This window comes from Zingiber officinale, chromosome 11B (assembly GCF_018446385.1).
Source record: "Zingiber officinale cultivar Zhangliang chromosome 11B, Zo_v1.1, whole genome shotgun sequence".
Taxonomy (NCBI): domain Eukaryota; kingdom Viridiplantae; phylum Streptophyta; class Magnoliopsida; order Zingiberales; family Zingiberaceae; genus Zingiber; species Zingiber officinale.
In genome coordinates, this window is record NC_056007.1 from 87,267,988 (window position 1) to 87,330,424 (window position 62,437).

At 39.0% G+C, this 62,437-nt stretch overlaps 2 protein-coding genes across 4 annotated transcripts; both read right to left on the reverse strand.

The window, feature by feature from the left end:
* Positions 1-24,217: 24,217 nt before the first annotated feature.
* On the reverse strand, positions 24,218-26,945 carry LOC122033465 (protein LIFEGUARD 1-like). Its single transcript, XM_042592488.1, has 4 exons — positions 26,375-26,945; positions 26,169-26,282; positions 24,661-24,818; positions 24,218-24,567 (listed from the first exon to the last, which is right to left on the reverse strand). The coding sequence occupies exons 1-4, from the start codon at positions 26,706-26,708 to the stop codon at positions 24,367-24,369; spliced, it is 807 nt and encodes a 268-aa protein (XP_042448422.1). The 5' UTR covers positions 26,709-26,945; the 3' UTR covers positions 24,218-24,366.
* A 676-nt stretch (positions 26,946-27,621) lies between these two features.
* Positions 27,622-29,519, reverse strand: LOC122034491 (EPIDERMAL PATTERNING FACTOR-like protein 4). Of its 3 annotated transcripts, none has more exons than XM_042593768.1 (3): positions 29,113-29,519; positions 28,092-29,022; positions 27,622-28,010 (listed from the first exon to the last, which is right to left on the reverse strand). In XM_042593768.1, the coding sequence occupies exons 2-3, from the start codon at positions 28,135-28,137 to the stop codon at positions 27,754-27,756; spliced, it is 303 nt and encodes a 100-aa protein (XP_042449702.1). In that variant the 5' UTR covers positions 28,138-29,022; positions 29,113-29,519; the 3' UTR covers positions 27,622-27,753. The 3 variants fall into 3 exon arrangements, with proteins under 3 accessions (XP_042449702.1, XP_042449704.1, XP_042449703.1); XM_042593770.1 differs by having other exon boundaries at positions 28,379-29,022; positions 29,117-29,508; XM_042593769.1 differs by having other exon boundaries at positions 28,379-29,022; positions 29,113-29,508.
* Between the last annotated feature and the right edge of the window lie 32,918 nt (positions 29,520-62,437).

Consider the following 62,437-nt stretch of genomic DNA (forward strand, 5'->3'; position numbering starts at 1 on the left):
GCAATTATCAAACAATTCTATTTATTTATAATAATGGTTTTTCTATTGGCTCCCCCTGGATCATAGCCTCGATATGGTCTATCAAGGTAATGTATCTGATCCTTGGGGACCCAATATAGTCCAAGTCCAACTTGATTAACCAAGTTCGACTTGGGGACCCATGCTTGGACTTTGCTTCTGTTTGATCTATTCATAATTGACAAATATAATTTTTGTTTACGCTTAAATCCAAGTCCAGATATATTGTAAACGACTCTTTGTTTTCCAAGAATCAGATTAAGATTCTTGGAACCCAACGTGAATCGTTCCAACGTGTCCTTAAGTTCTTTAACTTGAGTTTTCAAATTGAAATTTTCTTCCTCAAGTTGTTGGACTTGAATTGAACTTCCAATTTAAACTGGCTCAGTCAAAGGACTCGAGTTAGTCGCTTCCTTAAGGGATGTTACCTCCTTTTGGAGTGACTTGACCCGGACGTTGGATTTAGCTAATTTCTTTAACAAATAAGGAACTAAATTTTCTAGATTATCTATGTTAATTCCAGAAATTAAAGAGCTTACAGTAGGTTTGGGTCCTTCGGAAATAGGTACAGATCCGTGGCTTCGCTCGGACTCGATTTCAAATTCGCTCTCTATTTCGGACTTGAACTCGGACTCGGTTTCGACAATGTTCGCTTGTACTAGTAGAGCGAGGAAGTTTTCTTGTTCTTGTTCTTCATATTCGGATTCGTCTGATGACTCGAACCATGTTGCCTTCAACACCTTCCTCTTTCTAGCCTCCTTTGTCTTGCTTGTACCTGCAGCCAACGCAATACCTTTCTCGGCTGGAGTAGTATTAGTCTGCTCATGTTGTTGGGATCCAATCAAAGTCCCACATTGAAAAGATTAGGTAAGATCATGGGGTTAAAAGTGTTGGTTGATATTGGGAATATCGTACCGGTTCCCTTGTACAAAAATTTTGTACAAGTCCTGAACCATTCCTAACAACCTATTGTGTTCTTTAGAAATTAAATTAGGAATCGCAAGCGGAACTTAACATTATTGATTCCAAATTTAACTTATCTGTTCTTAGAGGTTTAGACTTGAATCGCAAACGATACTTAACATTATTGATCCAAATCCACCCATGTTACAAATTCAATTAAATATTAATTTCAGATATTGACTTCCAGGTTAAACATGACGAGGCACTAGGCCTTCTTGGGTATGGGAGCATCCACCACTTCCTAAACAAAGCCTTTCAATGAAATTTAATATTTAATTTCCTTATAGTAACCCTAGGTTTAACCAAAAGGGACAATCGAATCACAAGATCGAAAAAAATAAAAGAACACAAACTCGAATCACAAATTCGAAATATAGAATCATATGCCTCTTGTGTTTGGTATTTCAAAATCTATACAAAGAAAACTAGTATGATGCGGAATAGAATTACTAGTTATACCTTTCTTTGTAAGCAACAACCTCTTGATCTTCTATCGTATTCCTCTTCTTATCTTGGACGTCGTGTGGGCGACGATCTACCGAGATGAGAACCACCCAAGCTTCCTTCTTCTCCAAGCAAGTTTCGGCCACCACAAGAACTCCAAGAGAAGATGAGGTTCGACCACCACCACCAAGCTCCAAGGGATGCTAGAAACAAAGTCTCCTATCTCTCCTTCTTCCTTTAACAAAATCCGGCCACCAACCAAAACCCTTGAGATGAAGATGCCGCCGGCAAAGGAAGAAGAATAGGAGATGGAGAGGAAGAGAGGGACCGACCACCAACCAAGGAAGAGAGGAACCAAATAAGATATCTTGTTATGAGGTGAGACACTTCTACCCTCTCTTTTATATTCCTTGGTCTTGACAAATAAGGAAAGTTTTATTAAAATTTCCTTATTCTCTTTGCCAATGAAAGGAAAGTTTAATAAACTTTCCCTTTCAAACTATATATGGTCGGCCACCTTAATCCCTCCATACAATGAAAGTTTTAAACACAAAATTAAAACATTCTAATTTGTTTCCGAAAATTTTTAAATAAAAATTTCTCTTTTGAAAATTCCCTTCATGGTTGGTCATAAAAGGAAACTTTTATAAATTAAAATCTCTCTATTAAAACATGTGGATGATTTGCAAAAAGAAAAGTTTTCTCTAAAATTAAAATCTTCCTTTCAATCTACAAATAAGGAAAGATATCAAATCTTTTCTTAATCTTTTGTAGAAACTATAAACAGAGAGATTTAATTTTAAAACTCTCTTTTAAATTATGAGGATGGTTAAAAAAGGAAAGTTTTATCAAAAATTAAAATCTTCCTTTTAACTACAAATAAGGAAAGATATCAAACCTTTCACTTAATCTTTTGTAGAAAACTATAAAAAGAAAGATTTAAATTTTAAACTCTCTTTTAAAACCATGACTTCCACATAAGAAAGATTTTAAAAAATAAAAACCTTTTAATTTATTGTGGTCGGCCACACCAAGCTTGGGTTCAAACTAGGGTCGACCACCTAATGAAACCAACTCACCTTGGTTTGGCCGGCCCTAGCTTGGTCGGCCACCTTAAGGTGGATAAGAAGGTGGGTATGAGTGGGTATAATACTTTATAAATAAGAGGCTACGATAGGGACCGAGAGGAGGAATTGGTTTTGGTATCCCGATGAAATTAAGCTTCCCGTGTTCACCCCGAACACCCAACTTAATTTCATCAATAATAATTCATACCACTAAAGAATTATTATTGAACTACCGCACCAATCCCAACTTACATTTTGGGCTCTTTATCATGAGTGTGTTAGTCTCCCTGTGTTTAAGATATATAATGTCCACTAATTAAATGAGTTACTGACAACTCACTTAATTAATATCTAGCTCCAAGAGTAGTACCACTCAACCTTATCGTCATATCGGACTAAGTCCACCTGCAGGGTTTACATGACAATCCTTATGAGCTCCTCTTGGGGGCATCATCAACCTAGAATACTAGGACACAGTTTCTTTCTATAATCAACAACACACACTATAAATAATATCATTTCCCAACTTATCGGACCTCTTGATTTATCAAATTAAATCGCACCCTTTGATAAGTTAAAGAAATAAATAATAGAAATATGTGCTTATTATTATATCAGGATTAAGAGCACACACTTCCATAATAACAAAGGTCTTGTTCTTTTATTCAGTCAGTATAAAAAGAACTTACCTTAAATGGTCCTGCTCAATACACTCAGAGTGTACTAGTGTAATTTTATAGCCCAGATAAACTAATACCAAATTACACTACAACTATTCCAATGGCTTGTTCCTATCCATCTTAGTCGTGATCTATTGTTTATAATTTATAAGGAATTGATAACATGATCTTCTGTTTGTGACACCACACATCATGTTATCTACAATATAAATTAATTGAACAACTACACTTAGCATATAAATGTAGACATTTGACCAATGTGATTTTTTATTTCAAAAATAAATGTTTACAAAAAGCTAGGCTTTTAGTATACACTCTAACAATCTCCCACTTATATTAAAAGGCTATGCTGCCATAACTGCTTCCATACATCTGATTCTCATTCCTTCATCATGCCCATCAAAAGCTCTTGCCTTAAGGGCCTTAGAGAAGGGATCTCCCAGGTTATCATCTGATGCAATCTAAGCGGCAACAACTTCTCCTTGTTATACGATGTCTCATATTGGGTGGTACTTGCGCTCTATGTGTTTACTTGCCTTATGGGCTCGTGGTTCCTTCGAGTTTTCTACTGCACCACTTATTACACTAATAATTTTTAGGAAAACCAAGAATCACATCTAAGTCCATCATGAAGTTTCTGAGTCATACAGCTTCTATGGCTGCCTCAAAGGTTGCCACATACTCGGCTTCCATGGTGGAGTCCGAAAAGCATCTATGCTTATCACATTGGTTAAGTATAATAACCAAAACAAATACCTTTATATACATAGGAATATGATACAATGAGTCCATACAACAATCATCATATGATTGGCTCTAGGGCTCTAACTAACAACTGGAGGGTGCAAGTTGCTCTGACATTTTCTTCCACCTTCTTGATTAATGTTGGATCCCAGTCTTCACAGGGTATTGGTTTGCCATCTCCGTCAGTCGATAATTCAACCCAGTCTTGATGATCATCCACATCTCGAACTGAATCTTCAAGAAATTCTCCATTCTGCCCTTCCAGTAACCGAAGTCTTCTCCGGTGAAGAGCGGGGGGGGGGGGGGGGGGGATAGTGTTGCAGCCTTCTTGTTGGGCCATTTAGAGGATATGCACAAAAAAACAACAAGATGTCCCAGGACTTGATCCTGGATTAGTAGTGCGGTATGGAAATAAGAATAAATTGCGTTCTCGAGTGGTGTTGCACCAACTTTGATAAAAGAATACGATTATGAAAAAAACTAGATCAGAATGTAGAAATTATGCTAATTCCAATCGACTCCGAAAAATAAAAAGTACCACGAAAAGAATGTTTGATTGGTGGTTGCACCAAATCAAAGCTACCCCATTCTGATACCAATTGTTGGATCGAGAAGTGCTAGAGAGAGGGGGTGAATAGTGCTCGTGGCTTTCACTTGTTTCGTATTCGAAAAACGTTCGAGTTACAACAGCAGAAATGATAAACGAAATAAGCACAAACACAGAGAGACACCAAGGGTTTACTTGGTTCGGAGCCTAGGGCAACTCCTACTCCAAGGCCCACGATCGTTGATCGCTTTCGGTGGGAAACAACTATAATATCGCAAAGTATACAATTGAGTATTACAATGAGTGCAATAAAAGAAACTATACCGACAACTAAAAAATAGAAATCTAGAAGCTCCTGGTCGTCGGGGACTTGTCGTAGCTCAGCCGGATCGTCTCGTTAGCAGTATGCAGCTCAAAGATGCCTTAGAAGGTTGTTTTTTTTGTTGCTACCTCGAGACTGCCTTTTATTGGCTGTTGAGGGTGCCTCCAATGCACCATGGAGGCGCCTCCAGCATGAAATCTGATCCCGAGTTGACCGCTGCAATTAAGCCTTCGTCGCTGCCTCTTATCCGCCTGAGGGCGCCTCCAATGTCCCATGGAGGTGCCTCCAAGAAGCATTCCAAGGCGCCTCCACTGTCTTCTGAGGCGCCTCCGAGCTCACTGCATAGACAGCTCCAGCCTTGTACCCAAGGCGCTTCCAAACTCCACGGAGGCGCCTCGGATATTGTTCATCCGAGGCTTAGTTTGTTCCTTTTGTACCTGCAAGACATGTTAGTCCCAAAACAACCGCATACCCTGCAAGAAAAAATTAGAATAGATATAAATATGATAAATCAAGTGATTGACAATCATTGGACTGTCCGGGTCTGACTTCGGATTTCCTTCCGGAAACCCTAGGTCGACCTGACGCCTACTGTTCCCTCTGCGAGGAACGCGTCCTCACCTACTCCTCTCAGGAGAGATTACCTGATGCCAGTTCAGTCCTCCAGACCGACTGGACTTTCAGCCTAGGGTTACCACCCCCTAGGACCTAGGGTTACTGCCCCCTAGGATTTTTCTCCACCTAGGGTTACCACCCCCTAGGACCTAAGGTTACTCCCCCTTAGGATTTTCCTTCACCTATGGTTACCACCCCTTAGGACCTAAGGTTGCCGTCTCTTAGGGTTTTCCTCCACCTAGGGTTACCACCCCCTAGGACCTAGGGTTATCACCCCCTAGGATTTTCCTTCACCTAGGGTTACCACCCCCTAGGGTTTTCACCTGCCTAACCACAGTTAGGACTTTCTTGAGACCTCATTTAAGCACGTTAGATAACAAGGAATCTTAACTTTGAATCCCTTTGCCATTATCAAAACTTGAATTTGATCGTCGGATGTTTCCCACACCAACAATTATGATCGGTGATGGCTCGAGTCTTTAAATTTCCCACACCAGTTCTAGTACTCTTCCTACCCCTACTCGCACTATTAGTTTAAAAAATATTCTTTGTGTGCCTAACATGAAAAAAAACATCATTTCAATCTATTAATTTTGCAATAGTAATCATGCTTCTATTGAATTCTTACCTACTAATTTTCATGTGAAGCACCTAGGCACCGGGGCAACCCTTTTGATGGGTAATACTACAGATAGCATCTATGAGTGACCAACCTTCTCTCTAAAATTGTCTTCTCCGCTTGTTGCCTTTTCCAGAAAAAAAAACCACGTCATCTGAATAACACTCTAGATTATGACACCCATCATCATCTATTCTTCAGCATATTATGTCAACTATTTCTTTACTTGATTCTATGTCACAAAACTCTCATTGCAATGCGTCCTTAAGCAATAAAAGTCACAAGCTTCCTTTTTTCCACATCTGCAATTGTTTCATCTCACCCTTTACAAGTTATATTTATGATGTTTGGACCTCCCCTATTTATTTTATTGCCAATTTCAAGTATTATGTTATTTTTGTTAATCATTGATATCACTGTAAAAATGATATCAAAAAGAATTTTAAATACTAAACCCCCTCTAACTACACTAATGCAGTATAGAAATGACTCAGATCGTCTCCTAATGAAAGCAACGATAGGATGATAATCTAATATCGTATATTATTCCTATTTTGGGGATTTTGATATGTAAATGGGGGTTTGGGTTTTTGATTCTAAGACTAACAAATGAAAAGTAAAACAAGTAGTAACTAATCTAATGCTGGAATGAAATCTAAATAAATATCTACAATTAATCCATAACGCATTGTCACTCTACGTTATGGTTTAACTATCAACACTGATCCCGTCTGAGATCTGCGGAGATGAGTGCTGGTTTTGATGAGTGGCGATGACCTCCGATGAAGATGAACTCTGATAATATGAAGAAACTCCTCCATGCTCCTACGCACAGTGAGACGAGCCAACAAAGCATTAGTGACCTAAGATCAGGGTGGGGATCCCTGGCTAGGCCCTCTGATGCCCAAGTCAGTTCCTCTCAGAGATGAAAGAAGAAGAAGCAAAAGAAAAAGAAGAATAACCAAAGTGAAAACAGAGTTCTGATGCTAGAACTTGTGTACCTTGCCAATGGAGAAGATTCCCTTTTTTATACCACCTCACGTGACCTCCTAGTCGTGAGGTGGTCCCCGGTTCGTTAGAGTTTGTTAGGAGATGAAGTCATTCTCTATACTTCGTGTAATAATCCTTTAAGGAATCTTTTTTATACCCCAGATGTACCCATTTTATCATTTATGACTTGTATTTATAATGGAGACACGTCATCATAATTGAAGAAGCTTCTAAAAGATATTTCCCGCTAAATATTCTATCAAGCATGTCTCGGTCAGTTGTTCAAGTCGGTCATATATACTGTTTAAGAATATCTCCTGCTGAATATGTCTCGGCCAGTCGTTTAAGCCGGTCGTACATACTATTAAGAATACTTCCTGTTGAATATGTCTTGACTGGTCATTTATGCCGATCATATTTATTGTTTAGAATACCTTTTGCTGAATATGTTTCGACCGGCCGCTAAGGCCAACTTCTATTAAACCTATCTTTCATGCTCGGGCGAGTTTCACAATCTGGTTTAGCTTTATATGAGTACATGGGTGCTCGCTCGGCCTGTTACTGGCCAATAAGATACTGAAAATATTATAAAAGGTTAAATGCCTTTATGCTCAAGCGGATTTTGCTCGGTTGAGCATATATGAGCGCGGGACACTCACTCGGCCTGCGGTCAACCGGTAATATACTGAGAATATTATATAAGGTTACATGCCTTTATGCTCTGACAGGCTTTACCCGATAGAGCTTATATGAGCGCATGGGCGCTCACTTGGCCTGCGGTAGGCCGATATATACTAAGAATATTATATAAGGCTACATGCCTTTATGCTCGGGCGGGCTTTGCCGGTCGAGCACATATGAGTGTGGGGGCACTTACTCAGCCTGCGGTTGACCGGTGATACACTAAGAATATTATATAAGGCTAAATGCTCGGGCGGGTTTTGCCCGGTCGAGTATATATGAGCGCGTGGGCGCTCACTCGGTCTGCGGTCGGCCGATGATATACTAAGAATATTATATAGGACTAAATGTCTTTATGTTTGAGCGGGCTTTACCCGACCGAGCTTATATGAGTGTGTGGCCGCTTACTCGGCCTGCGGTCGACCGATGATATATAAGGCAACATGCCTTTATGCTCGGACAGGCTTTCCCCGGTAGAGTATATATGAGCGCGGGGGCACTCACTCGGCCTGCGGTCGACTGGTAATATACTGAGAATATTATATAAGGTTAAGTGTCTTTATGCTCGAGCGAGCTTTGCCCGACCGAGCTTATATGAGCGCGTAGGCGCTCACTCGGCCTGCGATCGGCCGGTGATATACTAAGAATATTATATAAGGCTAAATGTCTTTATGCTCGGGCGGGCTTTGCCCAACCGAGCTTATATGAGTGCGTGGGCTCTCACTCGGCATGCGGTCGGCCGGTGATATGAGCACGGGGGCGCTCACTCAGCTTGCGGTTGGCCGATAAAATACTAAGAATATCTCATAAAGCTAAATGTTAATGCCTTTATGCTCGGGCGGGCTTTGCCCGACCGAGCATATATGAGCACGGGGGCGCTTACTCGACCGTTATTCAACCAGCTATATACCTTTCCTATTCCTTTAGACTTAAATTCTTCCTTCACTTGCTCGACCCATCTAACATAATCTGTATCAAACACAATTAAACTAAGGAAGGCAGTAGAAAAATATTAAATAAAACCTAATCTAATAAATGAAAGATAATGCAAGTAATAAAGTTAAGCCTAACTTAACTACAATTATAGCAAATAAAAGACAACATAAAGCAAAGCATAAAATGAAACCTAAAGCATGAAATGAAACCTAAGCTAATATATCCTAATTGCATTCAAATGAAGAACTAGAACTTAAAGAAATTGGAAGAACAAGACAAGCAAGAATTAAACAAAGTAGAATGCATCAAATTAAACCTAACTAATGGTTGAAGCAATTGATCGAACATGTTGCATGAAACTAATTAAGCATAATATGTGAAATTTAAACATGGGGAATCAAGTTTGATACAAGCATTTAATCAGAAGTATCAACATAAGAAAATTGACACAATTAAAAAAATTAAACTAAGAAATCTAAACCACGATCCATTCATCCACTTCGATACCAAGGACTACCCTCGTCGTCACACGAAAGCCTGAAGATCGAACCTCAAACTCTGGTGAACAGTAACTCACTGCTGGAATGCTGCACACATCAACAACGATGAAGTGATGAACAAATCTTCCACCAAAGAACCCCCTCGTTGGAAGTTGACCAGAAATGGAGATGTTGTGAAATGGAATGAACCGCCGCCACTGCCTCCTTGCTCTACCACCTGAACCCCAAACGGTGGAGCTACCAGAAGGAATCAAACGATGGAGATCACACTGGAGAACTCCTCCGACGAGGTGAAGTTGGACGGGGCTCGCTGCCACCACCGAACCTTGAAGACCTAGCTTTTGCAACCCGCTGAGGTCGACCTATAAGGTTCGAGGGAAGAAGGTAAACACCGGAGAAACCCTCTCCGGTGAGTTGAGCTTGATCGGAGTTGTTGTCGAAGCTTGCTGCCCCCTGCCGAGTTTGGCTCTGCCGTCGCCGCTGAAATCGAGAAGAATAAAAGTATATTATGGATGGCCGGCCAGCGGCAACGAAGAGAAGGAGAGGGGTCGTCGCCCGGAGAGAAGGAAGGAGAAAGGGGGAAGTTGTCTCGAGCCCTAGAAGAGAAGAAGATCATGAATAGAAAGGGGATTCTCTCTGTTGTTCATCTGCATGAGAGAAGAGGTATGGGGTGTTGGCGGTGGGAGTTTCGTTCTGTGTAAATCCCTTGTACTGTTGGTTGCTACTCGGAATACTGTCCTAGTTCCCCTGTACAAAAATTTATACAAGCATAGAACTATCCTAGCTACCCATGTGTTCTACTGAAAATAAATTTGCATTGCAAACGATACTTAACATTATTAATCCAAATTGTCCTTCAGAAGTTAAACTTGGATTAGAAACGATACTTAACATTTTTACTCCAAGTTTAACCGATGTGATCTTCCTAAGTTAAACTATATTACAGAAGTTAATCAAATATCTATTTCAAAGATCAGCTTCCAGATTAAACATGGCGAGACACTAGACCTTCTTGGGTATGGGATCATCCACTACTTCCTAGACAAAGTCTTTCAAAGAAATTGGATATTTAACTTTTTACAGTAAACTAGATTTAACTATAGAGACCTCAATAGAAGCACAATATCGAAACATGAAATCGAAAAATAAAATCGATAACAAAAACAATAACTTAAAACCGAGATAACCTCTTGTGTTTGGTTTTTCAAGATCTATACAAAAGATGAACTAGTTATGCTGCGGAAACTAATAACTAGCTATACCTTTTGTAGCTTATAGACCTCTTGATCTTCTGCTGTATTCCTCTCCTTCTCTTGGACATTGTGTGGGCGACTATCTACCAAGATGAAATCCACCCAAGCTTCTTCCTTTGCTTCCAAGTTTCGGCCACCTTCCACCAAAGGATACTAGGATGCAATACCTCCTTCACTTCTTTCTTCTTCTTCTCCAAGCAACCGACCACCAATGTCTCTCCAAGGCTTGATGTCGCCGGCCACAAAGAAGAGGAAAAGGAGAAAAAGAAGAGCCGACCACAAGGAATAGAGAAGAGGAATAAGAGATGTTCTCCACCCATAAGACACTACCTCCTCTTCTTTTATATTCCTTGGTGATTGGTAAAAAGGAAAATTTTATAACAAAAAATAAAACTTCCTTTTCTATCATGGCATGGCCGGCCACAATCTTGTGCTCCAAGCAAGGAAAGATTTTAAACAAAAATTAAAATCTCTCTTCTTAAATCCCTTTTGTGGATAGTTATAAAAGAAATGTTTTATAAATTAAAATCTCTCTCTTTTAAATCCTTTTATGAATATCTATAAAAGAAAAGATTTAAAATAAAACTCCTTTTATATCATAGTTAAAAAAAGGAAAGTTTAAAAATAAAATCTTTCTTTTAAACATTATAGATAACTACAAATAAGGAAAGATTTCAAATCTCTCTTTTAATCCTTTATAGAAAACTATAAAAGGAAAGATTTTAAAATTTAAAACTCTCTTTTAAAACCATGTGGAAAACATCATAAAAGAAAAGTTTTTAACAAAATAAAAACTTCCTTTTAATTTCCTTTTCTTCTATGGTCGACCCCTTGCTAGGGCACCAAGCAAGGCTTGGCCAGCCCTAGCTTGAGCTCCAAGCTTGGCTTGGTCGGCCCCTTGCTTGGGCTCCAAGCAAGGATGTCGCCGGCCCCTAAGCTTGGTTAAGAAGCTGGACTTTGGATAGATATAAAGCTTTATAAATAAAAGGCTACAACAAGAACCGAGAGGAGGAATTGATTTTGATCTCCCGATGAGCTTGAGCATCCCGTGTTTGCCCCGAACGTCCAACTCAAGTTCATCAATAATAACTCATACCACTAAAGAGTTATTATTGTACTACCGTACCAATCCCATATTACAATATGAGCTCCTTATCATGAGTGTGTTAGTCTCCCTATGTTTAAGATATCGAATGTCCATTAATTAAATGAGTTACTGACAACTCACTTAATTAATATCTAGCTCCAAGAGTAGTACCACTCAACCTTATTGTCATGTCGGACTAAGTCCACCTGCAGGGTTTATATGACAATCCTTATGAGCTCCTCAAGGGGACATCATCAACCTAGATTACTAGGACACAGTTTCATTCTATAATCAACAACACACCATATAATAATATCATTTCCCAACTTATCGGGCCTATTGATTTAACGAACTAAATCTCACCCTTTGATAAATTAAAGGAATAAATATTAAGTATACGTGCTTGTTATTATATCATGATTAAGAGTACGCACTTCCATAATAACAAATATTTTATTCTTTTATATAGTCAGTATAAAAAGAAACTACATCAAATGGTCCTGCTCAATACACTCATAGTGTACTAGTGTAATTTTATAGTCAAGATAAACTAATACCAAATTACACTACAACCACTCCAATGGTTTGTCTCATTCCATTTTGGTTGTGAGCTACTATTTGTAATTTATAAAGAACTGATAACATGATCTTCTGTGTGTCACCTCACACCATGTTATTTACAATATAAATTAAATAGACAACTACACTTATCATAAATGTAGACATTTGACCAATGTGATTTTTATTTCAAAATGAATGTTAATACAAAAATCTAGATTTTTAGTATACATTCTAACATGTACAAAAATTTATACGAGCACAGAACCTTTCCTAGCAACCCACATGCTCGATCAAATATGTGTTTGATCAATCAAGCAAGTTCTTGATTGATCAAAGTGCACCTTGATTGAAGCACGAGATCGTTGGCCTCTTGTGTTGGTGTTCAAGATCCATACTAAAAAAAACAAACTAATTGCGCTGCGGAATAAGAATTAGTTGTACCTTTCCTCGTATGCTAAGACCTCTTGATCTTCTGCTGTATTCCTCTCCTCCTCTTGGACGTCGTGTGAGCGACGATCTACCAAGATAAACCACCCGACTCCTTCTTGTTTCCAATCTTTCGGCCACCAAGAGATGCTAGAATAAGTTGCCTCCTTCTCTTCTTCTTCTCCTCCAAGCAACCAACCACAAAGTAAACTCTTCTCCAAAGGGGTGCCGACCCTAATGAAGAGGAAGGGAAAGATGTCGCCGGCCCTAGGGAAAGAAGCAAGGGGAAAATAAGAGAGGAGGGGCACCAGCCACAAGAGAATAGAAGAGGATTCTTAGGTTAGTTTTTGGGCACCACCCTCTTTTCTTTTATAATCTTTGCTGGCGGCTAAAAAGGAAAGATTTTAACAAAATTCCATTTTAAATAAAATTTTCCTTTTATTCCTATTGTGGATGGTTACAAAAGGAAAGATTTTAACAAAATTAAAATCTCTCTTTTAAACCATTGTAAATAGCTATAAAAGGAAATTTTTTAACAAAATTATGTTTTAAATAAAATCTCCCTTTTATTCCTATTGTGGTTGGCTCCTTGCTTGGGCACCAAGAAAGGCTTGGCCGACCCTTATCTTGGGCACCAAGCAAGGCTTGGCCGGCCCTATGCTTGGGCAACAAGCAAAGCTTGGTCGACCCTTTGCTTGGGTAAGAAGCAGGGCTTGGGTGGATGTGAGGCTTTATATATAGAGAGGCTACAACAGGGATCGAGAGGAGGAATTGGTTTTGGCCTCCTGATGCACTTGAGCTTCTTGTGTTCGAGCCAAACACTCAACTCAAGTTCATCAATAATAACCCATACCACTAAAGGGTCATTATTGAACTACCGCACTAATCTCATATTACAATATGGGCCCCCTACTTATCATGAGTGCTTTAATCTCCCTGTGTTTAATATATCGTATATCTGTTAATTAAATGAGTTAAATGAGTTACTGACAACTCATTTAATTAACATCTGACTCCAAGAGTAGTACCACTCAACTTTATTATCATGTCGGACTAAGTCCACCTGCAGGATTTGCATGATAATCCTTATGAGCTCCTCAAGGGGGCATCATCAACCTAAATAAACAGGACACAGTTTCCTTTTATAATCAACAACACATCATATAAATGGTATTATCTCCCAACTTATCGGATCTATTGATTTAACGAATAAATCTCACCCATTGATAAGTTAAAGAAATAAATACTAAATATATGTGTTTGTTATTATATCGAGATTAAGAGTACGCACATCCATAATAATAGAGGTTCTGTTCTTTTATATAGTCAGTATAAATCGAACAACCTCAAATGGTCCTGCCCAATACACACATAGTGTACTAGTGTAATTATATAGCCAAGACAAACTAATACCAAATTACATTACAACCGTTCCAATGGTTTTTCCCTATCCATCTTGGTTGTGAGCTACTATTTATAATTTATAAGGAACCGATAACATTATCTTCTGTGTGACACCACACACCATATTATCTACAATATAAATTAAATGGACAACTGCATCGATATATATATAAATATAAAATGCAGATATTTGACCAAAGTAATTCTCATTTCAAAATATCTCAAAAACAGATGTTCATACAAAATCTAGGCTTATAGTATACATCCCGACATGGGGAATAGGTTTCGGGTTTTGGATCTTGGATTTTAGGTTGAGAAATTTGAGTGAGATCCAGATCCAATAACCAATAAGGATAGAAATTGGACTCTTGAATTGGGTTTTAAGAATGAGCTTTCAGATTGGATTGAGTTTTTGAAATTGGGCTTGGAATCACATTGGATTGAAGCTCCACTTCTTGATGAATCCTTGATTATTTGATCCTGATCAACGGTCCAAATTACTCCCCTATAAAACAAGATGCACCTTTTAGATAAAATACCAGAAAATATAGGAAAAATTAGATCAACGCTCCAAATAAATCTCAATTCGTAAAACATGATATAAATATAGAATTAAGCATACGAGAGGGTAAAAATGCTAAGTATAAGAGCAAAAATAGTGCATCAAAATGCTAGTTATCAATCATTTCACACGCTACACATGTTATTATCCCTTAAAGAAGAAATCTCATGTCATGATGTTTTTTATGCTTTAAGGCGCTAGTAGAAAATTATTTTAAAATTTTCATTGTCACTCTTAATTTACTCTTATAACGGGGAAGAATATCAAGCATTAGATTACCTTTTATCTCTTTATGGAATTTCTCATCTTACCTCTCTCCCACAAACACTTGAACATAATGGTCTTTCCGAACGTCAACGTCGACATATTGTTGAAATTGGACTTTCTCTCCTCACTCATGCCTCACTTCCGATCACATAATGGAATTATGTATTTACCACTAATGTATCTCATTAATCGCATGCTCACACCTACACTCTCTTTTTCCTCTCCTTATGAGCCCCTCTTCCACTCCCCACCAAACTACACAAAACTCTGTATCTTTGGTTGTTTATATTATCCTTGGCTTCATCCATATTCTAGTCACAAACTTGAGTCTTGATCCATCCCTTGTATGTTTGTTGGATACTCTTTCACCCAAAGTGCATATCTCTGTCTTGAACCTTCTACTTCCAAAATCTACATATCTAGTCATGTCATGTTTATGGAATTTGTCTTTCCATTCAAACTCATCTTCGTTGTCCTACTCTAGAAACACTTTCAACTTGGTTTCCATCAGCGTCATTTCTTCTTGCTAAGGTTGTGCCACTCATCATACCCTCAACCACCTCCCTCCCGGCTCAGCTCCTTCTCCATGTCCATCTCCCATCAACCATTCCACATCTTTAGTCAACCACACACCATCTGAAATTCCACGTCCAATTATCGAAATCCCAATCGATCTTGGTCAAACTTTGATTGGATGAACCCCTTCATCTAATTCCCTTGAGCAGGTTAGCGACACCACCATTAGCATACAAAAATAATCCTCCCCTCCCTTGTCACTCTCCTTAAACCCCCCCCCCCCCCCCCCCTCCACCCACCAATCCCGACACAATAACTACCCAAGCTAAAAACAATATCTATAAACTCATTCAAAAACTTAATCTTACTGTTATCATCTCCTTACATCATCACACTGAGCCACACTCAGTGAGCCGCACTCAGTGACCCAAGCTCTCAAAGATCCTAAATGGGGCAAGCAATGTATGAAGAATATGATGCTCTCGTATAGAATGGAACATGAGAACTTTGTTGGTGCAATATCCCTAGGTCAAGGTTGACCTGTTTGACTAAGCTTGAGTTGGCTCAAGCTTGAGTCTTGATATTTGAGTTTCGATATTTGACAATACATTGAGACAATACATGAAGATTGCAGGTGCAATTGTTCATGTGGGGAGATTGTGAAGGAGAGTCAAGTAGGTCAAGATTGACTGGGAAATCCTAGTGAGTGAAGCTAGGTGATGTTGGGTTTTTCGGGCCGCGAAAACCGCTTTTCGCGTCGCGGAAACCCCGAATCGCCCAAGCCACGGATCTCGTGCAAGGTAAAACTGAACGAAAATACGAGTACGAGTTTGAAAAACTTTAATCTACAATAGATCTACATAAGGATAAAAAATTTATACCTTTGTAGCGAAGCCCTTCGCAATCCCGCTTGTCCTTGGTTCGCCGGATCTCAAAAGTGTCAAAGTAGACACTTCTCTATTTGTATCCACACAAGCAAGAGATGGAGAAGAAACCTTAGAGTGTGCTAGCACTCAAGTAAGGTCTCGGCAAGAAGGAGAAGAGGGAGAGAAGAATTGTGAGCAAGAGGAAGAAGATGAAAATCAATTAGCCTTGAATGAAAAATAAAACATTCATTTTACACTCAAAGTGGCCGGCCACATTAAACCTTGTAACCCCCATGGAATATCAAGAGTCACAACTCTTGGTAACTCCCATGAGGTGGCATTTGGTCAAGTCAAACTTGACCAAATGAAGAGGCCTTGATGATGTGGCATTGGTCAAGTCAAAGTCAAGTCAAAAACATGACTCTTCATCTTCCTACTTAAGTCAAGTCAAACTTGACCACTTCTATCCCTTGGTTGATCTAATCTAACCATTGGTTCAAGCCAATTTTAATTTAATGAATCTCTATTCATTGAATTAAATTAATTAAATGAGTCTAAGTCCAAATTAGACTCACTTAACACATGAACCAACTTGAGTCCAACTCAATTATCCTACTTTGGATTACTCTTAATCCAATTTGGTTCATCATATGAACGTAATCATTTAGGTTCATCAAATGAACCTAGTCTCCATCTATTTGCCCTTAGTGTGTGACCCTATAGGTTCTTGTAACGTTGGCAATACCCCTAAACCCATTTAGGAGCATAAGTAATGAGCGGTATCTAGCAACACATCATTACTACCCAAGTTACAAGAATGTCGAGATCCGACATCACCTTGTGACTACTAATTGTGACTCCTCACAACATGTGACATTGTCCTTCTATCCTAGACATCTAGATTGATCAATATGAGGCATAGACCGTGTCATCCTCTAATCAATCTAAATCTTGAACTCCAAGTAGACTCACTTGATCAAATGAGCTCAACATCTAATGTTGACTCATTTGGGCATGGCCATGCACTTAGTGGTCTCACTCTATCAAGAATAGCGATGTCGCTCCCGTCATATAGGAGGGATAGATCCCATCTACATCACTCACATCCCTCTGCATAATTCGTTATATACCCAGTAATCGCCTTTATAGTCTACACGGGTGACGTTTGACGAAACCAAAGTACATAACTCCTTATGTAGGGATCCATGGTGACTTCAGGTCAAAGGACTAATAGTCATACTAATAGCCACATGAGAAAGTATATGACACTCATATAACGATCCATGATACTTTATCATGGCGGGTCATTCAGTATACATTCTCTAATGCATACCCATGTGTCAGCTTGATATCTCTATATCCATGACTTGTGAGATCAAGTCATCGAGCTGACCTACATGCTAGTCTTATTGTATTAACATTGTCCCTGAATGTTAATACTCGACTAGGAATGATTTAGAGTATTGTTCCCTATATCATCTCACTATCGATTCAACTAATCGATTGCTATAGGTATGAACCTTCTACTCAAGGACGCTATTATACTTAGTTTATTTGGCACTAATACAAATAAGTATAATAACCAAACAAATGCCTTTATTAATATACAAGAATATGATACAATGAGTCCATACAATCATCAAATGATTGGCTCTAGGGCTCTAACTAACAGGTGAAAGTCCTGGTGAGTGAAGCCAGGCAGATAGGAAGTCCTAGTAAGTGAAGCTAGGTGAAAGTCCTAGTGAGTAAAGCTAGGCAGATGGAAAGTCCCGGTGAGTGAAGCTGGGCAGTGGGAAAATCCTGGTGAGTGAAGCCAGGCATATGGGAAGTCCTAGTGAGTGAAGCTAGGTGAAAGTCCTGGTGAGTGAAGCTAGGCAGATGGAAAGTCCCGATGAGTGAAGTCGGGGAGTGGGAAAATCTTGGTGAGTGAAGCCAGGTGAAAGATCTAATGAGTGAAGCTAGGCAGATGGAAAGACCTGGTGAGTGAAGCTAGGCATGTGGAAATCTGGGTGGGTCAAGGTTAACCGGACACCTGGTGTTTGGAAGTCCAAGTAGGTCAAAGGATTGACCGGATACTTGGCAAGAAGAAATCCAGATGGGTCAAGGATGACCAGACATCTGGTGAAAGGAAGTTCAAGTGGGTCATGGAGGACCGGACACTTGGCATGAGATGATAAGTCCAAGTGGGTCAAGGTTGACCGGACACTTGGCGCAAAGAGAAAGTCCAGATGGGTTAAAAGTTGACCGAATTCTTAGCGGTCGTAAGTCCAATAGGGAGTTGGCATGGAACTAGGAAGTTCGGACGTAGTAAACTTCCGAAGGCCATAACTTTTGACTCGGATATCGGAATGAGGTGATTTCGGATGCGAAACGAAGCTAATTTCAAGCTCTATCCAGTTTTCTGCTTTCCAATCGGGGGGTTCAATTGATTGGTCAATCGATTGGTTGACGCGAATTCATGCAAAAATGGGCTGAATTGATTGGGTAATCGATTGAAACTTCCCCAATCGATCGGTCAATCGATTGGGTAAGTTTTTTAGCGAACAGTGAGTTTCTGAATCGATCAGTTAATCGATTGAAACCTTCAATCGATTGACCTATCGATTGGAGCGCTGGAAATCGCTCGAGAAGCCTTGAATCGATCGGGTAATTGATTCAGGGTGATTCCAAGAGCACAGAGGCGCTCTGGATCGATCAACCGATCAATCCAAAGCCTCCACAATCGATTAAGAGCAATCCAATCGATTGGGATTCGACCGTTGGCGCGGATAAAGCCGTTGGCGAGCATTTTTCTACGCACTTCTTGATCTCTTCTCCACAGGTGATCACAGCAAACCTCCACAGCGATCTTTTCTTCCTCACCGCCAGTTCTTGAAGGTTCTTGGAGGCTCATCCAAGTCAAGAGACGAGTTGCAACAAGAAGAAGAAGAAGCTAGGATTTTCATTGTAATCTTGTAAGATTCATTTGTATTTTTGCTTCTTTCTTTCCCATTGTTGTATTGGGAGGTTGTAAGTCTTCTCCGCCTTCGGTAGTTACCGAGAAGGAGTGTTTTTATAGTGGAGGGTGCGTGAGTGTGTGGATCTTTGGACTAGTCACCTCTTCTTGAGGTGGATACCAAATAAATCCTAAAGTTAGCGTTGTGTGTTTGTTTCTTTGTATTTTCCGTTGCATATCTTTGAAGAAACAAGCAACGACGAGCACGAGATCGCGCCGAGCTATTCACTCCCCCCTCTAGCTCCATTTTCGGTCCCAACAAACTTGTCCCTACTAATTCAACGAGAAATCTTGTTGGTTGTAAATTGATTTTTAGAATTAAACATTTATTTGATGGCACTATTGACAGGTACAAAGTGAGACTTGTTATTAAAGGGTTCCATCAGAGTCCTGATATTGATTATCATGACACGTTGAGTCCACTATTCGAATGATGTTTAGTCTTACTGTTAGTCGTGGGTGTTAGTGTAGTTTGCACTAACGATCTAACTCAAGTTTTGATGAATAAAAAATAAGTTAAGTTAGGTATAATTGTGATCTAACCACTTTACCAAGTATGGAGGAGTTAATCAGATAGGTCGACGGACCGACCGAATATCTAGTGAGAAGTCCAAATAGATCGACAGGCCGACTGAATATCTGGTGGGAAGTCCAGGTAGATCAACGGGCCGACCGAATAGCTGGTGTGAAGTCCAGCTAGGTCAACGGGCCGACCGGATAACTGGTGCAAAGTCCAGATAAGTTGACGGGTCGATTAGATATCTGGCAGGAAGTTCAGTTGGGTCTGCAGATCAGACAACTGGCAAACTGGTAAGTAAAGGTAAGTCATTGGAGGAGAGTGACTAAGTGAGGACGCATCTCGGTTAAAGGGACAGTAGGCGTTAGTTCAGTTTATGACCATTTTGGATCCCTAAACTGAGACCTTGACTAGTTCTTGGTCTTGGGAGGACAGGAACTAATTATTATCACTTATTATAATTATGTTAACTTTATTTTATAGGGTAGATGTTTTAGTTATTAGACTAACACATTTTACAGGATAAAAATAAGCAAAAGTCTTCTGATGAATAGTATTCGAAGGCGCCTTCAAGCAGTGAAGGCGCCTTCTAAGGGATAAAACTTAACCGCTTCGACGATAAGTTGTAGCAAACTTTGGGATAAAGTTTATCCCATTGGAGGCGCCTTCCAAGGTTATGGAAGGCGCCCTCAATGCCCTATATAAGGCAGTCTCAAGGAAGCTTCCAATAACAACACATATACAAGCTACTACTCATCCATTTGAGGTTTTGACTGCTCCGAACTTCTGCTACGACTCTGCTATGAAGTTGTTGCATCTGACGATTGCTCTGAGGACTTCTAATCGCGGCTGGCAGACTGACATCGACACACGAACAAGCTATTTCATTCCCTAAGTGTCGGTAACTTTTTTGTACTTAAATTCTACAAACGGGAAGTGTAGTCTGTTACCTTCTTCGATCTTCTTTGTACTTGATTATCTCTTCCGGAGGTACTGAAAGAGGTTTTTAGTTGATTACCATCAATAAGTCCGCGGGACCTGGGTCTTGGAGTAGGAGTCGCCGAAGGCTCCGAACCAAGTAAAACCGTTTATGTTTTCTTATGTTTTTTTTTAAATTTCTGTTGTATATACTTTAATTTCAAAATGAGAAAACGAGTTTTCAAAACCCATCCTACATATGTATGTAAGTTACACAAGGCTATATACGGTCTCAAACGAGTACCAAGAGTCTGGTACCATGAACTCCGACAATTTCTTATAGCTTTTGGGTTTAAAAACTCTCATACAAACACATCACTCTTTGCCTTCCACAATGACGGTTGTCTAATCTATTTGCTTATGTATGTCGATGACATAATTCTTATTGGCAACAATGCTACTATAGTCCAACAATTTATTGATCTTTTTGTCAAAAGGTTTTCCATTAAAGATCTTGGAGACTTGAGCTACTTTCTTGGTGTTGAAGTTATCGCTACCTCCACTGGATTGGCTATCTCTCACCGGAAGCATATCACAGATCTTTTTGCTCGTACAAATATAACTAGAGCCAAACCTATTACCATTCCTCTTACCATTGAGCCAATACTGACAACCCTTTCTGAAACTTCATTAACTGATTCTTCTGAATACCGAACTATTGTATTGTCGACAATCTTCAATATTTGTGTCTTACTTGTCTTGTCTTGATATTGTATATGCAGTTAACAAATTGTCTTAGTTCACGCATCAACCTACTATTAATCATTGGAATGATGTCAAACGCTTGCTTTACTACCTTTTTGGTACAACTAATCGTGGTCTAACCTTGCACCATCAAACAATGCTTTCTCTTCATGCCTTTTCAGATGTTGACTGGGCTGATAATAAGGATGACTACATCTCTATTAGTGCTTATTTTGTGTATCTTGGTAGAAATCTCATATCATGGTTCTCCAATTTTATAATTTCTGTAAAAAAAAAAAATGAAATCCGTCACTTTGATAGCCTCCCACAACTTCTTCATACCGTTAGGAGGGAGTAAATTAAATCTATCATAGTCCTCAAAAAAAAAAGGTAGATTCGCTATCTTAGCGGCTCCCCTAGTGTCGGCCCCACAGATATGGAGGGAGGTTCATGCAGGTTTACAGGTCATAGACGCATAGCGGGGTAAACCCCAGGTCGTCAATTCCTGAGAATCGATCCCTAACCATTACGTCAGAGATATCATGCGCCCATCGTCTATGTTGCGCCCTTGGAACTATCATAATTGCATGCTCCAAGAAAATAATACGTTGACTTTGTTCTCTTCAAACTGAATTTGATGTTTATATTCCCACTGCTCCAGTTATCTATTGTGACAATATTAGTGCAATTCATTTTTGTTTCAATCCGGTCTTCCATTCACGCATGAAGCATTTTGCAATTGATTATCATTTTATTAGGGATCAAAGTACAAAATGGAATTTTGCATGTCTCATCAAAGGATCAATTAGCTGATGTCTTGATCAAGCCTCTTCTGCACTCATTTTCAATTCTTAAAGATCAACATTGGACTCTCCACGTGAAAAAAATGATGAATCAAGTAAGATCAAACTTAGGGTGATCGGTATGGCTTCACAAAAGCTTTCCACTAATCATTAGGATAAATCAGGAAACGTTCGAGGCGGACGGCCCAGAAGCTCAGCATCCCGTGATTATGCGTTCTATTTGGAGGAAAATTCTCTGAAAATGCATCTTAGCTAGGAATTGAACTGTGGGTACTTGGGTGATAATTTGACACCCTTCCGTTGCATTATAGCACCGAGGACAAAGATGTCCTAAAATGTTGAACTAGGTAACACCGAACTTGGGGGGGCGGTCTGACCCTAATTGTCCGATAGGATAAATCGGGAAGCACTTGCGACGAGCGGCCAAGAAACCTAGCATCCTGTGATTGTACGTCCCATTTAGAGAAATTTTTTTTATAAATGTGACATAGTTAAGATCGAACCATGAATATTTATATGACAACTTAATATCTTTCCACTGCATCGTAGTCCCGGGAACTTGGACTCTCCATTATTTTAAATCTTCACACCTTTCACAATGGAGAAGGCAGACAAAGGCATGGATCTGGCTAAAGTGGTGGTGGTAACTTTGCTCGCACTCTATTCTCTAATTCCTTGCCGATTCACACCGAGGCCAGGCAGGGAACCCGATTGCTCCACTCCAAGTTGGGCCTCCACTCTTGGGTACCTCCTCTCTTTGACAAACAAGGATCTTTTATTTGGTTGCGCCCCATGTTTCTGTGTGTGTTTTGTTAGAGTAATTTGATATGGTTGTGTGGTAGAATAATAGGCAATGTGTGCAACCGGAGTTTCGAATCATGCGGAAGAGGAGGCCAGATCCCCTCGTCCATAAAAAAATAGACCAAGGGATAGATCACTTACAATTATCGTCAAATCGTGACTGTGATTCAGCCCAATTAGTTGCGATTGCTCTATGAGTTCATCGCCCCCGTCAAATTATAATTTGGGTCGGAGTGGATGGCTAGAGGCTCCTCTCCTATTGACGCTCGGCAGCCTGATCACTTGCCCACCGCCAACGGCCTCCGATGAACCCAGAGAGGGACCTGCGAAGAGTCATCGGACACCATCTTCGGCTATGTGTGCAATTGTGACAGTGGGTGGAGCCAGTTCCATGTGGGAGATAGTTTCAGGTTCCTCTCTTGCGTCGTCCCCAACCGTGAGTCCTCCTGTTTTCTTTCCTTAATTCCTCGTTTGTTAGTTCATAAATCTTATCCTTAAAATTCATATTAATCTGTAACAATCTTCGTAGGTAGCATAAATTATAAATGCTTCAATGACTCAAAGGCTCCGGCAGCACCACCTGAGCCACCACGTATTACAAACTCATCGGACTGTAAGTTTCATGCATGATTCTTAAAAAAATTAGGAAATTCTAGTACTATACTTGTGCTGTTGTGCTGATGCTGTGGTTATGACTTTTATCATCTGAATTTCCGAAAATGTGTTTACATGCCTACTGTGGAGGCAATTGCGTGTGAAATTCAACATTCGGGCACCGTTGTGAATGCCACGATGGCTACAACAATCTTCTCAACAACACAAGTTTCCCTTGCCACACAGACTGTAAGACCATTTGTATTGTAGCTCATAGTTATTAGCACAAGATCATTTTGACTGACCATTCAAACCTGTTTTAGGTTCTTTTGGAGCTGATTGTTATCTGGCTGAGAAATTCTTCATCCTCATCATCACAGCCAAATCTTTCAGATAGTGATCTGAGTTCATCAGGAGGTAAGACTAGATTGCCATATCTCACTCATAGTTAGCCGCTTTGTTTTTAATGCTTCTTGACAGGTAGGTTTGCCCTCAATAGCTTGGCTTCTTTAGTGAGATAGGAAGAAACCAGAATAGTCGATCATTTTCACGTATGGACATTATAGAACTTTTCATAGTTTTTAGAACTCTAATGTAAATGGTACAAAGAGCAAGCATTGACTCTGATGAGGATGTTGTTGAACCATTCTCGATTGATATTGGAATAATATAGTGGCAGATCGACTATTATCATTTTCATTACTTGATATCACATCCAGGTCCAACGAAGACTAGAAAACCAAGAATAAAGCGAAACAAAATAAGAGCAAACTAACATGAGTATGAGAATCATCTGAAATTCATTATAATCTAAAGTAGCAACAAAGTGAGTCGGAAAGTATATGTTTTCATGTACTGTGATTAAGCTATATATGTACCAGGACCTGGATTCTCTGCTGGCATGAAGGAAGCCTGTTAATGCTAGATCAATTGTGAGCTGAGAAACCTAAGATGGACAAGAGGAGGTTGATGATGTCCATGTATAAGGAGATTGCAGCAATGATGTATTCGTTGTAAGTGTGGCGCTTAATCATTTTCTCAGTGTCAATGACTATAAAGGCTGAGAAGATTGTAGAGGCTATACAACTATATATTGTGTAGGCGATGTTTGGCAGAGGGAAGAAAATCTGCAGGATGAACGCATTGAATAACTTACCTTACAATGGATAAAAAGGGTAAAGATGAGCAAAGGATCAAAATAAAACTAAAGTATCAAGTACCTGAATTGTGATACAAATCAGAAGCACCGGAAGGCATGCAAATAGAAATGGATCAAGGAAGGAAAAATCAAGGCCTTTTCTTGCTGCCCAGAAAGTGTACAATGTGAGCGCGATGACAATGGCAGCAGTAACACTTACAGCTTGTAGCATGGCTCTTCCTGTTTCAGTTGGCGCGCAAGCGCACACACACAAATATCAAATGCTATATATAAGGACTACAAATTGCAGTCACCAGTATTCTCAGGAGCAAGTCAGCATAGAAATTCATTCTTGAAGGACAGATTACCAGAGGCATATGTGTTTTCTTCAGGTCGAGATCAAAATTTTCATAATGCTTATAGGAATGAACAAATTTCAAAGTACATATAGGGCAGTTGGCTAATTCCAAGAGTTGCTATTGTGAATGTATGATATCAGGAACTAATCTTAGAGACCTTTGCCATATCAAACATATTCATATCATGAACTTCAGAATTTAGCCCTAACAAAGTTCAATTGAGAGAACCTAAAGTCTCTCAACGATTCTCTTTTTATTATTATTTTACCCATTATCATGTTGGAAAGAAGTTCAAGTTTAAAATTGCTTTCTTCAAGCATCTGGCATTAAGAACTAAAATTTGCAATAATTATCTGATTTATGATTCATCGAAACGTAAAATTCTTAGGAATGGAATTGTCATATTGCTCACCGTTTGGGATACTAATGTTCGCTTTGAACAACTCATTTTACAGTCTAATGTTCTGAGATGATTGTAATTTAGCAATCAAAATGTGTTCTTCGCTGCCATACGTTATACTTACCATAATAAACTTAGTAAAACAGAGTAACTATTATGTTGGGTTTACATGATCTTGTCTTGTAGATGCGAGTTCTTCAGGGGTCTAAAAACTATAATTACCTTGGCAGTCATAACAGTATATAAATGTATGAGTTTTAGTTGTTTAAAATTCTTAAGGTTGTGTCATCTTTAACAATTTCTTAATTATTCTATCAATCAAGTTCATTCCCGACAGAAAAAGATGTTTCTAAACAGGTTATATAGAGTGATGATGTCACAGTCAGTAAAACTCAAATGATCGTCAAGTAAGGATTGCTAATATTGCGAACTTTGTTAAGCTCATATTTTTACTAGATTAACAGGTAGTTTGTCAGGAACTAAGATGGTGAGGCTTTTCACTTTCACCGTACTATCTTTAGAGGTTATTGTATCTCTAATCATCCTAACATCAATATAAGCATACCATTTTAAGGATTATTCAAAAAAAAAAACTTTGTATACAATATTAGGTATAAGTGTGTCACACATTCGATGTGTACAAATTCACGCAAAATAGTCAGAGTAACCAAAATCAGTATTGAAGTAATTACTATCACCAGCCAAATCGAATATCGACAAAATACAAAAATAAAAACTAGTTCACCACTCTTTTAAACCACAGTGCAGTGCAACAGATGAAGGTACAGAAAAGAATTCGCATTGGAAAAAATTTCTATATTTATCTCTTACCAGCAACAGTCGCGGACGTGACACCGATGCAAAGGCTGATGCTAAGAGTGTAGATCGCCAAGAATACTAGATTGATCGGGTGGCGCTCCCGGAATCGCAGCATGGGCCACATCGCTATCCATGAATCGATCATAAAAGCCAGTCAAAAGAGGCACTAGGAACATTAAAGGTTCCCCATCAAACAATCTATAAATCGAGACGATTACCGAGTAGCGGCAACATCATGATGGCGATGAAGACGCCCAACGCGGCCAGGGTTCGGGAACGGAAGAAGTCGGGGATAGGGTGGACGAAGGAGATCACGGAGGCGACGCCGGCGGTGAAGACGAACTGGGCGCCGATGATCGCGTAGACCTTACGGATGAACATCCAGCGGAGCCGGGGGACCTCAGTCATATTCGGGTACAAATCCGCCGCCGATGCGGCAGTCGCATCCGCCTTTCCAGCCTCGACGTCGACGGTCTCGTTCGAAGCAGTAGGCAGCGCGACCATCTCCGCCTTCTCTGCGATCGCAGGACTCTCCTGCGCCGACATGCTCATCAAATGCCAAAGAGAGGGGATGCGATGGGGAAGGAGATTTGTTGTGTGGATGGAGCAGAGGAAATTTGCAGGAACGGGAGATTTATTAGGGTTACGTGATGTGACCGCGATGAAGGGAGGCAGAAGAAGAACAACAAAAACGGAAAGCGGCGAGTGCAGTTATGTGCGACGACACGAGGTGGTTTTGTTTTCCTTCGCTTTATCAAAGAAGTGGAGAAGCTCTCCGCCCTAATTAAGGCTATTATTGAGTTTTTCTCGGCATTCCTTGGAGTTTATTGAATCTTTTTTTTTTGTATGTATTAGATCATTTAATTAACAACCTTAAAAAAATTTAGTAGTTTGTTTTATATCATTTGTCAATATTAAAACGACAGGTAACTAAATATTCTATCTTTAAGATGATTATAATTTTTATATTAATTTAAAAAATAATTTTACCTAGTGTAAATAAAATGCGAATGGTGCTTTAGACAACTGGTGCTTTAGCAACGACATCGGGACTTAAGCCATCCCCTGACGCCAAATTACGAGGAAAATATTATTAAATTCACTCTCTACATAATCCCCGAGAACCCCATGATTTTCCCTCCCCTGTTGTTCTTGAAGAAAAGATCTTTTAATCTGACCTCTTTGAAGTGGTTGCCTGAACAAGTTGTAGTCTTCAAAACGATCGGAAGAGCAGAGCGAAGGGAATTCTTTTCCTGGCTAAACATGCCAACCGATTAATGCAATGCACTCATTCTTCGATATCAGATGGTCTTCCGATATCAGTTCCCCCAATATCTCCTCATAATTATGATAATGATGTCTGTGGTAGCCTATTCATTCGAAAATCTCATTAATGATAGAACAGGGGTCAAGTTGTGAGCGTAAGATTTATCCTATGTTTCTGAAGATGAGATCAGTCGAGAAATTAAGTAGATAATTTAGCGGTTGCGTAGAAATCTTTTGTACAAATAATGTTTACAAAGGAGCTGCTGCTGTAGCAGCTTGTTCAATCTTCTTGCTACCCGAAAAATGGTCTTCCGTTGCTGTTGGTTTCTTCTCATGGCATGAAGAGCTTGTTGCCGCATTTGCATCGCCATGCCTCGGGGTAGTACTCGAGCAGCACGTTGCGGCTGGGCTGGATGGCGACGTGCACCGGCACGCAGGGGCGGCAGCGGCCGCACCGAGCCCTGCAGGTCGGCGGCCACGAGCCGGGGCCGACGAGTAATCTCCGGCGAGCCACCGAGATGAGCTCCCTGTTCCAAGGCCGCAGCCGAGCCTCTCCAGCTTCCTCAAGAATTCCAGCTAAAGCACTACCTGCACATTGAGATAATCAGGAACATCAATGGCGGATGCATGAGTAAGAACAGTCGACGGCGAGCAAGAATTAATCCTTTCTTTTTTTTCCTCTTTTGGGCGACACGGCGACGGGTGTAGCAATCATTTCCCCTCTGGGGAAGTCTCAAGGAGAGATGGGTTCTTCAGTAGAAATCCATGGACCACAAGGCGGAGCGGTCAGAAGAACAAGTGGCAGAAAGCACTCAAACGCGAGAAGAAGAGAGGTTTTGAGTACGAGCTCGAACACAAGTTCGGATTTTTAAGCTGAGCAGCTCAGTAGAGTAGGCAGAAAAAGGGCCAATAAAGCATAGGCAAGCTATCGGAAATGGATCTCATTACTCTCTCACCGAGTGCGGCAGCCAGGACGAAAAAGGCAAAGACGGCGGAGAGGCGGCGGCGCCGGTGGCACGGGACGACCATTGCCTCTCAGTCTCGGCAGCCTGAGGCGGAGATATTGGAGAGGGGAAGGGAAGTCCCGCAGCGAGCTTTTGGGGGCGGCGACTAGCGAGGCGAAAGGAAAGAGAGAGGCAGCCGGCAGGGAGAAGGCGACACTTGGGGTGCAGTATTGCCCCTTTGGTCGCTTGCATGGGGAGTTTAACTCGGACTAATAGGGCATGCTCGCTGACTGTGAGAGACGCAGCGTGAGCGTGGAATATGGAAAACAAGGATTTTCGAGTGAATTACGAATCATAATTCTGTTCACAAAACGACCGCACCGTGGGACCGAATTCGATGGCGGAGGGCCCAAAAAGGAAGATTCAAATCATGTCTGTCATGTTTTTTTTCCCTTCTCAATTTCAATAACAAATCGTGATTATATATACACAGTTCTTGCTGCCTTGCTGGTGTTCTAAAAGCCTGAATAAGCTGAACAAGCCTCGGGATGACCCTAGTTTATGCTCTCTTTTGTGTGTAAACCTCAGACCATCCACTTATGCTGTCTGTCGTCTTTGGAGCTCATTCCTTAGCTCGTTTGATAGGACATGACAACCTGTGTAGACCCAAATAATTGTGTCCCAACCTTAATGGCATAAAGATCTTACAATTTTTACCAGTAAGAAAAAGAAAAAGGCAGACTTACCTACCACGGGAGACTTGAACGAGGCGATCACGACATTGATTGCAGACTATATTTATAGTACACGATACTGATCCTCCACTGCCTCTGCATGTATGCCTTGACAACCGGAAACTCTGTTTGTGTAGTCGAAAAAACATTGATCCGAGCTTGCATCTTTTCTTGTTTACTTGTCTTAATCAGTTACCATCTCCCTTCAGTTTTGGATTAAAAAGATGATCTGAGTCGCCAGCAAAAAGTCATGTCTCGCAGGAGGAACAGAAGTGAAGCAAACACTTAAGCAGTGAGAACAGAGTAGGAGAAGGAAATGATATAAAAATAGAGGAGACTGGCATGGAAAAACAGAAGCGAAGGCCTATGATATGATACGTGATATATTTATTGGTGAGCAGAAAAGATTGACCCCATGGGCAATAAATGAGGGGTGGCTTTTGGAGGCGTGCATAGCTGTATCACCCTCATCTTTCAGCAGAAGCCAGAGAGCAAATGGCTTGCAGCAACACGCAACAACCAACAAGTTTAATATACGTATAACAGTGGTCTCCGCGTAGGTTGGGCGCTCCTCTTCTCCATTGATCTTCTCCTACTTCTTTTTATTTTTATTTTTAAAAAAGGATTTTTTTTTTCCGCCTTCTTCCGCGAAGAGGGAGAGGAAAGAGAGGAGGCGAGTCGTTTGACTCGTGTGGGGTGGTTTGCACGTGGAGAGGCTGTCAGAGGAGGCAGAGGAGGGAACAGAGGAAGGAAAGAAAACGACGAATTCACGAGCGAGAGCGACGGCGACGGCTTAGCTAGTTGCACTAAATGAGTGGGGCCCTGAGCGGGGTCGGCTCACCTGCTCCTATCGCCAGTCGCCAGGTTCTCAGATGAGCATGGCCCCATCGCTCTCCGCTCCTCTGTTTCACAGTTCACTGCTGAATTCATAGATAGGATCAAGAACTTAGTGTTTGATTGAAAGAAGATCGACATTGTGGTCGCATTAATTTGGACATACGCATTCAAACTTCGTCCTTGTCAGTTTCTTCTGTGTTTTGTTATTATCACTCGATAAATGGTTTCGTTTTGGAAAAAGAACAAGCATGAACCTCAAATAAAGGTGGTACGTAGAGTAGCCATATACTTTTGCTGTGTTGTTGCTGTTTTCTTCCTCTGCTGAAGAATTCAAAACGAGAGAGATTCTGCTGCTCTTTCTCTCTGCCATTTCATGCCCTCACTCAACATATCTTCACTACTCACATCATCCTTTTGTTTGTTCAAACAGAAGAACAATTAAAGATTTCTGTTGCTGCAAACATGGACGATGCATGTGGCCGTCGTTCGTTGGAGATCCCCCTTGCAACCTAAACTCCAGGCTGATGATCTGTTTCTGTCTCTCTGCGTTCTTCTGGTTCTCCACCAGCAGTAAGCTTCGTGAGGCGACTTGTGTTTAGTAAGGTGGAAGGGGTGACTTGAAGTTGCAGAGGGAAGGCCTACCACATAGCCATGCTTGCTGTTAGTGTGGTCATTTCAACAGTCCTCCTTCTTCAGCCAGTTTTGTCCGCACCTGAAAGTAAACTCGGAAAGGGAAATGAGAGCTCTTCCTTTTTCTTATCCATGCTTTTCCAGGCTGTCATTTAAGTAAGCAGGTTCCTGGTGGGCTATACATTTGGGCCCGATGAGTTGGGCCTAGCTGGGAAGAGAGCTGCTGTTTAAATTATAGATTTTTTATTTATAAAACTAATTTGTAGAATATTTAAAAAAAAAATAATACCCAAAGTTGAATATTTCAAACATTTAATTTCTAAAACTATATTTTTTTTACTGTAAAACAACTTACAGCTTCTTTTATATCATTTTAGAAGGAAAAAAAAATTAAAAGAATATTATATGAGTGCATTGTGGTAAAATGCCTTAACCTGAATAAGGAAAACAACATTTTATTATTCTTCATTATTTATCCTTTGATTAAATAAACTCTAGGATCATTTTAAGGAATAAATAAATAAATCCTGAGGTGTGAATAAAAAAATTTTCCTATTTAAATGTATAGAAGAAAATAACCCTAAACATTTACTTACGCTTTTTAGGTAGGGCACATTTAGTTGACTGACTCTTAATTATTTAGGAAAAAAAAAATTAAAAAGGCATCCCTCATTTGTTAAATCGTCATATGGGCACCTATTTTCTGAAAAATATCAAATGGACGTGTCATTTAATGTGAAGTGCCTAAAATATCCTTAATATAGATCTAGTTTAAAAATTTATATTTCTAAACTAGGTTTAAGGGCTACTATATATTATAGCAGTTACTTACCAATTGTTACATTTTATAGAAGCTAGCAATTAACTGTATTATATTATGCAAGCAAGCATTCAATTATTATCCATTGTAACAGCTACTTGTTAGTTTTGAATAATTGATCATGATTAAAAGACGTTCATTTGAAATTTAGTAAGTGTTATGGAGTCTCCTTCGTTTATTTTCCTTATTGAAATATTATTTTAACTACGTTGTCACTCTCAAAAAAGCAAAACCAAAATAAAATAATGATCATGTTGCATAAGTTAGCAACTAGCTGTTATACATTGTAAAAGCTATTTGCTAGTTTTTACACGCACGATTGTGAATTGTGAACAGCTAATATTTATCTGAAATGTAGTGAATGTCATAGAGTCCCCTTCATTTGTTTAGTTCAATGAAATGTTGATTTAACTATGTTATTACTCTCCAATAAAAAAAAATTAACATGAGATAATGACATTTTGTAGAAGTTAGCAACCAATTGCTACACATTGTAGCAGTCGTCTACTAATTTCTATATGACTTATCATGATTAAATAATGTTCATTTGAAATATAGGGTGTCATGGAGTCTCATTCTTTTGTTCAACTCATTGAAATATTATTTTAACTATGCTAATAATCTCAAAGAAGTAAAATCAAAATAAGATAGTGATCAATATTGCAAGAGCTAGCAACCAGCCATTACATATTATAGAAGCTACATATTAGCTTCTAAACATTCGATCATGATCAGATAATATTCATTTGAAATGTAATAATTATCATGGAATCTTCTTCATTTGTTTTACTCATTAAAATATTATTTTAATTAGGTATTCACTCTCCAATAAGCAAAACCAACTTTTGATAATGACACTTTATAGAAGCTAACAACCAATTATTATATATTGTAGCAACTGATTGTGAGTTTCTACGCAGTCGATCATATTTAGGAGATGTTCATATAATGTTCATAAGATGCATACTTGTCAAGAAACAGCATCACAAAAACATGATAAGAGTTTAACTTATCTAAGAAAATCTAAAAACAAGATAATTAGAAAAAAAAAAAACGGTCAATATAAATAAGATTATAAAAATCCTACAAAAATGGATTTAGTTCCTTGATAAAATAAGAAAATATGTAGTATTTTTAGCTATATGTACGGGAAAAAAACAAAACCCATATTGCAAGAAAATGTTAAACCCTAAACTAAACAAGGGAAGAAGAAGGTAGAAAAGTATTAGGTTGAAGCTCCAAGAGAATGATAAATAATAAATTAGCTAATTGTCGATTATATTGTTTTTGGTTTGATAAACCTTAAAACTAAGTCTAGACTATAGTTCAAACCCTAAACTCTTAAATCTGGCTTAGAAATATAAAATTTTAAATCAGACATATATTAAGGGTATTTAGGCTATTTCACTTTAAATGAGGCTGTCATTTGATCTTTTTTTATTTTTAGAAAAGAAGTATTCATTTAACATTTTTTATTGGTAGTTGGTATCAGGTATTTAACTTACACCAATTAATCTTAAGGTGATTGGTCCGATCTTATAGAAGTTTTCCACTATCCATCAGAGTAAATCGGGAAGCACTCACACTAGTAAACGCAACAGTCCATCAACCCAGCAATCTTAGGTCAACTGCTCATTAAGAGAAATTTATTCGTTAATTCGCTGAACTGTGGCTCAATCTTTAAATGCCTAGAAAACTAAGAAGGTGTCCTGTCGCTTGTCAGGGGTAAAGAAAAAATATATTCGTCTAACTATTATAAAGTAACACCGAACTTGGGATGATAGACCCGTTCCCACAGAAATTTCCCATCGATCACTAGAGTAAATCGAGAAGCACCTATGTATTGGTGCAAGAAGCCCCAGATGATCGAACTTGAGTTTTGATAATGACAAAAAGTTCAAAGTTAAGTGTAATTATTATTTTAATAAGTTAAACTGGGTGTACAAGAAAGTCCTAAGTGATATTAGGTAAAGGGAAAGACCTAGCTACGGTTAAGCAATGAAGTCCTGGTCCAGGGGACTAGGCAAAGTCTTGACAAGTGGAGGACGTTGGATGAAATCCTAGAGTCGAGGATGCTAGGTAAAATCTTAAGGGTCGCGGACACCAGGTGGAAGACTGGACGGGTCGGGGATCAGACGTCCAGCATGAAGTTCTGATGTCTCGGACGCTGAGTAAAATTCCAAACAGTCTAGAGGACCGGTCTGGCAAAAGGTAATTTCTCCTAAGAGAAGCAGGTGAGGACGCATTCCCCGAAGGGAGAACAATAGACATCGATCCGACCTAGAGTTTCAACAAAACTCAAAGTCAGGATCGAATAGTTTGAAAGCTGTCAAAATCATAATTTATATATTATGTATTGCTTGGACTAACTTTTTTTTGTAGAAAGGATATTTCAGCAAAAAAACTGACCCGGGCACCTAGAGGGGGTCCCAGCGCTCAGACTCCGAGCGCTCGGAGTTGCTCCGGGCACCCGGGAAGGCTTCGGCGAAGAGGAGCCCTCGGGAGGATACCTTGCTAGGCGCCTTGGTGGTCCAGGCTCTCGGAGTTGCTCCAGGCCCCCCAAACGACCAAAAGTCGATCTGCACGGTGAGCTGGAGCACGATGACTGGCCGACCTACATAACAGTCCAGGCACCAGGGGGTTGTTATGGCGCTCGTAGGTGGATGAGTTTTGTCGGATCGAGTTTCAATGAGAGTATGCCATGTCAGCCCTATGGGGGTGCCCGGGAGAGGTTCCAGGCACCTAGAGTGGGCTATAAAAGGAGGATTAGACCAGCATCTAAAACACAACATTTCAAGCATCTTCGACTTTTGCACGTTGCTTTGATAAAGTCTGTACGACACCCGAAAGCTGCTCCGATGATGACTAGATCAAAGATCTAATTCTCTAAGCCGTTGGTATTATTTTTAAACTGATACTCAAAATTGTAATCATTCTTCTAATTCTTGTAACTTTCCGATTGATTAGTATTTGCCCACCGAAAGCACTCTCACGTGCGGGCCTTAGAGTAGGAGTCGCAACAGGCTCCGAACCAAGCAAATCTTGATTTGTTAGCATTATTTTTTTCTTTATGCCTTTATTCCGTTGCCATTATTCTCGAGTTTTGAAACAAATGTGCCACGAGCGCTATTCACTCCCCCTCTAGCTCAACAATCATACTTTTGGTATTGGAGCAGGGCCACTTCGAATCGGTGAAACCACCATTCAAGTAATTTTTTCATTGTATTATTTTTAAAATTTTTGAAATCAATCGGAATCAATACAATTACCCCTTCCGATCATTTTTCTCGCAATTGAGTTTTTTTCCGCCGAAGTTGGTACAATACCACTCAAGTTCTTTTAAGTTTGTCATAAGTTCTTTATTTCACACTACTAATCCAATACCAAGTCTATTTGTTTTGTTGTGTAATAGATTTATTTTTCAAATGACACATCAAGAAGGCTATAGCACCGCACGCCCACCACTCTTCTACAGCGAAGATTTTGTCTACTTAAAGAGTCAAATGGAGTACCATCTCAAAACACAAGTTAAAATGTGGATCAACATCCAAACCGGCTTCGGACTTCCACTTGACGTCACTAGAAAACCAGAGTCTCATGCGAAAATTGGGACCAAAGCATAATGAAAAAGATAAAAGCCGATGCAAAGGCAACTCAGACCCTCTAATATGGCTTAACCAAAGAAGAGTTGAATTGGATATGCCCCTTCAACATTGCCAAGGAATTATGGGAAAAGCTAATTGAGTTGCACGAGGGCACCTCCGATACTAAGGTAAGCAAACGAGACTTAATTTTAAATAAGTTATACACTATTAAAATATAGGATGGTGAGTCGGCAAGTCAATTCTATGCTCGGATCCAAGACCTGCTGAATGGTCTTCACACAATTGGTCAGAAGGTGGAAAATCATGATGTTATAAGGTATGCTTTTAACGCTTTTCCAAGGAACACTTTGTGGGCATCCATGGTGGATGCTTACAAACTTTCTAATGATCTCTCTTTAATTAGGTTAGATGAATTGTTCTAGGAATTTGAACTTCACGAACAGACGAATGCACATCCAATTGAGAAAGGTATTGTGCCGGTTGTAGGTATAAGCAAGGCAAAGGAATCTAGGCACAAGCGACGGATCGAACCCGAGTCTGAAGATAAATTGGACTTAGAAGACTACAACGAAATCACTGCCGAGCTCATTAACCTAGTACAAAAACTATGCAAGAAAAAGAAGAGCTTCACAAAATGGGAGATCAAGAAAGTAATTCAGTCAAAAATAAAACAATCGAGTCAAAACTCAACTCGAAGGTCAAATCAGAAGTCACCTGCTACAGGTGCAACAAAAAGGGACACATTAAGGCGAATTGTCCAAACCTGAAGGAAGCGAAGAAGCAATGGAGGAAGAAGGTGTTACAAGCAATGTGGGATGAATCTTCATTAGAAGATTCTGACAAAGATCTCGAACAGACAATCTTCCTCGCGCTTCCGCTTCCGGCTCGAGAATAAGTCATCAAATCCGAGTCCAAGACAAAATCAGAAGCTGAGTCTGTGCGAAGCCACGGATCCGTATCCGGTTCAGAAGGTTCCCAAACCACTATAAGTATTTCTTTAATTAGATCACATAATGTAATTCATACTTGTCAAGAAAGTTGGCTAAATCCAACCTCTAGATCAAGTCACTCCAAGAGAAGGTCAAAGCCCTCAAGGAAAAGACTAACTCAAGTTTATTAACTAATGAGACACAAATTGGAACTTCAACTCAAGTCCAACTTGAGGAAGAAAATTTCAATCTGAGAACTTAAGTTAAAGAACTTAAGGAAACGTTAGAACGGTTCACTTTGGGTTCCAAGAACCTTGACCTAATTCTTGGGAAGCAAAGGGTTGTATACAACCGAACCGGACTTGAGAATAAGGTCAAACATAAATTTAAATCTTACCTGTCCCTTGTTAATTGAACAAATAGAAAAGTAGTGCAAGCATGGGTCCTCAAGTCTAACTTGGTTAATCAAGTTGGATTTGCTCAATATTAGATTCCCAAGGATCAAATTTACTACCTTGATAGACCTTATCGAGACTATGATCCAGGGGAAGTCAATAAAAAGACCATCTTCATTATTAGATAAACTTATTTGAAGTTTGTTTTACTACTTTTCTTATACATGCTTAGATTAGGATAGATAAGAACTTAGACTTGATCAACACTTGTTTAGTTACACCAAAGAATCTCAAAAAAAAATTAAATATTTAATTTCTTTAAAAGGTTTTGTCTTGAAGTGGTTGTTGCTCTAATATCCAAGAAGGTCTAGTGCATCGCCATAGCTTAGAAGTCAATTATTGAAATAAATGTTTAATTAACTAACTATTAAACCTTAGTCTAACTCAAATATAAATCAATTCTTAGATTTTTAATTTAAATTAAAGAAAAAATTAACCATTTCACAAAACTTATAAGGTTCCCCGATTGATAATCTAGATAAAGGTGAGATGGACTTAAGTTTAAAATAAAAATTAGTTAACTTAAAAAAAATCTAATTAAATTTAAATTAACTTAAATTACTTAAACCAAATCTAATTAAACTTAAATTAACCAAATCTAATTAAACTTAAATTGAACTTAAATAAAATCAAACCTAACTCAATTAAAATCAAATTAAACTTAAATCAAATCAAACTTAAATCAAATTAAACTTAATTCAAATCAAATTAAAATTAACTTAAATCAAATTAAACTTAAATCTAATCAAATTAAATTAGATCAACTTAAAACTTAATCTAACTTAACATAAATTAAACTCAATCAACCATCTCACAATCATCCATAGGTATAACATGATTGACAACCTAAACTATGTGAGATGGAAAATAAAGGATTGATTGATAATCTATTTAAATTGGATTCAAATCAAATACTTTATGTGTAGGAACAAAATGATTTGGATAATGGTAGTGGATGCTCCAGGCACATGACTGGAGACCGATTGAAGTTCCCTAAGCTAAAACTCAAGAACTTAGGGTTAGTTGCATCTGATAATGACGAAAAATTTAAAGTAATTGAAACAAGTAATATCGAACTAAGTTCCGATTTTATTATTCGAAAAATCTTATTAGTTGATAAATTCAATTTTAACTTACTTAGCATAAGTCAACTGTGTGACTCTGGATACTTAGTAACCTTTTCTAACTTTGATTGTTTAATTAAAAATATTGAAATACTGAAATTACACTTAAGGAAATTAGAAAAAAAAATAATATTTACCCAATTAACCTACCAATCTCCTTACTAAAGTGTCTCTTGACACAACAAGAGGAAATCAAATTGTAGCACATCAAAAAGGGGGAGATTGAAATTTTTGTTCCTATACTTATTTGCAAAATAATTAGTGTCATTGAAATTTTCTTCACTTATTTATTATATTACATTTTGTTTTAACCTTAACTTTAACTCAAGTTGATGCACATAAAAAAAGGGGAGATTGTAAGTATCCTATGACAGTTTTGATGTGATCAACCGAGTTAAGTTAGGTCATGTTTGTGTTTTATGCCTTGTGTCTAAGTGTGCAAGAACTTAGGAGCACAAGAAGTTGAGCGGAAGACATAGCGGACGAGAAGGATGGTGTGGGAAGCGACTCGATGACTTGGTACATTCGAAGGACGAGAAGCTACGGAAGAGTACGTCGACAGAGAGAAGGACGAGCGTGGCGCTTCCGAGGGACGAGAAGCCAGAATGGAAATCTGTTTGAGGAGAAGTCCAGAAGATGAGTTTGGTGAGCCCAAATTTAGATGACCAAAATCACTCAAGCGAGTAAAGAAGCGAAAAAGCAACCAAAGTTAAAAAAGCTATTTTTTGCTAGTCCCTGTGCCTAGACTACTCCAGGCCCCTCGACTCTGGGCGCCTGAACTCAGTTCATGTGCCCCGTCTGGGCTGCCCAGCCCAAGTGCCTTCTACTCAGTGGAAGGCGCCTCTAAGTAGCTATTTGGCTACCGTTGCATAGAGGATAAAGTTTTATCATCTTGAAGGTACCCTAGACCTCTTTGGAGGTGCCTCCGAGCAATGGATAGGTTTTTCTAGAGGCTATAAAAAGATCTCTGGAGCTAGGAATTGAATAGCAATTAAACTACAAGTCTTGTAATCACTTCCTAGTCTTTCTTGTGAGCTGTCAACGTCTGTAAGAGGCTACTCCGCCTTCAATAAAGGAGCTTTTCTAATGGAGCACTTTCAAAGCCTTGGATTAACAACCACTTAGGTTGTAACCAAGTAATTCCTAACCTCTTCTTTATTTTAGTTGTTCAGTTTATTTTTATTTAAATTAATTGTGCTTACTAATCAAAGTCCAAAGAACGAAAAAGGTTTTTTTTTTAATTTCTGCAAGTAATTCACCCCCCTCTTGTCAGCCGCATCAGGACCAACACTTTCCACCTACCTAGTATTCACTAGGACTTTTACTTTGCTTAAAAATCACTTAGGACTTTTCTGCACACTTAATCAAACTTATTAGAACCACAATAATCCTTAACTTTGAACCCTTTGTCATTATCAAAACTTGAGTTTGATCATCTGGTGCTTCCTGCACCAGCACTTATGAACCGGATAATTCTAAAAAATGACTCCTGGACCTAGACCTAATCACAAAAACTAGAGAAAAGGAAGTTGCTTGACAAGCAAGTCATTCCTCATGCTTTTCAAATCAGAGACCTAGTTTAGAAGAAGGTCAAGCCAGTTGGTGACGTTAATAAATTGGAACCCCAATGGGAGGACCCTTCTAGGTAATCTTGTTGGTGCAATCTACCTCTAGGGTTTCGATGTTTGATAATATACCTAAGTTTAGTCAATTTGAACAAAGATTGATCCAAACAGGACTTGATGTTTGGAAGAGAGAAGTCTAGTCAGGACTAGATAACTAGCAAAGATAAGTCCTACCCAAAGAATAGGCAGGTGAGAAGTCTACTGAGTGACTAGTCATAACTAGAGGTTAGGCAAAGTGGAAGTCTTGGTGAGTGAAGCTAGGCCCTAGTGAGTGAAGCTAGGTGATGGAAGTCCGAGTGAGTGAAGTCATGCCCTAGTGAGTGAAGGTAGGTAGTGGAAGTCTTGATGAGTAAGGTCGGACCCTAGTAAGTGAAGCTAGGTGGTGGAAGTCCTGGTGAGTGAAGTCAGGCAATGGAAGTCTTAGTAAGTGAAGCTGGGCAACCCTAGGAGAGGTAACCCTAGGTTATATGTGATTGACTAGTTTCCGGTCGACCGCGCACAGTCGACCAGACCAGCGAATCTTGAAATCTGTTAACACTGTCTTACTTTACTGTTTTATCTATTATGCTAACTCAGTGTTGCAGGAAAGTCCAGCTAGGTCAACGGGTCGATCAGATAGCTGGCATGAAGTCCAGATAGGTCGACAGGATGACCAGATGTCTGGTAAGACGGTAAGTTAAGGTAAGTCACTAGAAGAGAGTAACTTTGTAAGGACGTGTTCCCCGTTTGAGGGAACAGTAGACGTCGATTCAACTTAGATCCATTTGGGAAATCTAAGTTGAGATCTTGACTAGATTATGGTCTCGAGGAGATAGAATCTAATTACTACTCTATTTGTTATACTGTGCTAACTTTATTTTGCAGGGTAGTATAATTTTTATTGCCTCGGACTAACCTTTTCTTGCAGGAAAAAGAGTTGCTAGAAAAGGGGTTCGGGCGCCCGGAACTGGTCTAGGTGCCCGGAATGCCCGAAGTTATCTCGTCGCTAGAGTGTAGCACACTGATTGGTTGGCCGACGTCATGGTCCAGGTGCCCGGAATGGATCCAAGGGCCCAAAATTACTTATATAATCAGTCTTCCACCAAGAGCCAAACACAACTTTCTACTACGATTACTCTCTTGCGCGCTACTCCAAAGATGCTCCTACAACGCTGCGAAGCTCCTCCGACAACCTACGACTTAATTTCATTTTCCTTGTTGTCGGTATTTTTTATTGTTCATTACTAAATTGTGTAATACTTTTTGCAAATTATTAGTGATTGCCCAACGAAAGCACTTTCACGTGCGAGCCTTGGAGTAGAAGTCGACGAAAGCTCCGAACCAAGTAAAATTGATTTGATAGCATTGCTTCAATTTTTCTCTTCCGCTGTGTACTCGATTTAATTTACGATTTTCGATGATAGCTATTCACCCTCCCTCCCTCTAGCGAACTTTACGATCCAACAAATGTATAAGAATGCTTCTAGTGCATACTATTTGGTAAAAGCCAACGGCAAGTAACTCAATTTCCCGTGGAGCGCCAACCACTTAAAGCATTATTCATCTTAAATCGATTCAGTATCTTTAAATTATCCTTTTAGGACTATGCTTTATTTTTGTCATTCTTTATCAACAAATAAACATTTTTTGCTAGATTCAGATCCTCTCGCCTTTGTCTTTTTTAGGGCCCGAACTCCCCCGACTAGGACAAAGTCGAGATCAAGATCCTTTAGTCTACAATAACAATCTCCCCTTCACAAAAGGGTCGAGCGAGTATCATATCGTATTATTTTTTTTAGGGCTCAAACTCCCCTGACTCAGACAGAGTCAGGGTCGATATACTTTAGGTTGTGATAGCAACCTCCACTTCGTACATGGGTTGGGCGTGTATCATATCGCCTTGTCATTTTCAGGGCTCAAACTCCCCCCGACTCGAATATTGTCGGGGTCAAAATTCTTTAGGCTGCGATAGCAGCCTCCCCTTTGCACAAGGATCAAGCGCATGGAATAAATCAAATCTCAGTAATCATTACCTAGTAAAGGACACTTAGTCTTTTCTACTGTGGGTCACATCACATTAATGTGATGCAACTTCGAATACAGACTGATGCCTTCTAGACTCAAGAAGCAAGATAGATGACACGGGCGGCATGTTTAAAAGGAGTGATTGTATTTAAAGATATAATAATAGAGGCATACTGATATTTAATACATAATTTCTTCAGAAATACCTAAGGAATTGTCGCGTAGCTTGAGCGGTCAAGGTAGCTAGAATTAGCCCATTTTGTCACACAACAGTTTAGTCAGTCGGACTCTCACCTCCTTCGACTAGACTTAAAAAGGTAACTTATGATTCGGGGGTAATCAGAGAGTGCCACATGGATAAGGGAGGTTAGTGATCCTACTGAGGTGTCGGTTTAGCTAGGCTAATGGAAAATTGAATTTGCTTCGTCTTCTTGGCAATCTTGACTCTTTGGCCCTCAACTTTGTGGTACCCCCAACTTCATGGCATCCCCGACTCCTTGGCACCCTCAACTCCATGACACCCCATCTCTTTGGGCGCTCGTCTTCTTGATACCTCAATGCAAAATCTCAGATTATTTCTGGAAAAGAATAACAATCACACAAATCTTGGATTATAAAGGAAAATGATAATAATCGCACAAATTATTTTAGGAAAATGATAACAGCATGAATCTCAAGACAAGGGGAAAACAACAACCATCATCCTATAAAAGGTGATCCACCCCTACGAGCACAGGTACGCGTACACATGCATTCGAAACCCTAAACTCCTTTTCATTCTACTTCTTGTTTGTGCGTCGAGAAACCTCCTGATCGTCATTTTAATTCTCTTTCTTTTATCTTCTTCTGTTTAGGTTCCAGCAAATCTACTAGCCAATTCTCATTGCTAGGCGATTGGCGATCAAGTTAGCATCCCATCAACTCACCGATGGTTCATTCATCGGCATTCTCCGGTAGGATCAACCGCCAAAGGCCAAATTGATCTACGTGTGGCATATTCATGATACTTCTATTGATAAAAGATGGGGATAGCTCTCTCTGCCCTTATTCATGGTATCATAATTTGCTTTGAAGAATTGATTGACGGACCCATCAAAAGAAATCCTAGTTTTGGAGTATGTATTCATTCTTCCGATGTACTTTGTTTCTGGATGATTCATCTTTTCCCTTATCCTTTAACAGAGAGCCAACCATGAAATCTGAAGCTTCTTGTAGAGTGACAAGCATTTTCAGTGACTCCTCCAGATCCATGGCTCCTTTCAGAAGCTCCCTTTCCATTTTGATTGAAACCTTATCAAAGTGTGAGCTGTTGGAACATGTTTCGAGGACTCTATTCGACTTCTGAACGCGTGATACTTCATTGATTTGCAAGTTGGACAAGAATGGTGGCATGAATCTTCATAATGTTCAGCAAGTGTTTTCAGTACAATGTAGGGCCACTGTGTGTGATAAACTCATTACCAAGTTTTGCTATGTAGTGAAGCTTCCCGCTGTTACTCAGTACAAGTGCTGGCGCCATTGATACATCGATAAAATTCTGAATGTTTTTTTTTTTCTTCCAAAAGGAACAATATCGCTGAAAGTTAATTCTGAAACAGCTGCTTTGTGATGATTGCTGGCGAGCCATATTTCTTTGGCTTCTGCACACTGCACTGATCGAATTTCTGCTACTATAGTTTATCATTATTTCTCTTGTTCCTTGGTCAGTGGGCCTGAAGGAGTTTCCTTGCTATTCACTTTCAAATTTGGATTCTTCATTGACACCTTTATCTTTCATCATCCAATAACCTTTCAACTCCAACTGAACTAAAGCCCAAGAATAGCTAGATTCTTCTGATTCCCTTGAAATAGCAAACTCAGATTTAATGGCATCAACATTAAGTACTGTTGCATTTTTCAGTTATATAACTACCATTGTCAGCGTTATCATCGTCCTACGCTGGATCGCTAATCATCTTGATCTCATCTTTAACTTGAAATTAAAATTTCTTTTCAATTTCTTCTAGGTCAAATTCCTCTTCTAAATTATCTTTGAATCCATCTTGGTCATCTCGGATGTCGAAATTATTATCTTCTATGGCGAAACCTAATCTTCCTAGAATAAAGTTTGAATATAATCAAAGAGGAGAAAGTGACTTTTAATCTTGCTTTATCGGTCTCGTGAGCATTGCAAGTGCTCCCACCATATCGATGCTAAACCTCTGAGTTCAAAGACAATTAATTTTATTTTCACCTAATCTAGTACTTCCTTGTAATAAAAAAATTCTCCACTTGATTAAGTCAATCAATGAATTCCTAGGTCTGTGACGTAGCAGAAAACTCTAGCAGATCAACCTGAAAAATAAGGTCTCCATAAAGCTCCTCCTAACCATGACGTTCCCGATATGTAGTCCGATGGTGATACAGGTTCTAGAAGGTAGACTCAGAGTCACGATCTGAGATTTTACGATTACCAAATTTCATGTCGCCGCAGCTACACGCTTGGTTAAATATGTGATTTGTCTTTATAAATCATCAATCTCGTCTTGTATGCTACGACCACGGTGTGAGGCTTCCTCAGCCGAAACCTATGCGTCAATCACGATCACGACCACGACGACCTTCTATTAAATTTTATGCTCGACTTTTTCAATCGGAGCTTACTAGTTTTGATATCAAATAACACCGGACAGGATAAAAAATATCCTTCCTTTGGATTTTTTTTTTTAAATAAAATATTTAATAACTGAGGATGAACTTCAAATGCTAAGATAAAGATAGGAATAAAAATCCTACCTCAATTTCTAATTTATATATAAAAAAAAAACTTACTGAAAAGGAAAAATTTTAAATTCACAATTTTATTAAAATTTCTAAATGGATTTTAAAAAAAATAAAAAATATATAAAATACTAAAAAAATCTAAAAATTATAAAAAAATAATAATTTATTAAAAATAATAAGGAATCGTTCCGCATCAACGAACTCCTAACGTCCAACTTAATGGTGGGCTGCCGTACGTCGAATCAAGTATGGCCCCAAATCTCTTTCGAGTCTCGACCATTGTGCAATCTAATTCAAGTTTAAACCTCCTATTTTTGACAATCTCCAAGCCCACGAACAAAAAATATTATTGTTCCCTTACTTAAGTTTGTAACAAGAAAGCAGCAATATTAGATTAATAGAAGAAAAAGATATCTAATTCTGAGGTGTGCCGTTGGTGATTTACCTCTTTTGTGTTGGTCCTGACACGAATTGACGATGATGCGAACGTATTCATCTTTTTTTTTTTTTTCTTTTTTTTTTTTTTGGACCACCGTGAATAAAATTTTTTTCCTATTTAAATTTAATAGAAGAGAATAACCCAAACATTTACTTGGGCTTTTTGGGCCGGGCACGTCTATCTCTGACGTGTCTAATAAAGTATATATATTTATATCCATATTATTGTACCGATAATAATGAGCTTTCTGTTGAATCATGTGTATAACAGCAATTAGATTAATTAATTGGATAGACATGGACTAAACAATTGTATTAGAGGTGTTTATCAACTGTGTCAAACAAATTACATCAATTAAATCAGCATACTATTCTAGATCACAAGATCTTTAGAAAGATCATGACACCTGTTTTCCTTGTCTCCCTATAATATAGAGTGTCAGACCACAGATTGATCTTTTTTTTGTCCCTATAATTTTATTTTATTTTGAAAAAAAAAAAGAAGCAAAAAACACAGCTCACAATAATAATTAATTGGGACATCGAAGTAGCATATTTGTAACCATTAATGCACATGAATCTCATACAATTATATACACTAATTGATAGGGGAAGTTGCATCAAGAGTTGATTAAGCAAACATTTTCGAGAATAATTTGCTATTTTATTTGTTCGTGAAGTAGCTTTCAGCAAGATATACAATTGGGACCACGAACAAGAGGAAGAGGAAAATAATTGGGCAAGAAATGGGGAAAGGGAAAAGAAGAAGCAGAGAAAAAAAAAATGCTCAGGAAAAAGATAGAGCATGCGGGGACAAAGTGAAATCACTACAGTGCTGCAAGAAAAGGAGTGATCAAAAAGTCAGATAAAATATAAAATAAAAGAATTGCATGCCTGTCTGCCTATTTCCCTTAAATTTATATTGATCTTCAAGAATATCAATTTAAAAACACAAGCTTGCAATCGTTGGCTTCACATGGTCAAGTCACTTGGTCTCCAACTCCATGCATGAGTTTAAAGCAGCTCCACAAGCAGTACTACATGCTCTGCTTTGAAGTTCGAGCATTCTCATGCTCAGTATCCAAATTGGATGGTGATGGAGACTTGTCATCTGACTCTTTATGGGCAATTATATGTTTCACTGGAGATCCTAATGTCTTGTCATTATGTTTGTTTCATTTTTGAGGGGAAAGCAAATATGTGCATAGGATTATCCTGTCATTATTTTGAGAGGAAAAAAAATGAATTCATGAACTGATACATAGCCATATTACCATATATATAGTGCTTCAAAAGAATTCACGGGCCTTGCTGTTTAATTAGACATCATGAAGCAGCCAACGGATGACAGCCACTCCACAAATAGTTTAGTGTATAGAATTGAATTGTAGGTGATGGTGCCATGGTGGGTTTTTCAGGGACCACTTTTACATTATTCTATCTTCTTTTTAACCAATAGCGTTGCTCGAATGATGAAGACTTAATTATGGCTATCATCACTTCCACATTCACCTAGTTCTTCTTCTTCTTCTTCTTCTTCCTTTCTTTCTTTCTCTTGTTTCTCTTGTTTCTCTTCGATATTTGAGGAATAGATACCAGTTTTGTGCTTCAATTCCCTCATTTTCCTTTTCTCTTTCCACATGGTGATGGTTGCAAAATTTTGAGTGCAGTTATGTGTGTTTTGACTGTATATGCAGATCTAGTTACTCCATGCATGTGCACCAAAAGTAGCTGAAGCTGCCAGCATGATCTCATGATATCCTTCGTTTGAATTTGTTAATAGATAAACATCTGTATGTGTAACTAGGTCTAAATGTTAAGGAATCGACGAGATCATTATGGCAGTTTCATCTGCTAATGGGGAGCACAATCACACCCTAGCTAATGGACATGATCAAGTTCTAGGTGAGTAACTGCTGTTCCTGATTCATCATCTAGGCTTCTTGGTGGTGAGTTCTCAATCTTATGTTTCTTTAACAGCTCTAATTAATTTCCAGTTATGTTTCTAATTTTCAATCATCATTAACTTAGCTCATGATTTCTTGCAAGAGAACTACTCTCTGAAATCCTAGTTATAAGATTGATTGCATATCACAGATAGGTCTGAAATAATATACCTTCATATCTATTTAATTTTCCTACATCACTTGATTAATCTTAATATAAAGTTCTCACTACATTCTTTTTGGCCTATGCTAATCAATAATGTGGGTATAGCCATCAATACTGCCAAGTTCTTGCATTAATATCAAAATCTGAAAAGGATTGCTTCAACACTACTCAATGACTTTGGTGCCCAGCAATCTCACTGTCTACTTTTGTCTGCCCATTTGCAAATTCTTTAATACTTCATCCTTGACGTATATGTACAAGTTTATTTTGGCATTTTTTAGAGAAAAAAAAAGGAAAGCATGTCATATACCAATATCAGTTATCTTGTTTGGTAGCATTTGGTTTGGCTTAATGGATCCTTAGCTATGAACTACCATGATCATTGAGAATCTAAGGAATATTAACTAGATCTTGCATTTAATTGTCTGAGTTGTGAGCCTGAAATATTTGCAATCTTATGACAGGATTCTTGCGAGAGTATCGGTTCAAATGCTCAATATCGACTCCTATGGAAGCATTCAATTCATGATCATAATCCCTCTAGGAAAGGTTTTTTTTTTCTCTATCTATCTTTTTGTTTTTCTACTTCTTTGTTCTACATCACTAATCACTTGTTTGTTTGTTTGTTTGTTATTTCTGAAAAGGTTGTTTCGATAAGTAAAGAACTAAAGAATTTTGTTGTGAAGGAGAAATATGTGACACAAAGCATTGAGAATTGACTCTACTCAACTTAGTTACTGCTCTAATTGCGCATTTGGAGGATCATAATAAGATTCTTGCTAATGGGTAAAACTTAGAAATTAAATGAAAGTTAAGATTTTATTGTTGTTGAACTGTTCTTAAAAATATGAAATTAAGTTGGAATTTGTCCATCATATTTTCGTAATTCATATTTTTTTTATATGTCTTGTTGATTAATTTTAGAAACATCCTAAATTCAGGTCGGATCCTCTGGTCCGTATTTTATAAATCAAGGGATAATTCATTTATATGTATTGGTGGGAATTAATGATCCCCATCTATTTTACAGGTGAAAGATATTAATCTCCACCAATATATAAAAAAAAATCATCTTTAATTTATAAAAACAAATCAGAGGATTTCAGCTGTCCTAAATTCTACTTGTGACTTTGCACTTTTTTTTTTTTTTTTATATTTATTTATCTGTTCTGCTGCGCATCCCAATTCGATTAATATATATATATATATACACGAATTAACCCTCATAATTTTGTAATTTATATTTCAACTAGTTTCATTTCATGATGTTTTTTTTTTAAAAAAATACAGTCTAAAGTTAATGTTGATTGGTAAAAAGTCAACAAGTTAAATTTTATTTTGGCCAATAAATAATTATAATTACTTATTATAATTTATTTTTCTGGTATTTTTAAATATTTTATCATTTAAAGTTAAATTTGATTAGTAAATTACTGAAAAAAAATTATTTTGATCAAGAAAATTTAGTAAATACTCATAACTTAATTTTTTTTATTTCAAAATATTTAAATAAGATATGTTTATTTTTGTAGGACTAAATATTTTTATATATTATATATTTAATTTTTCTTTTTTTATCTTCCTCTTAAATTATTCTTATCCATATTAAATTTGGATGTCTCTTAATCGTATTATCATACGAAATTGAACTTTAAATTTTTAGTCAAAAGTCTTGAGAGAGTAACCCACTTACTTCTAAACTAAATAATCATTAATTGAATAATTCAATTCACTATATCGATTTATTTTTTTAATAAATATAAATATAATTAAAGAGGTTCTTCAGTTTCAAGAATAATTAGGTATACCGATTTTGGATCCTTCATTTCATCAAAACAGAAGGAAAATAATGATTTTTATCTATTTATACAAGTAAAAAACTCTTTTTCCAAATTATAGTTCTCTTCCTTTTTTTTGAAAAAAAAAATTATTCAATTTATTTCACTAAACTACTTCACGTATTATAATAAAACTGCTGAGTCACTACCAGAATTCTCTTAATTAGCGAAGCTAACTAGTGATCGAAATAAATTTTGTTCATTAATTAATGATCCAAATTTATTTGGTAAAAAAAATAGCTAGAAAAAGATTATTTCAGTCACAAATAGCCCCTGAAATTTGCTTCGATCACTAAATACTCCTAAAATTTGATCCCTTACCTTTCCATTCACACGCGCCCGATCACAGCCCAAAAATCTCGATTCCTCTCTGCTATTGAACTCCCTGGCCAATCTCGGATCTTCTCTCTGGCACACAACGGTAAGATCATCTTCTCTCCCCTCTTCTTTCCCCTCCCCTCTTTGGCCTGATCTGGGTGCGGCGGCCGCTATCTCAAGAATGACCATGGCCGATGCCTCAGGCTGCGAGGTTGGCTGGCCTCGACCCTAGAAGCGAGCTTGGCCAATTAACGCAACCTCAGCCCTGGTCGCGGCCAAGCTTGCTGCCTCAATATTGGCCACGAGCTTGGCTTAGCTTAGCTTGGTCGACCTTTGGTTGGCCGACCTCAGCTTGGTCGACCTCAACTTCGATTGTTGCCTTGATCAATTAGCCTTGCCTACAAACTTGGTTGTCTGCAAACTTGGAAGGTGGTAAGTTTGGGCAATCGTGAGCTCGTTCGTAGCCTCAACTAGCCCTAGTCACGAGCTTGGCTGACCAAGAGCTTGGTATTTGTCAGGCGAGCATGAAATTCTGGAAATGATTGCTGTTTTAAACGCACTTATATTTGATTATTGACTTCATAATATTTTTATGCAAATATTGTTTGTGCAAGCGTTTTCTTCGAGAGACTCTAGCTAGCTTCCTTATGCACCGGTTTTGGGTATATCATGAATAGTTGTTTAATAATTTAATTAAGCTTAAGTTTAAACTATATGCATACTTAATTGTTTAGTTTTACATGTTTAATAATGTTGCAAAAAATTTTCTCATTAGGTTACAATATAGATGAATAAAGTTGGATGTACAATAGGTTAGAAATAGGTTTATCATAAAAAAATATTTTGATGGATTTTAATAGTTTGTGGAATTTGCTAAGTATCATCCTGAGTGTATAAATAATGATAAGTTATATTGTCTGTATAATTATTGCAAATGTAGAAATACAACATAACTTTCCGCAATGAGAATACTGTGAAAGTCTATCTAGATAGAAATAGATTTATTTTAAATTACTACAACTGTATTGTCACCTTATTTATTTGAGCTAATTGGACCTTCTGTTGTTTCGTCATCTGGACCTGCTGTTGCTTCATCATCTAATGATAATGCAACACAATTAATGGTTTACGATGCAATGAATGTGGTTGATCATTCGAATATAGATGAAATGCTAACACTTGAAGTTCAGAAACTATATGACATGTTAAAGGCTAGTGAAAGAGAAGTGTGAGTAGACATTCTTTCTTGTCATTTTCAACTATCAGCTATTGCATGTCTATTGACCATCAAGGTAGAACATTATTTCTTAGAATAATGTTATGATAACATTTGTCAATTGATGTCAGAGTTACTCCATGCTGATAACAAAATGACTGATAGTTTCTATAGTACAAAAGAATTAGTTAGGAGGTTAGGTTTGCCTATAAAAAAAATTAATTATTTGTATAAATAATTGATGATATTTTAGAATGAAGATAGTAACTTATTGAATGTAGAATATCTAATCAATCTCGTTATAAGTAGTGTAGTCATATATCAAGGAAGAAGAAGACAAATTTATCATGGAAAGTTATGTATTACTTCTCATTAACTATTAAACTTCAACGTTTGTATGAATCTACTATAACAATAGGCTACATGAGATATCATCATGAGCATATACATGAAGGAGATATAATATGTCATCCTTCTGATTCTCCTATATGGAAATATCTTGACATAATATTTTTCTTCTTTGCAATGGAGCCTAGGGGTGTAATCTAGCCGAGCTGAACTCTTGAATGTTTGAGCTTGGCTCGTTTATAATCGAGCCGAGCTTGAGCTTTATTTAACGAATATATTCATGGCTCATGAGCTTATTCAAGCTTTTATCGAGCCTAAACAAGCTTAATAAATATAAATTATAAATTTAAATATTCATTAAAAACTAAATTACATATTTAGAGAAAATTATAATATTCTTATTAAAATTTGTAATTTTATTCTAATAAATAAATTTAATATATTTGTCTATATATTTCATAAGTAGAGTGTAAAATCTATAAATTCAATATCAAAACTATTATTTTTATTTAAAAGTTGATTCATGATCTTAACGAACGTGCTCACGAGCTAACAAACCGAGTATTGTGAAGCTTGAGTTTGGTTTGTTTATCTTAACGAGCTTCATTAAATGAACTCAAACGAGCTTTTATCAAATCGAGCTTCGAATAGCTCACGAGCGGCTTGATTCATTTACATCTCTAATGGAACCACATAATGTAAGATTGAGACTTTCAACAGATGAATTTGAGCCATGTGGTCAATTTGGACAGTAATATTCATCTTTGTCAGTCATATTTGTTGGTGCAACCTTAGGTCAAGGTTGACCTGGTTGACCTGACTCGAGTTGTATTTTGATGTTTGACTTAGGAAGATTGTCGGTGCAACCTTAGGTCAAGGTTGACCTAGTTGAGTTGCATGTTGATGTTTGACACTCGTGGAAGAGTTGTATTCTTGATATGGGACAAGAATAGATGTTTGGGAGATTATTGGGGCAACCGTAGGTCAAGGTTGACCTGGTTGACCTAATTCAGGAAAAAGTCCAAGTACGGATAATCTTGACACGGGGAAAAGTCCAAGCAGGAGCTTGGCACGCGGAAAGTCCAAGTATGGAGGCTTGGCACGGGGAAAGTCCAAACAGGGAGTTTGGCACGGGGAAAAGTCCTGGTGAGTGAAGCCAGGCAGTCGGGAAATCCTGGTGAGTGAATCCAGGTGAAAATCCTAGTGAGTGAAGCTAGGTGAAGGTGAAAGTCCTGGTGAGTGAAGCCAGACATTCGGGAAAATCCTGGTGAGTGAAGCCAGGTGAAAATCCTAGTGAGTGAAGCTAGGTGAATGAGAAAGTCCTAACTGGGATATTAGGCAGTTGGAAAGTCCTGGTGAGTGAAGCCAGGCAGTTGTGGAAATCCTGGTGAGTGAAGCCGGTGAAAACCCTAGTGAGTGAAGCTAGGTGAAAGTCACAGTGAGTGAAGCGGGCGAGGAAAATCCAGATGGATCAAGGGTGATCGGACATCAGGTGATGGGAAGTCCAAGTAGGTCATGGAGTGACCGGATACTTGGTACGGAGAGAAAAGTCTAAGTGGGTCAAAGGATTGACCGGACACTTAGCGGGAGTCCTAGCAGGTCAAGGGTGGCCGGATGCTAGGCGCAATGTACCAACAGTCAAGATTGACCGGATGTTGGTTTGGACTTGGTTTGGGCGAAAACCACGAGTGGATCGATCCGGTGATCGATCCGGTGATCTGAAATATTCGATCGGTGCGGTGACCGATCAGATAACACACAGATATCATCTGTGTGTTAACTGATCGGTCGGTGACCGATCGAGTCGATCGAGCCGAACAGAGCGGGCGCAGAGAGGGCTGATCGGTCGGGGAACGATAAGCCAAGCGATCGGTCCGGACCGATCAGAGGTTCCGATCGGTCCATGGACCGATCGGGAAGCAAAGGAGGAGGGAATGGATTGGTGCGTGGACGATCCATGGAGCCTGATCGGTCCACGCATCGATCTAGGCACTAACCGCTGACGCAAGCGGCTAGATTTCTTCGTGTTTCTTCGTTTTCTTCGCAGGTTATAAAAGAAGGCTGCTGCTGCGAGCCTACTTCTTCTTCTTCTTCCTTCTTCCTGTTCTTGGAGCTGCTGCTTGCTCTTGAGCTTTGTTGAGCTTGGAAGCGGCTGCTTCTTCCAGTCGAAGAGAAGGCATCGAAGAGAAGGCAAGAAAGTTTACATTTGTATTGTACTTTATTTCTTGTTTTCCTTGTACTCTTTTCTTGCTGTTGCAAGAAGTTTCTGTGGCGAGGTTTCTCCACCCAGAAGGAGAGTTTTTATTAGCTGGTTTTCCAGGGACTCATCCACCGACGGATTGATTGGGTTCGTCCACCTTACGGACACGCCGAGGAGTAGGAGCATCATCTCCGAACCTCGTACATCGCTGTGTTCAGGTTTGATATTCTTCCTTTCGTTTCTAGTTTATTTTTCCGCTGCGCTAACGAATTGTAGGAAGAAACGCGAGCGATTTGGGGCGGCTATTCACACCCCCCTCTCTAGCCGAGTACGTAGGATCCTAACAAGTGGTATCAGAGCGAGGTCGCTCTTCGCCGGATTAACACCCGAGGGAGCACAAGCTAGAGATGGATCAACTCGGAGAGTACATCACGATTCCACCCTTCTACGATCGCGACGACTTCGCGTTTTGGAAGGTAAGAATGAAATATTTTCTTATGACTAATCTTGAGAATTGGAGGTGTGTGCAAGTAGGTTTCACTCCTCCGGAGGATGAAGAAGGAAAACCTCTCAAGAAGAAGAGGTGGACGAAGGAGCAAATCCACCAATCAACCATCAACGATGAGGTAACGAAAATCATTGAATTTTCTTTACCTAATGATGTTTTGTGTAGAATAGGTGGATATAACGATGCCAAGGAGTTGTGGAATAACTTGGCAAAGCTCCATGAGGAGAACTCCACTTCAAGTCATGAAGAGGAGTCAAGTGAGCCAAGGAGCTCATTTCATGGAGGAATGGATTTAGAAGTTGAGGGCTACTCAACATCTAAAGAAGAAGAGGAGAAGAGTTCTTCTTCAAGTTCGGAACAAGAAGAAGAAGCGTCTACCTCCGGAAGGGATGAAGAAGAGAGCTCTCATCCACCCTCAAACCTAGGTAACTCAAGCATTTCAATTTCAAATAAATTGCATATATTATGCTTTGAGTGTAGGGAATTTAGACATTACAAGAGTAAGTGTCCAAAGAGGGTTAGGAAGACTCCACCGGCGCCAAAGATCAAGGAAGTCGGAGTCCCGATACGCAAGGGCAAGGAGCACGTGGTGTGCTTCCAATGCAAGCGAAGGGGACACTATAGGAGTCAATGTCCGAGGGGGAGGCAATCTCACAAGGACAAGAGATCGAGCACATGTATAGGGGGAGCTAGGGCAAACCCTAAGGTAATCTCTAAGGCACATTCTTGCAATTCTAGTAGGATGCATGCTAGTAGCCTTATTGCTATTGTCAAGAATGATAAGCATGATAACATTAGAAATCGATACACATGCTTAGGTGCTAAACATGTTAGCCTAAATAAGGACAATTCTAGAAATGTTAACCCTAGAATTAACGCTTCTAAAGTTAAGGAAAACCTAGGTAGAAATCCCAAGAAGACTAGACACATGCCTAGGAATATCTCAAGAGAAAATGACAAATTAAAACTTGAGGTATTAGAGAGGGAAAATCAAGTCTTGAGGTCAAGACTTGATAATTTAGAAAAGGCTCTTAAAAACATGGAGAAGTCATCTCTAGGGTTTAAGAGTCAAAAACCCAAGTCCAAGGACAAGAAAGGTTTGGGTCACAAACCTAAGTCCCAAATGGTCAAGCCCACCTACCATAATGTTCCATTCGATTATGGAACAAGACCTAGGGCTAGGGAGACCAACACCAAGGTCACAAGGGGAGTCACCCCTAGAGTTGATCTTGATGAGACCCAAATGACCAAGGCTTCAAAGCCTAAGAGGGTCATTAGGAGGGTTGCTAGGGAAGTCATCCCTAGTGAATATTTAGTGAACCCAATGAGCTCACATAGGTATTGGGTTCCTAGGAGCATCTTCTCTACCCCATAAATGAGTTAGAGAGTGTCAACTCCAATTAGAAGGGTAGTTAACCCAACTTTGAGGAAATTGACACCCAAGGAGCATTTTCAAGGTTTTGATAACCTTTGAAAATGAAAAAGAATTATTATTTACTCCTTGAGGAGTAAATTGTGCCATATTTGAAAAATATCGATTTTAATCTTATTTGGCACAATTTAAGAAAATCTAGAGAAATACCATAATTGGAATTTTGGTTTTCTCTTAGGGATATATGGGCAATCTAGGGTTAGATTTTAAGTTAGCTAAGGCTAAGGATACTTAGATAGGGAATTTAGGTATTTTATTTGTGCTAACTTGCCATGATTGGTTGCCATATGTCATGCCATGACATCATATTCATTTTATTATCATTTGAAATGTCATGATAATGCTTAGGCTAGTTTATATGTCATGCCTTATTTAAGTTTTCAAACTTTATGCCATGACATCATGACATTGGCACATGTTTTTACTTATGATATCATTATATACCATGTCATCATCTCTTGCATTATAATCAATGAAATTGATTTGAGAACAAACATATAATTTGATATTGAGATCAAATTGGTGTTTAGAAAATGCATGAGAACTTAGCCTAAGTTGACCTTAACCCATATCTCACATCAAATTGACTTGAATGTGGTTTGATACACCTTAGATGTGTGTGGGATATTAGGATCATGAGTTAGGATCAAGGTGCATTGTCCTTGTACCTAGATGACCCTAATTCAATAAATTAAGGATCATAGGGAAAGCTTGTGTACAAGTCATGTACATCTGGCCCTAAGATTATGGTCCTAAATTCAAATGGTTTTAAAAGCATTTTAAAATTGATTTGAAAAACCTTGATGAAGCTTTCCTAGTGATAGCATTCATCATTGAACATTGTGATACAAAGTTGAGTTAAACTCGAACTATTTCAAAGTTTTTGAACTTTGTATCAAGATTGAAAAATGGAAACTATTTTCATAGAAAACTATTTTTCCTTGATAGTGTATGATATGAGGAATGTATCCTCAAAATTTCACAATTTTTCGAATTTTCTGTAATTTTCTGTGAGTTTCTGAACTTCTCCCGGGGAGAAAATCAGAAGTTCTGATTTCAGTGGCTGGATCGGTCCGGGGACCGATCCAGGGAAGATCTGATCGGTCTGCGGACCGATCCAGAGTATTGTGGATCGGTCTGCAGACCGGTCCAGTGAGTTCCAGTAGCACGAGTGCGATCTGGTGAAGGGCTGATCGGTCTGGGGACCGATCAGGGCGTGCCGAATTTCTGATTTTTCAGCTGTTGTCTGAAATTTCAGTTATGGAAATGGTGTTTCTGGATTTCTAAAGGTTTGGAACTCACAAAGACATTGTTGGTGCAATGGTCAAGGGGGAGTTGACTTTTAGGGGGAGTTTTTACTCCTTAAGACTTTTGAGGATTAGTGATATGGGATTATCGCTAAGTTGATTGTTGAGTTTAGTATCAAGGGGGAAATTAAGAGTTTCAATGAAAGGTATGGGACTTTCATTAGGAAGAAACTCTTGACCTTGATACCTCTTTTTCTTTTGTGTCAAAAAGGGGAGAGTGTTCATTGGAGAATTATTGGAGAACCCAAGTTAGGTTATCGGATTAACCTAAGCTAGGGGAAGAATGTCAAGGAATGTTCAAGGAAGAACATTGGAATTCTTTTTGATGTGTGTCAAAAAGGGGGAGAATTATTGGAGAACCCAAGTTAGGTTATCGGGTTAACCTAAGGGGAGAATGTCCAGAGAATGGTCAAGGAAAGAACATTGGACATTGGAAGATGATTGGAAAACCTAAGTTAGGTTATCGGGTTAACCCAACTTGATTATGGATTTTGTCAAACATCAAAAAGGGGGAGATTGTTGGTGCAACCTTAGGTCAAGGTTGACCTGGTTGACCTGACTCGAGTTGACCTGACTCGAGTTGTATTTTGATGTTTGACTTAGGAAGATTGTCGGTGCAACCTTAGGTCAAGGTTGACCTAGTTGAGTTGCATGTTGATGTTTGACACTCGTGGAAGAGTTGTATTCTTGATATGGGACAAGAATAGATGTTTGGGAGATTATTGGGGCAACCGTAGGTCAAGGTTGACCTGGTTGACCTAATTCAGGAAAAAGTCCAAGTACGGATAATCTTGACACGGGGAAAAGTCCAAGCAGGAGCTTGGCACGCGGAAAGTCCAAGTATGGAGGCTTGGCACGGGGAAAGTCCAAACAGGGAGTTTGGCACGGGGAAAAGTCCTGGTGAGTGAAGCCAGGCAGTCGGGAAATCCTGGTGAGTGAATCCAGGTGAAAATCCTAGTGAGTGAAGCTAGGTGAAGGTGAAAGTCCTGGTGAGTGAAGCCAGACATTCGGGAAAATCCTGGTGAGTGAAGCCAGGTGAAAATCCTAGTGAGTGAAGCTAGGTGAATGAGAAAGTCCTAACTGGGATATTAGGCAGTTGGAAAGTCCTGGTGAGTGAAGCCAGGCAGTTGTGGAAATCCTGGTGAGTGAAACCAGGTGAAAACCCTAGTGAGTGAAGCTAGGTGAAAGTCCTGGTGAGTGAAGCCGGGCAAGGGAAAATCCAGATGGATCAAGGGTGATCGGACATCTGGTGATGGGAAGTCCAAGTAGGTCATAGGAGTGACCGGATACTTGGTACGGAGAGAAAAGTCTAAGTGGGTCAAAGGGATTGACCGGACACTTAGCGGGGAGTCCTAGCAGGTCAAGGGAGTGACCGGATGCTAGGCGCAATGTACCAACAGGTCAAGATTGACCGGATGTTGGTTTGGACTTGGTTTGGGCGAAAACCATGAGTTGGATCGATCTGGTGATCGATCCAGTGATACCGAGAATATTCTGATCGGTCTGGTGACCGATCAGTAACACATCACTCGACCCTTACAAGAAGATCACTAGTAGAATCAGATATCCACACCCACGGCCAGAGAATAGGCTCATAGGGGCCGCACATGAATAGGGCCCGGACCGATAGGGTTTTCACAATTGAGTCCATGTCTCCAGCAAAAGCAAAGGAGGAGAATGCCTATTACCCGATCTGAGTGCGCTGTTCCACAGACCGATCTAGGCACTAGCCGTTGCGACGCAACGGCTAGATTTCTTCTGTGTTTCTTCGTTTTCTTCGCAGGTTATAAAAGAAGGGCTGCTGCTGCGAGCCTACTTCTTCTTCTTCTTTTTCTTCTTCCTTCTTCCTGTTCTTGGTGCTGCTAAGCTTGCTGTTGAGCTGCTTTGAAGCTTCGGGTGAGCTTCTTTCTTCCAGTCGAAGAGAAGGCATCGAAGAGAAGGCAAGAAAGTTTACATTTGTATTGTACTTTATTTCTTGTTTTCCTTGTACTCTTTTCTTGCTGTTGCAAGAAGTTTCTGTGGCGAGGTTTCTCCACCCAGAAGGAGTGTTTTTATTAGCCGGTTCTCCGGGGACTCATCCACCGACGGATTGATTTGGTTCGTCCACCTTATGGACACGCCGAGGAGTAGGAGCATCATCTCCGAACCTCGTACATCGCTGTGTTCAGGTTTGATATTCTTCCTTTCGTTTCTAGTTTATTTTTCCGCTGCGCTAACGAATTGTAGGAAGAAACGCGAGCGATTTGGGGCGGCTATTCACACCCCCCTCTCTAGCCAAGTACGTAGGATCCTAACAATATTAACATCATTTAACTTGCCTCCATGGATGTACATAAAAGACAAATACATGTTTCTTATTGTGATTATTCTAAGGCCAAAAAATCTGAAAGAGAAGATGAATATATTTTTACAGTCAAGCTTAATAAATTATGGAATATAGGATCGTAGACTTATGATATTGTAAGTAAAACTAATTTTACTTTGCATGATGCTTTTTTATAAATGATTAGTAATTTTCTAATATACTTCCAACATACTCAATGTTATCAAGATGGAGCACAACTGGTAAATTAACATATCCATATTGCATGACAAAGTCTGATGTATTTTTATTACCTTGCAGTGAGAAGATATCTTGGTTTGATAATTGATCCTGTCCGAAAACGGTGAAGACAGCTAGCTGTGGATGTGGCTCAGCAGTTGACCGTGTGAAGACTCTGCTCCACTCTGCAAAACTAAGCACGTCAGTGCCGACCCAGGGAAGGGGTCTCCGGCGTTGACCCTCTGACGCTCAAGTCAGTCATCGAAATAGTAGAAAGATGACAAAGAGAACTGTAGCAACAATAGGAGTCTAAGCACAAATAACATATACCTCCGCCGATGCATGGACTTCCCCTTTATATAGTGCTCCAGGAGTAGATGTGCATGCTTCTCAAGGCACATGCATATTTTTCCAACTATCCTATGAAAAGACACGTCAGAACAGTGTCTCTGACACCATTCCTTAACAGGGCGTGCAAATCGCTGACATGACAGTAGAAACTTCCATCGTACGATTTACTTGTTGACCATGCCCTACTATCAGCGACACCAACTTCCAGAAGGATACAATGAGATAAGCAAGGGGTCCCACTGTTTGGCCGAGCGGGGGATCCGCTCGGCCAAGATTCCCTGCCCAGTTGATCTCAGCTGTTCTTCTCCATGGTCGCTCAGCTTAGTAGGTTGTTCCTCGCACGGCCAGACATGCAGTCCGGTCAGACTAGCCCTTGTACGGTCATCACAGTTGTGAGCATCTAATGTCCCCTCTATAGTCATCCTGGTCGGATGGACCTACTTAGATGAGCCTCCGGGTCGAATGGACTCTTCAGTCCTGCTCGGCCAGTTGCCACTCGCTCGGCCAACTTTGTTAACCAAGCGGTTCCTGCCTTTGACCATCTTGACTTTGACCTCTACGTCAGCTATTGTTCCCGCCTTTGATTCATACTTGGTGGGCTCCCTTTACAACATCAATAATCATCTTAAACTTTTATCAAAAGAGCATTCTTTCAAATGAAATAAGGAAGAGTTTATAAAGAATGTAGTGGTCAGAAAACTTCCACCCATAATCAAGACAGACAGGAGAGGAAATACTTGAGGAAATAAACAACTATGGATTTTGTATCAATAACTTAGATGTATTCTAATGATTTAAATAAATACATTGTGAGGGTATGCAAGTATGTCTGAAAAATAAAAAGAAGTATATTTTGGGAGTTTTCATATTAAAAATATCTACTCATTCAATATAATTTAGATGTGATGCATGTTGAGAATTTTTTTATAATATCTTCAATACTGTGATGAATATTCTTGAAAAAACTAAAAATATAGTAGAATCAAGTGATGAATTGAAAGAATTAGTTAGCAGACTTGAGCTGCATCCGAATGAAACCACCAATAAATTTCCAAAGGCTTGTTATCCATTAAACAAAGAAGATAAGTAAACTTCATGTAGTTAATTGAAAGAAATCAAATTCTCTAATGGATATGCCTTGAATATAGCTCAATGTGTGGATATGAACAAATTAAAAATATTTAGAATAAAGAGTTATGATTGTCATGTGTTCATACAAAGACTTATTTTAATAGGTTTCCATGACCTACTTCTAAATAATGTTTGAAATTGAGTCTGCTTTCCAGAAATTTGGTATCGAAAGAGTTATTATGACAATGGAAATGCTTTGTCTAGAAACATAAATACCTTTATTACTATGTAAACTTGAGCACATATTCCCATGCACCTAACTTTTTTGATTCAATGGAATATCTACCAATTCATTTACCCTACGAGGCATGACTAGCTAGTTTTGTATAGTACTGATAAATGTATCCATTTAAATGGTTTTTGAGAAGATTAAAGAATAATGTTCATAACAAAATAAAAGTTAAGGTGTCAATATGCAATGCTTATCTGATTAAAGAAGTGTCTTATTTCTACTCATATTATTTTGTTAATAATATGAAAAATCAAACATAGCAAGGCCTTCAGAATTTCGATGATACTCAATCGATAAATCCAAAGATACTTTTTATTTTCAATTTTTTTGGTAAGCCAATGGGTGTAACTATTGGTTGATGGTTAAATCCAAAGGAATACCATAAAGCAATAACATACATACTCTTGAACTATAATGAGGTTAAATCCTACATAAAATGAATTAACTTCTTAATTCAAATATTCATCCTCTTATGTTTTATTGTTAAAACATATGTCATAAAATTACCTTCCTTGACAACTTGTACAAACAACTACTACAAGTACTAAATCCATCAATAAATGCAAGTGAGATTGAGAAAAAGTTTAAGCCGAAATTTATATTCTAGTTTAAAATTTATATAAGTTAGAGACTAAATTTTATTTTGCAAGTGTATTATATAATCAATAATTATATCATAACTATTTTTCAAGGTGAAGGACCGTAAATTCTCAAATATGAAAGATGAAAGGATAATGGATCTTGCATCAAGACCTCTCCGTAACATAAGAGTATACTTTGGTTTCTATGTCAATGACTTTAAATTTCATGTGACACAATATGATTCACACACGCTTACTTATAATTCAGATATTTGCATAAAAGGATCTATTAATAACAATGATATTGAATTTGATTACTATGGTAGACTTGACAAAATCATTGAGGTTGAATATCCTGATTTACTCATAAACTGGTGTGAGTTATTAAAATGTTCATAGTATGATCTGGCTCAAGAATAGGTACCATAATATATGTTGGTGCGAGAAGCATCCGACGATCGAACATGTGTTTTGATTATATCAAAGGATCCAAAGTTAAGTTATTTTGTTATCTAACGAGTTTGATTGAGATTGCAGGAAGGTCCTAGGGGGTGGTAACCCTATGTGAGGAAAAGTCCTAGCTGCGGTTAGGTAAAGGGAAAACCTTAGGGGGTGGTAACCCTAGACGAAAAGTCTTGGCGGGTCGAGAGTTTCGAGCAAAATCCTGGGGGGTGGTAACCCTAGGTTGAAATCCTAGTGTCGCGAACCAGGTGGAAGATTAGACGGGTCGTGGAGCGAACGTCCAGCATGAATACCGGAAGCTTCGGACGCTGAGCAAAAGTCTAGTTGGTCTGGAAGATCAACTGGCAAAAGATAAACTCTCTTGAGTGGAGTAGGCATAGATGTCTCACCCCACTCGGAAGATGGTCGGGAGCCGTCTTGGACTAGAGTCTATAGGGAAGAAGTGGTGGAACGAGAGGACGCTTCCACGCATCGCCTCTTTTAATGATGCAGGGGTTCGCCGGAAGTGGCTAACTTAGAAGCCACAGCGATTGGCAGCATCGAGGGTTGTTCGGGAGGAAGGTCCGCTGTAGCAGCCGCCCCACTGGCCACAGTTTGACTCCTTCGTCCCTCGCTGGTCGGCACTTCAGCTCCTTCAGCCTCGCCGAGCGGATCCTCGTGGGAGCCGACCGGCTGTAGGCCTCAACTCTCCAGTTCAGTCACCGCCACAACATTGATCTCGGCGTCCGTGAGTTTGCTCTTGATAGCCAGACGCGCCCTTAACATGATGCGAGCTGCAAAAAAAGAAAGCAAAATCAATTAGATTCAAGGATGAAAGGAAGAAAGAGCATACCTAGACTGGATGGAAACCGTGTGCGGATTAGGCTCAAGCCAAACAAGTAAAGGACGCCCTCCAACAGCAACCGGTGAATATGATACTTCTGACCGGGCAAACTGGAAGCTACTTGGAGGAAGTCCAATCGACTTTTGTATTTCCCGAGCGATGTGGGATTCCACACCTCCAACAACAACCTAAATGAGTTCGGCACTAACTGATTGAGAGAAATATAGAAGTATTTACAAACAGCAGAGAAGAACGAATGAACGGGGAAATGAAGGTCGGCCATAAATTGGTCCTTAAAGAAACACAAAAATTCCGGTGGTGGTTCGTGCGGCCGATCGTATGCAGAAGAAATAGCAACTTGGTAGTCGGATGAAAATTCATAGATGGATTTCAAGCTTTTAATATCGTCCCCGTCGAATTTGGACTCAATGAAAGTATACCAAAGCCCAAGGATAGGGATGAGGGGTTGCAAGGAACTAGCCATCGAAAGCAGACGATTCGGAAAGAAGCAACGAACAGATTCGAGTAAGAGAAAGGCAAAGAAACTTATAGAAAAGATTGTCGGAGAAGAAGAAGAAGCGAAACATCACAGAGAAGGAAGAAAACGAAAGCGCAAGGAAGGAAGAAGGCGGTGATGCAAGTGAAGTTTATAAACCTCACGGTTGATCGACCTGAGCCTTCCGATAAAAAACTAGGAGAAGATCTA

Bases quoted from the DNA above. Each gene is read 5' to 3' on its own strand.
- LOC122033465 (XM_042592488.1), bottom strand. From the start codon at position 26,708: ATGAGCATGTCGGCGCAGGAGAGTCCTGCGATCGCAGAGAAGGCGGAG. The intron at 24,819-26,168 runs GTAAGAGATAAA...CAACTGAAACAG, and splicing joins CACGTCCGCGACTGTTGCTG to GAAGAGCCATGCTACAAGCT. The intron at 24,568-24,660 runs GTACTTGATACT...TTCATCCTGCAG, and splicing joins TGATTTGTATCACAATTCAG to ATTTTCTTCCCTCTGCCAAA.
- LOC122034491 (XM_042593770.1), bottom strand. From the start codon at position 28,451: ATGGTCGTCCCGTGCCACCGGCGCCGCCGCCTCTCCGCCGTCTTTGCC. The intron at 28,011-28,378 runs GTGAGAGAGTAA...CTCAATGTGCAG, and splicing joins CGTCCTGGCTGCCGCACTCG to GTAGTGCTTTAGCTGGAATT.